At 38.7% G+C, this 72,089-nt stretch overlaps 1 protein-coding gene across 1 annotated transcript; it reads right to left on the bottom strand.

Moving 5' to 3' along the window:
- Positions 1–2,780: 2,780 nt before the first annotated feature.
- Positions 2,781–38,324, bottom strand: grin3a (glutamate receptor, ionotropic, N-methyl-D-aspartate 3A). The gene is made up of 9 exons (XM_052117304.1): positions 37,617–38,324; positions 25,410–26,011; positions 17,967–19,017; positions 17,723–17,868; positions 14,156–14,271; positions 13,894–14,045; positions 5,633–5,797; positions 5,396–5,466; positions 2,781–3,117 (listed from the first exon to the last, which is right to left on the bottom strand). The coding sequence occupies exons 1-9, from the start codon at positions 38,322–38,324 to the stop codon at positions 2,781–2,783; spliced, it is 3,348 nt and encodes a 1,115-aa protein (XP_051973264.1).
- Between the last annotated feature and the right edge of the window lie 33,765 nt (positions 38,325–72,089).

The following is a 72,089-nucleotide window of genomic DNA, read 5'->3' on the forward strand; positions in this document are numbered from 1 at the left end:
AAAGACCTCTAATTTTTACTCTTCTACTTGCTCTCCATTTTCTGAGCTGCTCACTAGAGAACATGAGTATGATCATTGTACCACGGTGTGGGGCATTTCCCTTTAATTAAAAGGGGGTGACATTATCAAGAGTGCTAGAGAAGACTGTATCTACATTTTCTGTGACTACATCAAGTTCTTCTAAATGTTTTGCTTTACTGAGTATTTGAGACAAATCTGGAAGATTATTTGTGAAGATATCTTTAGTGGTAGAAAGAATAGTTCTACCCGATCAATAACGCAGCATAGATTGAGTGTCCTTTGCTAAGCATACAAGATGAGGTAATGATCTGAGATGTCATCGCACTGCAGCAGAATTGCAATTATATCAACATCAAGTCCATATGACAGAATTAAACCTAGCATATGATTATGGCAATGAGTTGATCTTTTCACATTTTGTCTGACCCCAACAGAGTTGAGAATATAGATAAATGCTCATCTTAATGTATAATTTTCTTTCTCTATGTGAATGACCAATGATAAAGCTCTATCCACAGTAACTACTAGATCTGACAGAAAATCAACAAATTCTCTAAGCTAATCTGAATATGGGCCTGGTGGTCTATATACTGTAACAAGAACAAAAGACAACAGATGTTTTTTTATATCATATTTCATCATATAATTTATATAGTGCTGTTATTTGATTAAAATGTTTAATTTCGATGAATCACATTATTTTTCATAATTAATCATGATTAACTCAAAGTTGACCTTTTTCAAATTCAGCTGTTAATCTTCTATATTTTCTGTCAAATTGCATATACTTCCTTCTTAGAAAAGAAAACAATATGTAACAATAATGTTTTATTAGCATTTTCCAAACAAAACATTCCACAGTATAAAGATAGAAATGCACCAAAAAGCACAAATTCAAGTTACATTTAATGTTTCCCAGAGTCTAAGTGGGAGGTTAACTAATTGAAACATCTAGTCCCTGTAGTTTGCCTTTTCATTCTAATGGGCATTAAATCTCCTAAACCCTCATCCTCCACAATATTTTAGTCACTATCCACTTTGCTACAGCAATCGTGAAGCCACTTTTACATGATTTGCTGCTTTAAATTCCAAATGAAAAGGGCTTGCACAGAATATCTTGTTTCATTCAGAGAATTATCTGAAACGTGACACAGGGTCACTGATGCTAAATTTCAGTGGGTTGTGTAAATGTGGCTTATCACAAGTCCCATTTGGGTTTATTTTGTACCAAATATTATGGTTAAAAGGCCCTTTCTCCATGACTTGATCATTGACACGTGAATCGCTGTTGTGTGTATGTCACAGTGCAAAGGTTCTGCCCTATTCCAACCAGTCTTCAAAACTCACACGGAGTGGCTTATGTCAGAATCGAATAAGATAATTGGTAAATGTGTTAACTGTGATTAAGAAAAATTAACACATTAAACATTTTAATGAATTCCTTAGGTCCAGTCCCGATGCTCGTGTGCCCATTGTAGGTGCTTCTGATGGTGGGCAGGGGTCATCATGGGCACACTGTTGTTCTCAGCCCCATACATATCAGGGTCGTTGCACTGTGTGTTGTGACACATTCCTCCCCTAACCATCATTACAATTTTCTGTGACTTGTGATACAGTAGACTTTCTGTCGTTTTGGACCAGACATTATAGCCTTTGTTGCCCTCACATCGATGAGCCTTGGGTGCCCAACACCCTGTTGCCGGTTTGTGGTTTCTCCCTCCTCAGAAAATTGTCGGCAGGTACTCACCGCTGCTGAATGGGAGCACCCCACAAGCCTTGCCATTTCAGAGATGCTCTGACCCAGTTGTCTAGCCATAAAAATGTGGCCCTTGTCAAAGTCCCTCGGGTCTTTACTCCTGCCCATTTCTCCTCCATTCAACATGTTGACTACGAGAACTGATTGTTCACTTACCATCTTACCAGACCTTGAAGATATATATATATATATATATATATATATATATATATATATATATATATATATATATATATAGTGTAATCTTTATACTATTATGATGTCTTCGCTGGTTGCATGCATTTTCACTAAATAATTTGTTAATTGAACAGTTAAGCAATACAAATCGTTAAGTGGAGTCAACGCTCTTAAGATTCCCATCCCTGAGTATCTGATCATCTTGTCAAGATTATTGTAATTAATTTAAATTAATTAAAAAAGATTTGAAAGTCTGAAATGTATCTCACACACATTTATCTCAAAGTATTTTTAATTGTTAGAAACAAAATGCTTTCAAGGTTAACAGCATGTTTTGAAGGTGAAGACTGTCCCGTTACAACCCAAGAGATGAAAGTCTGCCTTTCTTCTTAAAAAAAAAAAAAAATCTCAGCTCTGTGTATCAATATGCAGGAGACGCTATCATACAGCACACTTTGACACCTTAAATAAATTTCACTTTGACAAATGTATCTTCTTAAATGATCTTCCCTTGAGGCATTTACACACTGTCTTTCACATCACCCCATAAAAACAGGGTATACACAGAATTAAACGTCTGGGAATACAGAAATATACACCGCTTACTTCCAACTCATGACTTAGTTTCATTTCCTCCTCTGTACTTTTTCAAATTTAGTTCGATGAGGAATCAAATAAAAGTAAATCAAAGTAAAAAAGGACTTCAAAAATGTGCAGAGACAGTCTTGTTCCCTTAGGAACAGCAATTGAAATAATCAACCCTTAGGTCCAAGTCTTTAAAACTGCAACCCAGAAAACACCAGCTATAGAAAGATTTTTCAAAACTCTAGGGCTCAGTCGGAGTCTTTGTCTTCTGATACTGCTCCAGCTCTTTTTTTTTCTTCATGGCGAGCTGTAGTTGTTTTTTGATGAGCTGGATCTGTGTTTCCAGGTCTGTCAGTTCCTGTACTATTGGGTTCTGCGCCAGACCCAGCAGATCTGTTCTCCCATTGGACGTGGTCTGTAGAGGGAGCATTCTCTTCTCCTGTAGGGGCAAGAGCTCCTTGCACTGTGAACATTCTAGGTCATTCTGTTGCCCCTCCTGATTGGACATTTTCCTTTGATTACAATTGGACATTCCCAAAGAGTTCCATGGTGTTTGTTGATTGTTTCCAACATTACAGCTTAATTGGGGCAAGGAAGACAAGACAATTTTTCGTTTGTAAATACTAATATTCCAAAGTATGCCACCTAAATGTATGATTGCTAATTATCTATCAAAATTGGTATTATGTAGTAATATACAGTATAGTACAGGTTTATGCTATGGAAAACCCAACTTAGAAAAACCAAACAGTTTAATAAAGACTATCCCAAGCACATCTTGTCACATCTAATTATCTAGTACACATGCAATAGCTGTTTGGCTGATTAGTGGGTCGTCCTTGAAAACAGTGCAGTTTGTGTCAGAAAATTTTAAGAAAAAGTATACAATTAGTATTATTATTATTTATTTTTCATTTGAAAATGTTATTAGTAACACTTACAATAAGGTTCTTTTTGTTAACATTAATGAATGCATTAGTGTCATGAACTAAACCTTAAAAAGGGATTTTTACAGTATGTATTTATCTTTGGTAATGTTAATTTGTTGAAATACTATTGTTCATTGTTAGTTCATACTAGTTCATAATGCTTTAACTAAACAAACACAATTTTTTATGTAAAAAAAATGTATTAGTATATGTTGAAATTAACATTAACCAATAATATTAAATGCTGCAAGATGATTGTTCATTGTTAGTTCATTTGAACTACTGTGTTAACTAATGTTAACAAATACAACCTTATTGTAAATTGTTACCAGATTACTACTAAAATTACAGGTTTACCAATTACTGATACTTGTTGGGGGTGAAACACTCACCACCAATCTTAAATACTATGTTATAGCCATTCAAAATACCAATAGTTATTTAGTTTTAATTACCATGAGTCAAACCCTAAAGAGCTACATGGATTTAACCTCGCCATAGTTAGTTTGGAATTTATATATTTTTATTGTGGATATACACTCACTGACCACTTTATTAGCAACACCTGTACACCTCCATATTCATGTGATTATCTAATCAGCCAATCGTGTGGCAGCAGTGCAATGCAAAAATCAAGCAGATACAGGTCAGGAGTTAATGTTCATATCAACCATCAAAATTAGGAAAAAATGTGATCTCAGTGATTTCGACCGTGGCATGATTTTTGGTGCCAGATGGGCTAGTTTGAGTATTTCTGTAACTGCTGATCTCCTGGGATTTTCATGCACAACATTCTCTAGCGTTTATTCAAACTGATGCCAAAAACCGAAAACATCCAGGGAGCGGTTGTTATACTGACATAAATGCCTTGTTGATGAGAGAGGTCAACGGAGAATGGCTAGATTGATTCGAGCTGACAGAAAGTCTACGGTAACTCAGACTCTGTACAATTGTACACGTCGACCCTTGAGGTGAATGGGCTACAACAGCAGAAGACCATGTCAATATCCACTTCTGTCAGCCTTGGGCCTTGGGCATACCATCTGTGTACCTTAGCAGAAATTGAAATTCATCAGACCAGGCTATGATTTTCCACTCTTTAGTTGTCCAGTTTTGGTGAGACTGTACCCACAGCATCCTCAGTTTTCTGTTCTTGGCTGACAGAAGTGGAACCCGACATGGTCTTCAGCTGTTGTAGCCCATTCACCTCAAGGTTCGACATGTTGTGAATTCTAACTTCTCACTACAATTGTACAAAGTGGTTATCTGGGTTACCATAGCCTTTCTGTCAACTCGAACCAGTCTGGCCATTCTCTGTTGATCTCTCTCATCAACAAGTCATTTCTGTCCGCAGAATAGAGACTGTTGTGTGTGAAAATCACGGGAGATCAGCAGTTACAGAAATATTCAAACCAGTGCATCTGGCACCAACAATCTTGCCATGGTCAAAACTACTGAAATCATATTTTTTGCCTATTCTGATGGTTGATGTGAACATTAACTGCAGCTCCTGACCCATATCTGCCTGATTTTATCATTGCACTGCTGCCATATGATTGGCTGATGAGATATTCGTATGAATAAGTAGATGTTCAGGAGTACCTAATAAAGTGGTCGGTGAGTTTAGAACTCAGTACCTTCTGGTAGAATTACTCAGATTCAGTGTGCCTAGTAATAAACCACACATTATGATTGCAAAACAAAATTTCTATGTAAAAACATATTTTTTCCCAACCCGATGTTTTGTGCACAAGGGGAAAATGCCACAGCATAATGGGGTCGGATTAAACAAAACATTATTTGAATCAAACAATGGGTCTAATTTCAGTAGTTAACTATATAAGTATTAAGTATTAACTCAAATTACATTTTCCTTAGAATGACCCTACTTTGTTTATTTAATTCAATGCTTGTGAGAGCAGTTTACCTTTTCTCTGGCTTTGCGACCGTCTGTAATTTGTCTTCTTTGAATCTCGGGTTAAGCGCTCGATGTAATCTCTGACAGAACAGATTAAATTAAGTGTTATTACAGAAAATTTGGATTAAGAAGTACAAAGCAAATAATTAGCTAAAAGTTCCCCTACTAATACAATACGTGACCTAGATGAAATATGATTGTTTAATAAAATCAGCACACTACACACAACACTACAAATCTACTCACTTGACTAGTGTGAAGCCAGTACGTATGCTGTGAAGAGTTCTGCATCCTGGGTATCACCCAGCGATGGAGGATGTGTTCACCTAGAGTAGTGAGTAGAGACAGGGCAACTCCAATGCATAGCATGACAAATAATCCTGAGAAGTGCTTTATCCCCATCTGTAGAGTCTGGAATAAACAACACAATGTTGAGGTTATAAAAGATGCAAGAAGACAGCACACCAAAACGAGTTTTGAGGCTTTTAGTCCATATCTGTTTAACTTCTATATGTCATCTAAATGCTCATTCTGAAATGAAAACTATATACCCCCTTCGACCCTAGTTGGCACTATAATAAGCATTAAGCACATTACTAATGTCTTTGCAACAGCATGTTTAAGAATTTTGGTCTAGAAAGATTTGTAATTTGTAAAATCATTTAAAAGATATAGAGAATGGCTCTGTCTGACGCTATGCGCAACGACTGTGTGCTACGTGCAACTAATGTGCGCTATGCCAATTTTCGTGAGACCTCTAATCTAAGCCCAATTTTCGTGCCAACGCATTGCGCAATTGGGTGGGAGTGCTTACACTGTCTGTGGGTGTATGCACGCAAACTTTGGGTGTACTGTGATTAATGAAATGGTGCAAAGCACAATTTGTTATTTTCCTTAGAAAAAGGTAATTGCGCTAAAACGTCTGAGAACCACATCTATACTCAGCCCAAAGTCTAAAGTCAGTTCCTGCATTTGGGGATTCCACCAGCATATGATATCAAAGAGCTATTGATCACTTTTAATACTAGCGATGATTTGTCACGGAGAGACCGATAGAGAACACATACAACCCATACATTGTGGTCCGGAGCAGCGTGGCCCACAATACGGTCATAGAGCAGAGCAGGGAAACACAACTGTCCTTGGTAGTACTGTATTTTACATCTAAACATCATAGCACTGGAATATGAATTTGGTAGTGTAAAGGGCTATATGCAATTCATTAGAAGAATACATACAGTATATGGACCATATGTATTCTTCTAATGAATTGCATATAGCCCTTTACACTACCAAATTCATATGAATAGGCTGTCTTCATTTAGGTTGAAGTTGCTTGACAGGCAATGGAATATATATGCAGACGGTGCAATTTATGGAAGGATATAACATACTAAATTAAATATATACATATATTATGAAATAATTAAATACATCAGAAATGTTGCCATTAATATAAATAATGTGAAATATAGGCATAAATAAATAAATAAGGGAAGAAATATATCTATTTATTTCAGGGTGTAAAATGAAAAAAAATAATGATGTGAAACATGACATGAAATATGCCCTAAAATAAATTTTATTGCCCTAAATATTATGGGCAACGTTAAATAAAATAAATGTCAAAAAATTTTGAAATACATCATGAAAAGTTGCTATCAATAATTAAAAGTATCATGAAGAGTGAGAAATAAATATGGTGTAATATGGTTTGTACTTTTACTTATTTTTGTCAAATGACAAGCGACAGGAAATATGCTTTTAAATGAAAAAGGACATGTGAATTACTCCTTGAAATGAAATCAGACACGAAATACGGCATGAAATAGGCCTTCCACTTATCAAAGTTGCGAGAGTTTTATTGGCTGAATGGTTCTCAAAGACCCACCTCCTGCAATTGTAGTCGAGAATAACTGAAAGCTACTTAGGATAACTGCCAAAAGAAGAAGGAGTCTGTGGGAAAGATACGAGGGAGATACTTGGTCCTCTTGAATCAATTGTCGATGCCTCCTGTAGTAAGACTATGGCTGCTCCGCTGGACGAACCGGAAATTAAAATTTTGCATGAATTAACAAACAAAATGCTTACTACTGCAGAGGAAATGGAAGCGTCTGTCGATTTAACAAACTTCGGAGAACGAGTTTAAGAGATCTGGGAAGATATATCAATCAGAAATAGCAACTTCTATTTTGATCAAGTGATTTTTGAAAACCTCGAAGAGATTCTACAACGAAGTTTGAGTTGTTCCTGTGGCAAAGTGACTCGGCCTGGCCGACCATAATATGAAATCCAGATCGAGTCAATTGAACACTATCTTTTATGTGGGTGTATTTCATATCTTATTTCATTTTAAGGCATATTTCAAATGCCCTCATTTATTTAAAGGCCTTCATTTTATATTAGTAAATAAATAAAAAATGTTCATGCCCTATTTATTTATTTGAACTCACTACTCATGACACTTCTAATTATTGATTGCAAAATTTCATGATATATTTAATTACAGTATTTCTTGGCATACTTATTTTATTTAACATTACCCAATATTTAATTTCAGGGCATATTTCACGTCTATTTTATTCAGCCTGATCTCGGAAAGAGTAGACCGACCGACTTTGTTTTACATCAAAATCGGTATACGTTGATCGAAATTTCAAAACACTGCCTGCCCCCAGTGGCCAAAGCGGTAAATGTTATAGGTCATATGGGCACGTGTAAGCTCCATTTATTTTCAGGAGAGGTTGCCAAAAGCTAGTAGCTAAGCAAGTTGTTTTCAGCTTTACAGGAATTAATTCAATGAATTAAAAAGCATATATTTATAGATTCTATCCCCAAACCCAAAACTTACCTTAACCATTAGTGGAGTAAAAATGTAATGTTGGAGGGAGAAGTGAAACCCCTGAATCATGCTCGTCATTGATTATTCAGTCGTGGTTGCTGTCTGGCTTTGAACCCTAATCTCCCATGCAGCTGATGCATCGTGCTGCCTATTGCGCCAGGTGGAAATGTAAACACATTGAAACCACTGCAAACATGTTTGATAAGTATGCTGCATGTCAGCGCATCGGCACACAGTTGCCAATCCTTGGGTACCGAAACTATCGGAAACATCATGCTGACTTCACCTGTGATCATATTGATGTTATTTCAAGGCATAATTTATGTCATATTACATATAAAAAAAATTAAACATTTTACACCCATAAATAAATAGATACATTTCATCCCTTGTTTATTAATTTATTTATGCCCATATTTCACAGTATTTAAATGTATTGATTGCAACATTTTCTGATGTATTTCTCATGATATATTTTTTTAATTTAATTTGGTCTGTTATATCCTTTTTTATATCCTGCATTTACCTCAGGACCTAATAATTAAAGGAATGTTTTGGTTCAATACAAGTTGAACTCAATCGAAAGCATTCGTGACATAATATTGATTGCCACAAAAATGTGTTTAGACTTGTTCCTCTTTCTCTTTAAAAAAGCAAAAAACAATGTTCCAGTGAGGCAGTTTCAATGGAAGTGAATGGGGGACAATTTATTAACGTTAAAATACTCTCTTTTTTCAAGACATAAAGGTGTAAACATGATTTTAGTGTGATGAAATCACTTATCTATCTTTTTTGTGTAAAGTTATAGCCAATTTTAAAACTTTGTTACCAAGGCGATGTAATGTCATCAGACCCTAAAACAACTGTAAAAATGACCATTTAAACAAATTTACAGCTCAAATAATACACAAGTTTTAACAAAAGAATTAAAGCAAGTGCTTTTATAAAATTATAAGCTTCACAAGTTTAAACCCTCCAAAAATTTGCCCCATTCACTTTAATTTGCCCCATTCACATCCTGTTATGTATACCCTGTCTTGTTCCACTGTTGCCCTTTTGTTTACCATTTTTGTCACTTTTGTACTCCTTAGTTTTCACTTTTGTCCCTTTTGTAGCTCCACAGTCTTGTTTTCCCTCGTGTTCACTGTTCATTGTTTTCACCTGCCCTTGTTAATTTGCCTTTGGTTTCTGTTAATCTCCTTGTTATCTTGTTTGAGTGCTGTTTGTTCATTGGCCCCTTTGTCCCACATTTATGTATTTAAACCCTGTCTGTTTGTTCAGTCTCTGTCAGTCATTGTTTGTTAATGGAGGTATGTTGTTAGCCTGGTATGTGTTCCCTGCCTGAGTTCTCTGTTTGTGTTTAGTTTTCAGTTTTATGTTTTATTTCCCCATTGAGGGTTGTTCCTTTGTGTTTACTTGTTTGTTTATTTAATAAATTCTTAACTGCATTTGGATCCGCATCTCCTCGTCTGCCTCTCTGCTCAAGCGTTACAGAACGACTGACCCAACAATGGATCCAGCGGTTCTCCGGGCAAGCTGCCGCCTCCTGGACCTGAAGCAAGGAAGCCGCCCGGTGGAGGATCACATTAGGGACTTCCTGTACCTGGTGGGTGCCACCGACTTTCCTGACTCCTCCCTGGTGGTGTTTTTCCAGGCTAGCCTGACCGGTTCGCTCCAAGAGCGGTTGCCCACGACGACGCGTGGCTGGACGCTCGGCGAGTTCATGGAGGAGACACTTCTGGTATGCGGCTCGCTGCTTAATGTGGGTGTGGTTGAGGATCCTGCCTCTACTCCCACGGCGGTGACCCTCCAGTTGTCCTTGGCTCGTCCTCTTCCACCTGCCCCACCGGTCAGCGAGCTCGCCCCCATGCCTGTCGTCGTCCATGAGCCAGCACGGTCAACTTCGTCTGCCCAGAGGAGGAAAAGAAGACTGGTTTCTGCCTCCCGGCCCACGCCTGCCCCGGTCTGCGAGCCAGAGCCTACGCCTGCCCCAGTCTGCGAGCCAGAGCCTACGCCTGTCACCGTGAGCGAGCAAGTAGCCTCGACCGTCCCTGAGCCAGTGCCAGTAGCCTGCGAGTACCAGAGCTCCAGACGCCTCCAGTCACCGAGCTGTCCAGAGCTCAAGTACCAGCTTTCCAGAGCTCGCCTCGAGCCAGTGCCAGTAGCCTTCCAGAGCTCCGCCTCGAGCTTTCCAGAGCTCCGCCTTCCGAGTTACCTGAGCTTTCCAGAGCTCTGCCTTCCGAGCCTTCCAGGGCTCCGCCCCTCAAGCCTCTCGAGCCTTCCAGGGCTCCGCCCCTCAAGCCTCTCGAACCTGCCAGGGCTCCACCTCCCAGGCTTCTTGAGCCACGCCAGGGCTCCACCTCCCAGGCCTCTTGAGCCACCCAGGGCTCTGCCTCGAGCCTCCAGGCTCGCCCTCAAGCCTCTCGAGCCTTCCAGGGCTCCGCCCCCCGAGCCTCCTACGGCTCTGTTCCCAGAGACCTAGAGCCTTCTAGGGCTCTGCCTCTGAAACCTCCTATGGCACCACCCCCTTCGGCCCCGCCTCCAGAAACTTCCAGGTCTCCGCCTCTTCAGCCTCTTTCGGCGCCACCTTCCTCGGCCCCGCCTCCTGGGCCTCCTGAGCCAACCCCGGCTGCGCATTCCTCAGCCCCGTCTTCTAGCTCTTCCAGGGCTCCGCCTCCAGAAGCTCCCGAGCCTCCTTCAGCTCCAGCCTCCCAGCTCAGCCTCCTACGGCTCTTCCTCGAGCCTCCCATGGCTCTGCCTCCCGAGCCTCCTACGGCTCCACCTCCAGAGCCTCCTACGGCTCCACCTCCAGAGCCTCCAGAGCCTCCTGAGCCTCCCACGGCTCTGCCTCCTGAGCCTCCCACGGCTCTGCCTCCTGAGCCTCCCACGGCTCTGCCTCCTGAGCCTCCCACGGCTCTGCCTCCTGAGCCTCCCACGGCTCTGCCTCCTGAGCCTCCCACGGCTCTGCCTCCCATGGCTCTGCCTCCCGAGCCTCCTACGGCTCCGCCCTCAGAGCCTCCCGAGCCTCCTACGGCTCCGCCTCCAGAACCTCCCACGGCTCTGCCTCCTGAGCCTTCTACGGCTCTGCCTCCCGGGCCTCCTACGGCTCTGCCTCTCGAGCCACCCGAGCCTTCTACGGCTCTGCCTCCCGAGCCTCCCACGGCTCTGCCTCCTGAGCCTTCTACGGCTCTGCCTCCCGAGCCTCCTATGGCTCTGCCTCTCGAGCCACCCGAGCCTCCTATGGCTCCGCCCTCAGAGCCTCCCGAGCCTCCTACGGCTCCGCCTCCCGAGCCTCCTACGGCTCCGCCTCCAGAAACCCCAGAACCTTCCAGGTCTCCGCTCCTAAAGCCTCCTACGGCGCCGCCTACCTCGGATCCGCCTCCTGAGCCTCCCTCAGCTCCGCCTTCTGAGCCTTCTAAGCCATCACCTCCCTCAGCTTCGCCTCCCTCGCCTCCGCCTCAGAGGTCCTCCTTGGCTCCGCCGGCCTCCCCAGTGGCCACTCCTCCTCCCAGGCCCCCTGAACCGGCCCTTGCCCCACGGCCATCTCCTAGGCCACCAAAACCGGCCTCTGTCCTGTGGCCCCCTCCCAGGTCCCCTGAACCGGCCCTTGGCCCACGGCCCCCTCCCAGGCCCCCTGAACCGGCCCTTGCCTTATGGCCAGCCCCCGGGCCATCTAAACCTGTCCCTGCCCGGTCAATACCACCCCGGCCTCCTAAACCTGTCCCTTTGTGCCCCCGTGGACTGCCTAATTGCCCCTTGTGCCCCCATGGACTGTCTCATTTCCCCTCGTGGCCCCCTTGGACTTCCTGCTTGCCCTTTGTGCCCCCTTGGACTTCCTGCCTGCCCTCTGTGCCCCTTGGACTGCCTCCTAGTTCTTGTGCCCCCCCTGGTCTGTCTGTCTGCCCCCGGTGCCATCATTTTGTTCTCTGTGGGTTTTCTGTCTTTTGTCTTGGGTTTTTAGGATCATCTGGAAGCCGATCCTTTGAGGGGGGGCTCTGTTATGTATACCCTGTCTTGTTCCACTGTTGCCCTTTTGTTTACCATTTTTGTCACTTTTGTACTCCTTAGTTTTCACTTTTGTCCCTTTTGTAGCTCCAGTCTTGTTTTCCCTCGTGTTCACTGTTCATTGTTTTCACCTGCCCTTGTTAATTTGCCTTTGGTTTCTGTTAATCTCCTTGTTATCTTGTTTGAGTCCTGTTTGTTCATTGGCCCCTTTGTCCCACATTTATGTATTTAAACCCTGTCTGTTTGTTCAGTCTCTGTCAGTCGTTGTTTGTTAATGGAGGTATGTTGTTAGCCTGGTATGTGTTCCCTGCCTGAGTTCTCTGTTTGTGTTCATCGTGTTTAGTTTTCAGTTTTATGTTTTATTTCCCCATTGAGGGTTGTTCCTTTGTGTTTACTTGTTTATTTAATAAATTCTTAACTGCATTTGGATCCGCATCTCCTCGTCTGCCTCTCTGCTCAAGCGTTACACATCCATTGTAATGACCTCACTGTAATCTCGATTTTTGCATTTTTGTTTTTTAAGAAAAGTAGGGATGAGTCTAAAGTAATTTTTGTGGTAATCATCATTATGCCACAAATGCTGCCGATAACTTGTACTGAAATCAGAACATTTAAATTGCACTTGACACAGTCCATTAGCACTTTGCGTACACAATTTCGCCAACCCACTTGTGGCTAGACTTAGCACATGCTTTTATGAAAAAGTCCAAACTTCATGGCCATGCCCACTGAATTTGCATGTATTGCAATGTGCTACGCTAAAGACGTAGTGCTCTAAAAATAGGGTTCTTAGTAATGCAATTACCCCTGAGAGATCTATTATCTATTCTTTTAAATTTGGCAATTTTGGTCATTTTCTTCACTTTTCAAAACTGCTTGGACCTCGGTAATTGATGCTTGTGGCTATATTTACATTTTATTTAATAGAGAAATGTGTGTACTTTTTCTATTGATCATGGCAACAGCGATTCATCAAATGAAGATCTAATGATGGAGAAGAGCATTAAAACCAGGAATATATCCAGACATGTCATGCATTCAAATGCACTTTCAGCATTTTAAAGAGCTGATTCAGATGCCTGGACTCCAGTTTTGGAGCGATGCTGTACATTTCCTGTAAATGATGCCAGTGTTGTAGTCTGCTGCATCTTCCTCAACCTAGCACTCAGAACCAACCCGCATGATGGGGATTTGCTTTGTGCAAATAATGTTCAGCTCAAATGTTTTGGCCTTATTTGCATATTTACCTGATTAGCAAAATTCCTTCAGTGAATTGGGTGCTAAAAAATTGCAGACAGTGTAAGAAAATAAACAATATGCTATCAGCGGGTGCAGTTCATTCTTAGTTAATTCCACCCACAGTCTTTCTCTCCCTATAAATTTGGTGACATCTACATTTTTGTGCAATAAAATGCCCTCTAGAATAAGAATGTCCTTCCACCTAATTTCACCTGCGTCTGACTAGCAATAGCATACTTGAATCATGGTTTTGCTGAGCTGTAACATATGTACTAAAGTATATTGGCTATTGCCAACTGCCTGTTTTAACAGGAAATATGTGAACGTAGGACAGAAATGGCTTTTGTCAAACCATGCCATGGGGTCTTTAACAGCTTTACTGAGCAAACATATACAATTTTCATTTTATATCATGGCTTACCTCAGTGACAGCAAAGCTTCTTTTACCACAGGGAACCACCTTGTACCACTTATCATGTAGCATGTCCATAAATCCATCAGATTTGTACTGACTGACCAACTCAGAGATATTTGAAGTCAGACGAGAATTTTGTTTGAGCCCAATTCCATAGCCTGTGGACAGAAGGGAAAGTTATTAATAGAGTATATACATAGTAGTACATTCAATCTACAACACAAGAAAACAAATACAATAAGTGGGTAAGAAGCACACATGTACTTGCCTTCAATTGCAAAAGGCTTCCCTACTGTCAGCATCTTGCAGTCTGCATCAATAGACACTTCATAGTCTAAGAGAGCTTTGTCCATTATAAAAGCATCAAGCTTTTGTGGATCATCCCTGAAATAGCATGAGGCACTTTGCTATTATATGATGAGACACATATTTGCTGCATTCAGAACATCTTTCAGTGGAGATGCATTATCATGCAGTCACAATATGACTTTTTGACATAAATATCTCTGAATCAGTTGAAATGCTTCAATGCCTCCAAGTCCTCAAAATACACTTGTCTGTAAAGATTTGTACAACCAAATATGTTTGAATCTCATAAAAACTGTCAACAAATGTCCAGGTCATATTTCACACCAAGATCAAAAGATTAAAAGTAAATTAAATACCATTAAAAAAATATATATTTTCAAAATACTGTAAAGTAAAATGTTTTTACTGTTAAGTGAAACATTGTCAATCATTACTGCAATGCAAAACAAAAATACTCATAACTGTAATGTGAAAATATGTCACTCATTACTACAAACACAATCTGTTTTAACTAATAACAAACAAATTATTGTATTGTTCTTGTACATAATGAATAGCTCATTCAAACATTCACAGTGTAGGTTGAAAATTGTATGTGAACCCCTAAGCTAATGAGGTCAACGAAAGCTAATTAGATTCAAGAGTTGGCAAACCTGGCATCTTAATTAATGATTTGAGGTTGGAGGTAGGTTGGAGGTGTGGGTTAGAGCTACTTTGAATTATAAAAACACTCAAAAATTTGGAGTTTGCTATTTACAATGCCTTGCAAAAAAAGAGTTCTCAGAAGATCTATGATCAAGAATTGATGATTTGCATAAAGCTAGCAAAGGGTTACAAAGTTATCTGAAGAGCTTAGATATTAATTTGTCCACAGTTAGACAAATTGTCTATAAATGGAGATGATTTGATACTGTGGCTACTCTCCCTAGAAGTGGCCATCCAGCCAAGATCAATCAAAAGGCACACATAAAAAAGAACCCTCGAGTGACAGCTAAAGACTTGAAGGAATCATTTGAACTGGTTAACGTCTCTGTTCATGTGTCTACTATACATAATGCATTGGTGAATGGTGTCTACGGCAGGACACCATGAAGGAAGCGCAGGACACCATGAAGGAAGCCACTGCTTTCCAACAAAAATATTGCTGCGTAGCTGAAGTTTGCCAGAATGACGACCTTGACACTCCACAACACTACTAGGAAAATGTTTTGAGGACTGATTAATCTAAGGTTTACTTGTTTGGGAATGTAAAAAGGGCAAAATATACCAACAAGAAAACATCATCCCAACGACACAGTACAGTGGAGGGAGCATCATGATTTGGGGCTGCTTTGCTTCATTAGGGCCTGGATCGCTTGCTGTCATCGAGGGAAAATGAATTCCCAAGAATATCAATACATCCAACAGGATAATGTCAGGGTGGCTGTGCACCAGCTGAATCTCAGTAGACGTTCGGTGATGCAGCAGGATAATGACCATAAACATATAAGTAAATCCACTATAGAATGGCTTCAAAAGAAGAAAAGACACCTTTTGGAATGGCCCAGTCAGAGCCCAGACCTTAACCCAATAGATATGCTGTGGAATGACCTCGAGAGTGCGTTATCCGCAGCTACCGGAAACGTTTGGTTGAGGTTATTGCTGCAAAAGGATCAGCGACCAGTTATTAAATCCAAGGGTTCACTTACTTTTTCCACAGCACTGCAAATGTTTTATTTTTTCAATAAAGACATGAAATAGTTTAATTGTTTGTGTGTTAGCAAACTCACATTGTGTTTGCCTATACTTGTCTTTGATGAGATGAGATCACATTTTATAACCAATTAATGAAGAAAACCAGCTAATTCCAAAGGGTTCAAATACTGTGTATTGCCATGTATGTCAGTTTCATTTATGTAATGCAAGAAAATGTCATTCTCCTTACTGTAATAATAAGAAATGCCAGACTCAATACTGTAATTTGAAAAAAAAAATCCTTTCTCATTACTGTAATTTTAAAAATGGCAGTCTCATTACTGTAATGCCAAATATATATTTAGTATATAGAGTATATTTAGTGATGCTCTGAACAATCGGCCACCGATCTGTATCTGTCGACATTCACTGTAATGAGATGACAGTAATGAGAATGAGATTTAATTAGGGTAAAGTAATTAGGGGGAAGATGTGCTCAATAGCTATGAAAATAATGTCACAATGCAACAAATCTTAATGGTTCTAATCATTATGTAAATATGTAATTTCTTATATTCTTCTTTTAATTTTGAAATGAAATATGACCTGGACATTTCTTCTTACCCAAAGATCACATATACTAGTTGCAGTCTTATCCTTGTATATCCTGTACAATTCAAGAAGTGAGTTATCTTGCAAAAACACGTGCCAGATTGATTTGAGAGGAGAAACCTGACCGACCTTCATAGGAAAATATTGCAAATTTCATCAACCTCTACTGAAATCTATTTATTCTGCCCTGCTTCAAGGAATTATACACACTGGTGATATTTTGGAGTGGTCTGATTTAAGGACTACATCAAATCATGTCCTGGAGGTTGTGAAAACTCAAAAGGAGAGTTTCAGGCTTGTCATACAGGATGTGGAAAGAAAATCAATTCTAAATGTACTTGTGTTTGGCTTGACACACACTCAAGAGATTTTGTCTGGAAACTCTTGGCATTTATCGTTTCTTGAGACATTCTTATTATGAAGTAAATTTTCATGCTCCCATCAAATGTGCCTTAATATAGGATAAAGCTTAAATATTTTTGGGATATTTTTGCCGTGGTGCAATGCACTAACTTCAAATGAAAAACTGTACATTTGTTAAGAAATATTCTATGTGTTTCTTTCTTTTTTCCCGATTATCTGACAATTTTTGGAGGGAAAACATTAGTACAAAGATTTGTAAGTATTCACATTGGAAATTATGAATTGTGTGATGTCTTGAGGTGTTAGTTGGTTTGATACACTGAAACATTCCATCCTGTTTGATAAAATTATAAAGGTCGACCAATATTTCGGTTTTACCAAATAATCTAAAGTTGCTTTTTGGAACGTTTATCGGCAAAAATCAAATCTGATATTGGCAAGTCGTTTTTTTGTCCCAATTTGCAATTTGTTCCAGTAAGGTTATAAATATTTGAGCTCCAAAGAGGTTTTGTTATTATGTAGATGCAAGTTAATTATAATTTCATGTTAATGAAAATGTCTGTTTTATATATATCGGTGATGTTCTGCTATTGATGAATGATGACTTTTAAGTAAGATAATCATTTTGAAAAGATGGTAAGAAAAACCATGACAATTAATTTCAGTACCCTCATGTAAGCTAATTCTCAATCCCTCACAGAGCAATGCTAACTACCAGCCAAATAATAGTCAAACAATTTTATACATTCCTCTTGTACAGTGAAACCACGTGATTTTGTATGATATGGTAGAAAGGCAAGAATTTGAAGGACAAGGCAGAGGGCATTAGTGCTGCTTCTATGATCAATGCCACTTTGCAATAACAATTATGACTTACTTAAGGTGATCTATACCATCAGGGGTTGTAGGGACATTATATCGTCTCATGTATTCATGCATCTCAGGAAAGCTTTTTTTCACATAATCCTCGGCACTGCTCTCCCGGACAGTCCCAAAGCGGAAACCTTGTGATGGATGGTGGAGCTTGAAGAGCAAGAGAACCATTATCATCAACCAGGAAGTACATTTTCAACCTCTAACTAGTCACAAATTACACCTGCCTGTCATTTTAAAGCTCTTACCTTGGGATCATGAATACCTGAGAGTTGCTCATAGGTTTTTTCACCAACCATTACAGCAGCGAGATTAGCCGTGTATGTCGACAAGCAGAACAAGCAGAATATAGCCCAGAGGTTCATGAGGAATCTGCCAGTCCAACACTTTGGTGGCTTAATAGCTGCAGTCCGACCAAACAAGATTGCATAGCAAACGTTTAGCGCTGAGGAGAAAGAGAAGACTCGTTCTCTATTCCTTCCCCTTGGGGTCATCCCAAAAGGGCTTTTCCACTCATACAGGGTTAGAAACACGGCTGTGACATGTAAAGACACAAATATTCCCAGCCACATACTCCAGTGTAGGGGCCACATGAAGGCACCGATAGGTGCGGCTGTATCTCTAGTCCTGACCAAGATTCCAAGACTTGTTGAAAAGAAGGGGCTGGTGAAGTCGATGACCTGACTGCGTGCTGAGTTGATGCTGAAGGAAGTGACTGCGAGGTGAGCTGCTCCGCTCATTAGATCCCCAACAAGGCCTGTCCAGCGGCCATTCTTATAAGCACCATATTTTCCATCACCCACAATGTAGAGGTCAAAATGAAACCCCATGTCCTCTGCTAGCTTCTCTAGAAGATCAATGCAATAACCATAACAGCATTTTTTAAACTCCATGGGCACTGTTTCATTGGCGCCATGCAGACCCTGAAAAAGACTTACCAACAAGGCTGTATCATTTGTTAGGGGGTCAAGGCACAACTGGCCAGCCGGGCACAAACCGTCCTCATCGACATCTCGAGTGAAAACAAATGGGTGTTCAACCAGGGTGACAACACGTAAGTGTAGACGTGAGGAATGCCGCCAGTCCGCCCCTGGCTGAGACTGTCTCTTATTCGGCCATACGCCATAATCCATGACCATTTTCGCTTGCTTCCAGCTGCCAAGACGCGTCCACATGGGTTTTCCTATTGGGTCATGCTGTAGATTCCATATGAAGTGATGGCTTTCAGAGATAATAGTAGATTCCTCTTGAATATTGATGTAGCCGCTGAGGCCATCAAATGATGTGTTGGCCATAAATCTGAAAATCAACAGACAAAAGATTTTAATGAGATCATCTATTATCCATAATTATGACATTTTGAAAACAACACAATCAAAATTGACCCTATTTACTTGCTTGAGAAGCTACAATTTAAATAGCTTCCACAACATTGATTACTTTGCACTGAATATTTGTCTCACATGTATATGTGTCACATCACACATGTTAAATGTGTTGTAAAAACCTTGTCATTTTGTCTTTAAAAATTTTTAATTTACAACGATAAACCATTGCCTGATGGGCCAGCTGTACTGCTTAGCTACTGTAGAAAACTACAAAATATGGGGGATATTATTACCCAGCTTTGAACTTTTTTTTTTCGCTTATAAGTTTTTTTTTTTTTTTTGTGAAAGTGCAGTGTTGAAGGTAACCCTGTTAAATCAATAATGATAGGAGTGCTGAGCATGTGAAATGTAAGCCCTGCAGCGGTTCAGTTTGTGAGTTCCTGACAGTATATTGTTGGAGAAAATGCTCTTGATATGCTGTTTCCCTGAACACATATGCCACCAGGCTAGTGTCATAGTGTCTTACTGCTTTTCATAGTGGTGATTGCAGTTCTTTTTCTACTCAACATTTTTCTCCAATGGCTCTTTCCCTTTTTTTTCACAATATTGTTTATAAAGAGCTCTTTTCTGCATTAATCTTCACCAGGGGTACTCACACTTCTATGGCATGAGATCAACTCTTTCATAATGCTATTATAGTATGACTTAAATATGTGATTTAAAGCAATTTAAATATTCATTGTTAGCAGTGTTGTAATTACATGAAAACTTCAGTAGCCGTACCAAAACTGTTGAATTTATGACAAACCTCGATCCCCAAACAAATACTAACTAATTTGTTAATTAGGTAAACATTGTTTCAAGTTCTTAAATAATTATAAATAAGAACAAAGAAACTAATTAAGAAAACAGTGCTCTAACCGCAGTATCAGAAATAAAAACTAGGCCTAATGAAATGTAACTTAAAACCAGAGGAGGGTAGAGTAGCCAAAAACTGTACTCAAGTAAAAGTACAATTACTTTAAATAGTCCCAAAGGGGGCCTGGTATGCCAGTGGGCAATCCTCTGTTTGGAGACAGTCAGGAAGGCCGTTTTCAAGGAGAGCACTTTAAGCTCAGCTGACTCTAAGGGCTCGAAAGGGCCTCTCTGTAGGCCTAGCAGGACCACAGTGAGGTCCCATGAGGGAAAGAGGTGCGGCCTTGGAGTATTCAACCTCCTGGCGTCTCTAAGGGACCTGATGATCAGGTCGTGCTTCCCCAAAAACCTACTGTCCTTTACATTGTGGTGTGCCGCTATAGTGGCTACATACAAACTCCAAGGTGGAGGGGGACAGCCGGCTCTCCAACCTCTCCTGTAGGAAGCAAAGCACCAAACCGCCTACAGAACTCTGTGGGTCTTCGCCTCAGGAAGAACACCAATTCACAAATAGGCGCCACTTCAAGATGTACAGTCGCCTGGTAGAAGGGGCCCTGGCCTGAGTGATATTGTCTACCACCATGGGTGGTAGATCACTCAGATCTTCTGCATCCCGTCCAAGGGCCAGACGTTGGAGGTTCCAGAGGTCTGGTTGTGGGTGCCAGAGCGTGCCTCATCCCTGAGAAAGTAGGTCCTTCCTCAGGGGAATTTGCCAGGGTGGGGCTGTCACGAGGAGAGAGAGTTCCGAGAACCAAGTCTGGGTGGGCCAGTAGGGTGCTACCAACAAGAACTGTTCCTCATCCTCCCTGATCTTGCACAATGTGTGTGCAAGTAGGCTCACTGGGGGAAACGCACACTTGCGCAGACCCCAGGGCCAGCTGTGTGCCAGTGCGTCTGTGCTGAGCGGGGCCTCGGACAGGGAATACCACAGTGGGCAGTGGGAGGAATCCCGGGAGGCAAACAGGTCTACCTGTGCCTCGCTGAATCAACTCCAAATCAGCCGGACCACCTGGGGGTGGAGCCTCCACTATCTGAGCGACAGTGCATCCGCTGTGCGATTGAGTTCACCAGGGATATGAGTAGCCCCGGGAGCCCAGCAGAGTTACTCCCATTGAAGTCACCAAATCACCCCCAGTGCTAACCATCGTGGTCTTGTGCCCGCGGGCAGAAGAACTGATACAGGGAGCGGCTGGATTGGATTTCCCTCTGGGTAAGGAAAGCCACGATCCCAACGTGGTCATGGTAATGTTCTCGTAGTGCAGACATGAACCATCCATGCGCACCTCAGCGTTTCTGGAGCCCAGACACAAAAGGCAGCGATCGTGACTGTTAGAAACTATCCATCAGTACCCACTCTTTTAGGGAATATACTCTTATTTACAGAGAAATACTGTATTCTCTTTTAGCACTCAACACACGCTGCCGAAGCACCCAGGGTAGTTTTCCGCACTACTGTGATGCGCCGTGCTTATAGCAGCCGCAGAGCAGCTCTTTGCTTTCTCTTGCAGAGGTGAATGGATTGGCAGTGGAATGCATCAAAAACCTCTCGGCTCCAAAGAAAAAATCTGAATGAGTGGTTGCACACCTGCTCCTTTAATACCCGTATGTCTGGGGGAGTGGCATGCAAATTTGACTCGCCAATTTTCATTGGCTTTTTCTTAAAACATCTTGGGGCTCCCAAGAGTGACCCATAGTGTCACTACATAGACACAATGCTGAGTGAGTGACAGATGGGGAACAGAAAATGATTAGGCTGCTTTGTTTACCTTTTAAAAATTAGTTAGTATAAGCCACACATAAAACCTCAAAATTAACCATAGATATTATTATATGGTTACTATTACAAAAACCAAGTTTCCAAAAACAGTACAGATAACCACGGTTAATTGTATCAAATCCTTGGTTACAAGAAAAAGAAAAAGAAACACATGGTGACTACAGTCGTAGTTACTACAGTCATGGTTAATATGATATTACTAAAGTAAATCCATGGTAAGTTTTCAGAATTGTATAATTTATTAACAAGGATTAAAGATCATTATCAATGTTTTAACAACTTTAAATAAATAACGAATATAAACAAACCTGTAAAAATGGTCACACAAGCCCATAAAAATAAATGTCACGTTTAGGTTTGTCATTACATAGTGTGAATAACTCCAGATGCTATTTTTCTTTCATTACCTCAGGAAAGCACTGAAGGGTGAGTGCTGTCTGACTGCTAGTGTATTTTAGCATTTCTGGCACGTCAAGATGAGTAGAAGAATAAATAGTTCTGATATCATGCAACTTTATTCACTCATATAATTCTTTTTTCCACTTTGAAGCTTATGAGATGCATTAATATTTATGTATTCCAAATAATACGGTCCCTTGTTAAAACAAACTTCTATATTTTTATGTGAGGATCAATATTCTTGATACCACATCAGTATTGGAAGTATCAATACTTTAGTATCGATCCGCCCATCCCTAATCCACAAGATATTGATTTAACCACTGGAATTTTATGGATTATGCTGACCAATGTGATTTATTTTTCTTTAGCTTTAAAATGTTGGCACCCATTCACTTGCATTTTATGGACCAAAAGAGCTGAGAAATTCTTCTAAAAATCTTCATTTGAGTTCAGCTGATGAAAGAAAGTCATACACATCTGGAATTAGGGTAAGCAAATGATGAGGGAATTTTCATATTTGGGCAAACTATCCCTTTAAGGGTTTTTGTCAGATCTGGATATTTGTTAATAAGAAGAGAGGGTTTGAAAACTTTCTAGTAATTATTATGGTGAAAACGTGAACAATGTCCCACAGGGACATTATATATAATGCTGAAATTTAAACCAAAGCAATATAATTGTTTATTAATGCCCACTTTCGCTATTAAATAGTTTTTAGTTGTTAGTTCAGTATAGTTATAGTTTTTAGTGTCTAAATACTTAATAATAATTTATATAATTAGTTCTGTACACAGTACCGCCACTCCCTAAACTCAGGGAAGCAGCCTACATAGGGCACCATGCGCAGAAATTATTGGACAGTTCGTTAATATTCATCAGGAAAGCAATACCTGATTGGTCAGAGAAACTATAACCCAAGCCTAACCCTACCCCTAAATCTAACTTCAACCAATCAATCAGATAGAGCTACCTTCATGAATGTATATGAGTATTCCTTTGCCATCCTACATTTTGGAAATCCGTAAGATTTTCATTATCTCTGTAGTTTCTCTACTACCTTTCACTTTTGAGCAGTTAATGAGATTGATTAGTGGTTGTCATGCGAGTGAACAGCAGTGCAACGTGACACAAACAAATATATTGTTTAATGTACAGTTATGAGGAGCAGGACTTTGGACCAATGAGACTTCACAGTTAGTGGCACTATCCGGTGCAATGCACCAGGAATAGAAACCAAGCAATCAACAAATGTTGTTTGAATTGCAATACAGTGCATTTGTCACATTGTAGTGTGAGCGCAGCAATGGATTTATTTACAGTTGAGCCATCTTTATTTTTATGGGAATGACAACAAGGCTGTTAGGAATAGACATTCAGTGTCTTCAATGGGTTGTACTGTTGTTTAAATGTTTGGATTGTTATGCTGAGGAACCAATGAAAGTCCAGAAAAGCATGAGTTGTTTGAAATTAGATGTGATCTAGGAGCTTTATACTTTATATAGTGAATGCCATTTAAGAGACTGTCAGTCTATCCCTCAACCTCGTTTTCATTCTCGTTAGAAATCTACTATTGTGCTTCTGTTAACAAGGTCTATGGATCCGAGGGAGTAATCAAACACGTACATTTAAACTGTCCTCTCTCTCTCATGTGGCTGTAGACAAATCTAATCTTGTACTGTAAGTGAATCGGTTCTTTCGCACAGTTCATTTAAATTAGCCAGTTAAAATAAAGAGTCCTTTTTATTTAGCATTGGGTACATTTAGTTTTTTAGTAATTTGAGTGAGTATTTTGGACAGTGAATGTAAATTAACTAGTTCCAATAAATTATTGACTGATTCACTTGAGCCCCACACAGCCTAAAAGGGACTTTTCCTTGTTTTTTTAATCACACTAACACCCTAATTTTCCCCTTCAAATAGCTCAATTGTTTTATATAGTGTTTACCGTTAGCATGTTGCTAAACTTATACTATGATACACTAATTATAATTATAAAAATACATAGCGCACACACAACGTGGGTAAAATAGCCTATTTGAATGATATTTAAAAAAACATTTTTAATACTTTACAGTAGCCTACTAAATTAAATAGATGATTGAGGTTAAGGCAGTAAACTCAAGCTGATAGGTTCTGTGGTACAAGCTGATAGGTTCCTTGAACTTGTTATCTGTTTGCAAATCATCTCGATTACATGTGATATGTTAAGTCAATTTTCTTGCATGGTGCAAGCTGATTGGCCGTTTGACAAGTAACTGAGTAGCCAATCAACTTGTGTCTCTCTTTTTGAGAGCCCACAGACTTTAGTTGAAGGAAGGACCTAAATTATGGCTGTGTCCGAAAGCAAAGGTAGCTATCTCGCTGCCACAATGCCCTATCAGATGCCTCATCAAACAGCATTTGCGTACAAAGGTACCTCCAGAAAGTGGTTTTGGACAGGCTACAGAGGCAGCATAACATCACATCATTGAAAGTATACCAGCAACTGATTATCGCAATACTAATTAACAATATTACTTTCTTGCTGGAAATGCCTCTTCGGCCCCTTTTTTTTTCTTCAGCTCAACTGCTGTGGATCTGCATGCACAGGATTGTGGGATTTCATAGGCATTGAAGGATACATCTACGCTGCCTTCAAAAATTCGTTCAGATGAAGTTATCTCAGTAGACAGGATGTGACTCAAACATTGGATTCGGATGTGCCTTGATCTCTTCCTACCTCCATATATAACCTCTGGAGGCAGCATTTTCCTGGTGTCAGACTCAGTGTATATCTATGGATAATAATATCTTCAGTGCAGGCACCCAGAACACCCCACCTACCACCTAGCAACAGGCTAAAAAACACTCAGATCAGCATAGCAATGCCCTGGCAACCTCACCGTGGCAATCAACCACAACACCCCAGCATTGTGGTGATAAATTTACTGTTGTTTTTCAACATGTAACCTTTCTTAAACCTAAATCTGAGATAAAATTATTTTTATTTAAAAGTGATTTATTCATGGGAAAGTAATGTGATTCTAAATTAAACACTGCTTTTACACTACAAAAATAATTTTCTTAATCAGTAAATAAGTTTTTCCAGTAAAACCAAAACTCATTGATGAATAAGAAAACCATTTTGGTTTTTAGAGGATATATCTTGAATTAAGTCTTAATATATTATACAAGTAAATGTATATTGTTTTAAGGTGATTTAGACATTTTAACTGGAAAATAATATAAAAAATATTTTTGCAGCTTGTACCAGATAGTAGCATGTGTACCTGGACAGAAAGGTTCCTGATGTGAGATTTTTAGTCTCAATTGCCAGACAGTTTGTGATGCCAGGAATCAGTGCCAGCTCTGGAGACACAGTGGCAGCTGATCCCACTGCCCGTGCCAAAAGCTCCAATGCATCCTGGACGTATTGATCCAGTGAGGGCTCACCCATACGACCATGTGCAAGAAGACCCATTGGTAGCCCCTCTGTCCGCAATTCTTCCACATTTTGAGAGTCACCTATAATCCAATGATAATCAGGAAGAATCAGACCAAACTTTGCAATAGTGGTAAAGATCCTCCTTATATCCCTGATGTCACATCCAAAGGTCACTATTGTAGATGTTGTGTCCTTGATGGACTCCAGTTGACCTAGCAGAGAAGTTTGAAAGTCGCTTTTGGAGCTGCTATTGGTGGATATCTTGAGAACTGTACCCAGATTAAATTTTGAGTTGTTGTGGAGCAAGAAAACAAAGTCTGAAATGTTCATCTGTTGACACATGACTAGACTGATGTCGTACCAGTTGTTCATTGACAGTAGGGAGAAGATGAGTTCCTCTTGAGGAGTTTGAGGATTTTGCATGGCCATCTGGAAATGGAGGGAGTTCTGTTGGGATGAAATTAAAGAAGAAATCATTACAGAGGGATGAGTGTTTTGCTGTCTGCCAAGTGAGTGAAGGCTTTGGGTTCAAAAGATATCAGAAAGCATGATTTGGCAGGCAACTCCTTCTGTATTTACACACTCAAGATTTCAACTAGATTTCTTCTGGAAACATACATGTTTTTCCACCTGATGTCCAAGTGTGCAGTTTTTGCATTGGAAAACAAGTACTTTAATAAAGCTTACATCTCTGTCCAAACTGTGGATACACTTGACTGAATTTCTGTTTCCTATGATCTTAAAAAAAAATCATTTTTATCTAAAGGCTTATGCTTACATGCTTGAAATGTGTTTTGTAGACAAATATGTGCCTACATATGAATTTCTTTACAAAACTCTCTGTGTCCAAACTTTTGGCAGATAGCTTACATATAAAATATATTTGAAAATTGTCTTCTGAAAATAGTCAAATCATTCCAGACTAACTAACTAAATTCATTTAATTAGTATCTTAATTAGCTTTGATCTCAATTAATTAGCCTGTTTGATGGTATTCATTTCATCCAAAGACAGAAATACAGCAATTATCCATACTTATTTGCTTCTTTTTAAAATGTTTTGCTAACTCAGTTATGTAGAACAGACTGATGTCATTGTTTGCTTTTCTTAGGACTGTGATGATGGGAATTGTCGTGCCAAGTGTTGACATCTTGGGAATTTTCCTGCGATAAAACTTTAAAATCACTTTGTGTGGAACCTCACAAAACATTTCCATGTCAATCCAAGATCAAAAGAAAGTCATTCATTTTTCTTATATTTAAAGGAATAGTTTATCCAAAAATGAAAATTCTCATCATTTACTAACCCTCATGCCATCCCAGATGTATAAGACATTCTGTCTTCTGCTGAACACAAACAAAGATTTTTAGAAGAAAATCTCAGCCCTGTAGGCCCATACAATTTAAGTGAATGGTGATCAGGCCTTTGAAGCTCCAAAAAGGAGATAAAGTCAGCATAAAAGTAATCCATATGACTACAGTGGTTTAATTAATATCTTCTGAAGTGATCCAGTTGTTTTGGGTGAGAACAGATCCAAATATAACTCTTTTTCAATGTACATCTTGCCATTGCAGGCTCCAGGCACAATCGTGATTCCAAGATCCATTACACTTCCTAGTTCTTGAGACATGCTCAGAGTGCTAGATAGGAAGTGTAATTGAGCTTGAAATCATGATCAAGATAATCACAGAATTACATTTTGTTCTCAAAACCAACTGTATCGCTTCAGAAGATATTGATTAAACCACTGAAGTCTTCTGGGTTATGTTTATGTTGTCTTTATCTCCTTTTTGGAGCTTTTGGAGTTTTGGTCACCAGTCACTTGCATTATATGGACCTACAGTGCTTAAATATTCTTCTAAAAATGTTAGTTTGTGTTCTGCATAAGAAAGAAAGTCATACACATCTGGGATGGCATGAGGGTGAGTACACGATGAAATAATTTTTGGGTGAATTAACCCTTTAGTCTCTTTTGTATTGAGACAAGATTTTCATTAAAATTAAGCATCAGGGATAAGAAACCATTCAAGGAATGAAAACAAAATATGAATGAATTTTTTTGCAGAATGTGACTGAAAATGGCAACAAGGTCCCTGTCAAGGTCTGTAGTAGTTTCTCATGCCAATTTTGTGAAAAATCACTCAGCATCTTTGGGGTTTTGATTTCAGAAGAATAGACTTTATTATACAATAAAGCCGAGTTGCCTACGGTGGAACCACAGTACCAACAACAATAACAACAACAACAACAACAACAACAACAACAACTGAACCATCTCTGATTTGGTTTTACTTAAATACACCTCCTCAAACAAGGTGGGGCTTACATGCATTATCTATCATGCTCTTCATTGACTCTGGTCTTACCATATTAAGAAGTAACAGAAAGTCCTTTGGAAGAGATCAATTCTCCCCCCTAAGTAATGCTATTTATGTTTCTGCACACACAGTCAAATTGTCAAACATATGTGAGCACACATTCATCACGTCACAGGCCTTTACATAGAGTAAACTGCATGTTTGCCCCTCAGACATAACTGTGGTATAAATCAATAATGTTTACATTGATTACTCCTGATTACCTTGATAAAAAATATACTACATATTCCCTCCTCTGTGACTTTCTATAGTCACAAATTAACATATTTAAGCATGTACGTGCTCCTGGTTTGGTCTTGTTTTTGGTTGTCACATTTATGTAGAGTGTATCAACAAAATATTCTTCCTAATTTTAAGAGGTCTTGCTTGTAGTGTAGATGTCTTCAACCCAGATGCTTTGCGCATCGTAGAGGATCACCCTTTGGGGAGAGGTTAACCAGCACTTACACCCAGGGTGTATTCATTGAAGGAATCAATTTTCTCCCAAGTTGGTCTTTCTGTCCATTCAGGGTAGTTGCCATTGCCTTGGGCCATTCACATCAATCAAAGTCATCTGCTTTACTGTTGCTTGAATCCAAAATTATTTTACCAATGATCACACACAACAGAATCTTATTCCTTCCACAATGTTATTATCCAGATATTATATTAATTTTAGTTAATTGTGCACCCCATTATTTTGGCAATCAGGCCATGTTAATTTTTAGTCACCACCATATATTCTTTTCCATTCTTCATTATTATTAAAATGTACATGAGTTCAATAAAAGCATAAACAAAAATAATTTTCCAATCGTAATTCTTCATCATGCAAACAGTCCCAGGTTTGCTTAATACTTCTTTAATAATTTAGGCACTTCTTTGTATGTAATGGTTCTCAAAGCTTTACCTCCAAAATCAATCTATAATTGGTCTTCTACACAGGGTGTGATCCCTGATAACACAGTGATAGAATGCTTGTTATTCATCGCTGTGATAAAATATTTTAATAAAGCGGTTATTAAGACACAGTTGGGTTGAGTGGAACTCACAACTTCTGGCAGGTTTCTTCTAGACCTCCCTTTTGATGCTTCTTTCCTAAAAGCATCCATCCACTTCCTTAAACCCAGTTCACCCTTCTTGGGCATGTTTCCAGGGCGGTGGCGCCCTGTCTTAGGCAGCTCTCATTTTGCAAATGGAGAGTCTTTACCCGTCATTGGGTCATCACCTCTTGCCACTGGAGAGTTTTACCCATCATTGGGTCATCATCTCTTGTCTCTGGTCTCGGTACCGCTCAGTCCTATTATGCAATCTTTAATAATCTGGTATCAGCAAACAGCTATTTTCCCTTGCTTCAGGGAGCATCACCTGAGAACCATCACAGCCAATGGAGCCATCTACAACTGCTCAAACATTGAGACAGTCCAAAACATGGTTAAATTCACAAAGCATTATTCAAAGTTCAACAATCTATTGAAATTGTCCAAATGAAAAGTAAAATGCAACAATTGAACTCATCTACAGTTCACTAATTTCTTTTCAAGTTGTTATGTTTTCTCCTTTGGCAAAGGTCACAAAAGACCTTGTCTCTTGGTGAAGACTGACCATCAGAACAAATCAAAATACAGGGTCGCCTCTGTCAAGCTTCTAAGATGCTTAATTTAAATCATCACTTTAATTTAATAATTTCTGGGTAGTTTTAGAACCTACATTTATTCTTCCAGATGTACATTCAACCAAATCTCTTATCGTTAGTATGAACACTTCCCTTCAAATTGCCCTCTGAAAATAACAAATCTTTAATCATGATGAGGAAAGCTGTTTGAACCTTTCCTTCATATTACTGTATCTAACATTATTGTCAAATCACATCATTTTCCATATAAAAGAAAACAAAATCAAAAGAAAATAAAACAATTTAGTGATATGGTTTTAGCCCACTTAAAAACTTAAACTGAGAGCGAGAGGGAAAGAATTTGAGGGAGAGATTGCACTCCTTCACACTGTTGTTACAGTTATTCCCTTTTTTTTTTCTTAGAAAATCACAATAACACCTTTATGTAATTCTACACCAGTGAGAATAGTGATAAATGTAATATTCAAATGAAATAATATTCAAATATATTTCATTATATTATCTGCTTTCAACCTTTCCATTTTAAACCATCTTCAAGAAAACTTCTAGAATTTCTACTTCTCTTATCCCTTCCTTCCTCGCGCAATAAAAATAATGCGCATTTGTATTCAGACCATTGAGAAATTTAAGTTTTCATTTTAAATCAATAAACTCTCTTATGATTACTTTCTCCCTTTTTTTACTCTTTCTCAGGAGAAGGAATTTTCATTATGTCAAATAAACCAACATAAATCACCGTTTTAAATTAACAGAAAATAAATTAAAGATTTTAAACAAAATAAAATAGTAAAGTGGCACGATGGAAGGTCAGACAAATATCTTGTGTTTTGCAATAAAGCCGAGTTGCCTACGGTGGAACCACAGTACCAACAACAACAACAACAACAACAACAACAACAACAACAACTGAACCATCTCTGATTTGGTTTTACTTAAATACACCTCCTCAAACAAGGTGGGGCTTACATGCATTATCTATCATGCTCTTCATTGACTCTGGTCTTACCATATTAAGAAGTAACAGAAAGTCCTTTGGAAGAGATCAGTTCTCCCCCCTAAGTAATGCTATTTATGTTTCTGCACACACAGTCAAATTGTCAAACATATGTGAGCACACATTCATCACGTCACAGGCCTTTACATAGAGTAAACTGCATGTTTGCCCCTCAGACATAACTGTGGTATAAATCAATAATGTTTTCATTGATTACTCCTGATTAACTTGATAAAAAATATACTACAGGTCCCGTTCTGGAGTGAAAATGTTATTTTTAAATGCTGGCAAGCAGTTAATAATATTATTATTTTATTTGGATCATTATTTTATCCAGTTAATAACATTAATATTTTGTTTGGATAATTATTTCATGAAACCTAAGACCAAAGTCTGTATCACTGTAAGTTTTCAGAATTACACCACTTCCCGTTGCCTGAAAAAATTAGGTCATTCTCATTGTAGTTGAACATGATAAGCACGTGCTTTGATTATAAAGAAAAACGCCGTATCACACAGTTCTTTGCCTAATTGCATGTTGTGGATGTAGCCTTCTCTGACATGCTGAAGACCTTTTTAGCAACTACTATACATACTGTATAATTACTAAATATACATGCATTGTTTTTTTGTTTTTTATCCCCCTTTCTCCCCAATTTAGAATGCCCAATTCCCACTACTTAGTAGGTCCTCGTGGTGGCGCGGTTACTCACCTCAATCTGGGTGGTGGAGGACAAGTCTCAGTTGCCTCCGCTTCTGAGACAGTGAATCTGCGTATCTTATCATGTGGCGTTGGCACCACAGAGACTCACAGCATGTGGAGACTCATGCTACTCTCCGCGATCCACTCACAATTTACCACACGTCCCATTGAGAGCGAGAACCACTTATCCGACCACGAGGAGGTTACCCCATGTGACTCTACCCTCCCTAGCAACTAGGCCAATTTGGTTGCTAAGGAGACCTGGCTGGAGTCACTCAGCACACCCTGTATTCGAACTTGCGACTTCAGGGGTGATAGTCAGCATCAGTACTCGCTGAGCAACCCTTGTGCCCTCATGAAAGACGGTAAGTACACAGCCTTGTACCTTTGTCTTTATGTCTGATTTTCAAATACTTTTTGCCTCAAAACAAAGCTTGTGATTATATGATTCACCTCTGAGCTGGTTGTTTTGGTTCTTGGCTAACAACTCTTTTATGAAGGATTTTGTTAAAAGTCTTTGGAAGAAATTAATGTTGAAAATACTTCCAGAACCCAGACTGCTGAAAACGTGGACGGGCAATGTTCCCAGGGATTAAAATCAACAATACCCATGGATTCTAATGTTAAGTTACATAAATTGGCTTTCTCAAATGTTGTATATTACATACAAAAAGACTGGTTTTATATTTATTACATGAAGTCTGGCAATCCGATTAATAATATAATAACAAAAAATAAATAAATGCAATATAACCAATAATAACCTCACTTTGCCTTGCTAGAAAAACAAGCCTTTTATTTAACAGAAACTGTCGGATGAAATTCTTAACTGAGCTGTTTAATTTCCCCCGGGTCTGATTTTAAGTGATGGCAGAAAACAGGCTAATCATAACTGATTAAGGAAAAGCTCTCCAGGGATTTACTTCAAGATGTCTAAACAAAGACTTATTTTCAGAAAGAGTTGTCATGAAATCTAATTGACCTAACCAGCAGGAGACCAATAAGCATCACTAACGGGTTAAGAAGAGAAGAGAGTTTTTGAGTGGCTACATCATCCAAATATGTTATTTCCTTTGGAAGTCCCTGTTATGAAATGATTTGTAAACTGGCTTAGAGCCACTGAGTACTGCTGTGTCGTATAAAAGCACTGGAGGGTGATACAATTATTGTGCATTTGCAGCAGCTATGAAGATGAATGGTCAAAGATTGATGATTTGATACGCCCCAGTTCTCACAGCCCTGTGAAGAGTAGATTGATGGACTTCCCGTTTGTCTCTTTTACATCACAACCTTGTATCCTTAAAAATATTCACTTAGTACATATTCTGAATGATAAATAATGAACCATTAAGGTTGAAGGTTATAAAATAATATCGCTCTTAGGTGTCATTTGAAAAGTTTTTAATTTGTATTTTTTTATATAGGATATAAATTGTCATTTAGTATTTTTTTTAAAGTATCTATATTTTAGTTGAAATTATTTCTATTTACGTTCTTCATAGATAGTTGGTAATTGGGTGGTAATCTCAAGAAACCTGTTAAGAACGTGCTGACAAAAAAGACTATTGCTCTTAATTTTTATTTAGCAAATCTTAACGGTAAAGCAAAATCTACTTACTAGAGTGAGTGAGAAAACTTTACTTAAACATTTAAGTAAATTCAGCTACTTTTACTTTACAAAAATGATATACATGGTTCTTAAACTTAAATGTTCCTTAAAAAACTGTTACTACATTCGGAAGCCTCACGCAGAGAAACGTAATGCATGCTATGTAGTCTCTGAGTCAACATCACCCTGCATTACTGGCGACAGGATCGAGATCCAGCACTCAGATCTCAACACTTGCACAAAACACGATGATGGTGACAATCAACAGATAATTTTGTTTGATCATGAATGGAACATTTTGAGTAGAAAACTTAAGACTGCACAAAATAAGACATTATCAAACGTAACAACAAAATTAACAATAAAATGGAATGAAGGATCTTGCAAACAGTGAAACCATGCAATCTCATTAATTATTCATTATGTATCCAGTGCATGCTGGGAAGACCATCTTCGAAAAAGTTAAGTTAAATTTGCTTATTTTATTTATCAGTTTCTACTATTCTACTTTAGGATTATTAAATGATGACATGGTAAAAATAACAATCAATCATAAATCATATTTACTTAATAGCTAGATCATTAGATTTGACATGTTTGAATGTAGATCTTACCTAACATTTTCAAGTTAACATTTAAACTAACTTATTCAATGTAGAAAGTACTTTTTCTGCTATATTTACATCACAACAAAATAATTTTTCAGTATTCCCAGGTCCATTTCAACCCAATCAAAAGACAATACATTTTTTATTTTTGCAACACAATAAAGAATATTTAGAGACATTAAGATGTTTTTTTTGTGTGACATTATTGATGAATATTAAACACAAAATATACCCAAAATTATCATTACTGCAATGTGTCCAGATATTGTTTTAGTTTTGTTTGTAAATCCCATCATTCTTAATGGTGATTCTCATAAGATTCTCAATAATATCATTGTATGTATTACATTAACAAATACTGTAAATCAGCATAAATTAAAGGCAGTTTGACAAATACTACCTTTATATATATATATACACGCTGTATATATACCAATGAGCCAAAACATTATGATCACTCACAGGTGAAGCGAATAACATTGATTATCTCCTAACAAGGCCACATTTCAAGGTCTGGGTAGATTAGATGGTAAGCGAACAATCAGTTCTCATAGTCAACATGTTGAATGCAGGAGAAATGGGCAGGAGTAAGGACCTGAGCGACTTTGACAAGGGCCAAATTGTAATGACCAGATGACTGGGTCAGAATATCTCTGAAACGGCAAGGCTTGTGGGGTGCTCCCAGTCAGCAGTGTTGAGCATCTACTGACAGTGGTCCGAGGAGGGACGAACCACAAACCGGCGACAGGGTGTTGGGCGGCCAAGGCTCATAGATGCACGAGGGCAATAACGGCTATCCCGTCTGGTCCGAACTGACAGAAGGTCTACTGTGGCACAAGTCACAGAAAATGTTAATGATGTAACGGGAAAAATGTGTCACAATACACAGAGGATTGCACCCTGCTGCGTATGGGGCTGCGTAGTAGCAGACCAATTAGAGTGCCCATAATGTCACCTGTCACCGTTTAAAGCACCTACAATTGGCACGTGAGCATGGAAACTGGAACTTGGAGCAGTGGAAGAAAGTCAACTTGTCCAATAAGTCCTTTTACATCACATGGATGGCTATGTATGTGTGCACTGTTTATCTGGGGAAGTGATGGCACCAGGATGTCCTCTGGAAAGACATCAAGTCGGTGGAGGGAGTGTGATGCTCTGGGCAATGTTCTGCTGAGAAACCCTTGGTCCGGCCATTCATGTGGACTTCAATTTGACACGTGCCACCTACCTAAACATTGTTGCAGACCAGGTACACCCTTTAATGGCAATGGTATTCCCAGATGGCAGTGGCCTCTTTCAGAAGGATAATGCACCCATACTGCACACATTGTTCTGGAATGTTTTGAGGTACATGATGAAGATTTCAAGGTGTTTGGCCACCGAATTCTGCAGATCTCAATCTGATTGAGCATCTGTGGGATGTGCTGTACCAAGAAGTCCGATCCAAAAGGCTCCACCTTGCAACTTGCAGGACTTGAAGGATCTGCTGCTAATGTCTTGGTACCAAATACCACAGGACACCTTCAGGGGTCTTGTAGAGTCATGCCTCGGTGGGTCGACACTGTTCTGGTGGCACATGGAGGACCAACAGCATATTAGGCAGGTGGTCATAATGTTTTGGCTTATCACTGTAGATTTATATAGATATCTTAATGGTCTGAAAAATAGGATATATTTTTTTATGTTATTTTTAGCACAGTATAATGTATTATTTGCTTCACATTTGGGGGGAAATATGACCTTGACATATTCTTTTTTTTTTAACTTTGAGATTCACCCTTTTAGTGAAAATGTCTACTGATTCTTCATGGAATGTAATTATATTATTGCAACAACAGTATATAAATTTGACCAAATGAATGTGCTGTTTTGTGACAGCTTAAGGGAACATTTGGTTTAGCTGTCTAATGAGTACACTCATTTAAATACATATTATCTTAAATCTCAAGAGCCCTTTTAATGTTGAACCTCATGTATTTTGTAATAACTTGACAATCGTTTTCCCTTTGGGCACTTTATCTGCTGATGTTTTTGCAAACAGCCAATTACTTGATCATTAAGAATGCTCAATGAATTAAGTGTTAACAACACTTAATTCATTTTTCATGTTTGAAATTCACATTCAAATATTCATGATGATTTTTGTTTACTCATTTAGCAAATGCTTTCTGATGGTTCATAATGTTACTTTGTTGAATTCCTCCTCTCTTTAATATATCTTGCAACAAAATCTAAACTCTTGAGGGCTTTTTGATTTGTCATCTTGCACCCCAAAGCTCTGTTTATGTGATGTTCGGCTTTTAATGTTTGACGCTGTGAGAGTGAAGATCCAGGCAAATAAAGACCACTTCTAGATATATAAGTGTATGGTGGTGGTGTAGTGGGCTAAAGCACATAACTGTATATCAGAAGGTTGCTGGTTCAATCCCCACAGCCACCACCATTGTGTCCTTGAGCAAGGCACTTAACTCCAGGTTGCTCTGGAGGGATTGTCCCTGTAATATGTGCTCTGTAAGTCGCTTTCAATAAAAGTGTCTGCCAAATGCATGAATGTAAATGTAAACATAAATGGAACTTTAAAGGAATACTTCCCCCAAAAATAAATAAAAATCTGTAATTATTTCCTCACTCTCATGTAGGTCAAACCCCATATGATGTTTTTTCTTTTTTTCTCTTTCCTCATATGGGTTTAAGATGACATGTGAAGAAATTTTGGGGTGAAATATTCCTTTACAAAGGGAATAGACCCAAAAACGTTTGGGTTATTTGACAGGCTTTGTATTTACCTACACTCTTTGAACAGCAGTCAGTGTTGAGCAGAACTGTGAACAGGGACTATTTCTAGTTCTAAGAGAAATCAGCAAGGTTACAACCACACTGACATATGAATTGCTTCTTGGGTAGACAATAGTGCCCAACTTTGTGCTGACAGTGAAATATGATGGGATAATGCTTATGTGATATGTAAACAAAGACCAAACCAGAAGATGGTGCTAACTTCTTAAGATCAAGCAGCAGATGACTCGACTCTCAGAGTGGTTATTAAAATGTCTTTAAAACAGTGTTTTAGGCTGATGTGAAACTCCATATGACATAAAACATGCTCTATGTTTTGCATTTTCATTACTTTAATGACAGCACTCCAACTCAGACGGTCATCACAAAACCTTAAGTGTTCTTCAAGCAATTATTCAAACACCACACAGAAAAGGGTTTCAAAATATACCTGTACCAGATATTTATGTACTGCTTCTTTAGATATGAGACAAAACATCTTCCACATCTTATTTAACAGAGACGATCAATAATAACAAATGGTATTTCCACTCTTACTCAATATTCCATGTTGAAATATTTATTAAACATAATAATTATGTATATCTTTAAAATAAATATTACTAACGTGTCTGGACAGCAGGAAGATGTTAACATAATATATCTCTAAATACAGGCCTACATCTTTTATAAGGTTTCACAGCTTTGTGGTTTACTGTGTTATATGGTTATTTTGTCAACACCGTCAGATTCAAGAGCTGACAGTTCATTTGAAACCATACTGTATTCTTAATTCATTCTTCATTGAAGTTGAATACTAGATTTATCCATAGATATAATAAATATTTGACATGATAGTACATTATTTTTCTATCTGAATGAATTGACAGATTTTGATTGAAACGCAAGAAAACAAAACACACATTTTGTGACCAAATCAAGCTGTTGCACCAAAACATACTGTAGGTGAATACCTTTGTCTGACGAATCAGTGAATGACATCATTCATATCAATTGTGTGTGTTTTTATTTATTCTTTTCACTGTTAAAATAACTAATTGACCATTAATTTCTTCCAATGCATTTAAATGTTTCAACATGTGTTAACTAATGTATAATTACACTGTATTAATTGCAGTCCACAAATGTTGCTGTATTTATTCACATCTCTATCCAGTTTTACAGTAACATACTGCAGATGCCTTACACACATTGGGTTGATTGCATGCGTCCCATTCTCAAGCACATCGCGAAATAATGAGAGTGGCGCTGTCCGTGGTGCTGAAGATAAAACATGCGGTATATCTCCAGAACAACGCATGCTATAACGAATAAATAAAGAAAGAATACATTTAATAAAATATACACACCTGACTCTGGCGTTTGAATTCATTCTGGACGACGCTTATAACTGGAATATGAAGCATTGACGAGATAAATTCCAACTTTAACAAATCGTCCTTGTTTTGTGGGAAGGCAATGATTGCTGAAACTCCTTGGACAATTACAGTGTGGCAAACACTTTGCAGAAACGAAACAGGATCCGCCATGGCAGGTGTAGATGATGAGGAAAATGAGAAAGCAGGTAATTCTCCAAGTCCTGCTTCCACAGCCATGACTATCTCAAGGGTCAGGTTATACGGTAAAAGCCCCACCACTCGATTGAGAGTCTCCGTAGCGAGAATAACGGAGTCTCTAGGTAGAAACACAGTCTCCACATCCACTTGTTTGAGTATCGTTTTTCTTTTGGATGCCCTATGAGAGTTACTCGCTGAGCTTTTAGTCCTAATACCCATCCAGTCATGTTCAGGTCCACTTTGTATAGTCATATCCCACTCTTCATCTCTGCCTGCATCCCAGTCCAGGTCTCTACCCCTGAAGGAACTCTGCTTAAAAACTCGCGGTTGAAGGTGCAGAGCCCCTACTCGCACCGTATGTCCGATCCTTTTCAGAATCTGACATGGTTGTGGATGCGCCAGAGATGCTGGAGCAAGAGGGATAATCATCAAAACGCTTGGCGCTAGTAAAGCGAGCCACACCAACCTGCCTAGTGCACCCCACATCGAAGAGCCCGTCATAACTCCAAAAAACCTTCTGATGAGCTCTGAAAACGACGGGATCCGTGTCCACCTGCGCGCCTGGTGGTCCCTAGCCAGCGCTGAATAGATGATGGATCACCGGGAAATCTCCTAGACGCAGCAAAGTTGCGCTCCTCTCCAACAGGCTTCTGGGGGATCGCCAGCAGTGCACATGCCCAACGCGAGTCAATACACTCGGTGTTCATCTCAAAAGCTTTTATGGATACAATATTCCCCGTATGGAATAATTAAGGTTTAAACCAAACGTGTTTTTTTACGCAAAAAGCGCTTCTATTCTTCAGATTAATGTAAGAGAACTCTAAGCATCTTGAAAATAATAGTTCGATTTTCCATTTTTCTTAATTTTCGGATGTGAATCTGATTTCCATCCTGTATTTCATCACAACAAAAATCACGATTGAGTAGAAATGCAGATCATTTACGAGCAAATTGTATCAAAAAATAAATGAGCGGTTAAGTGCTTTTCAAACATTCTAGGTTAAACATGTTGCGCAGATAAATTGTTGCGCTAAACTCCAAGACCGTCGCTGGAATAGTGCAGATAATTGCACCGGCTGTGCTTCATGCATTAAACCCCTTGCACTGCCGCACTGACACTTCTGCATCGAAAGACATCAGCCATGGATTCTGTATATGCAAAATTGATGGATTTGGAAAGGGAATTTTGACCAAATTAATAATCATATCCATATATACTGTACATTATGTTCAAATAAAATATTATATAAAAAATGTAATTGACTAACAGCACTAATATATATTAGTAACCTAGAATATATATATATATATATATATATGATATATTATATATATGATATATATATCATGACTATCATACTATATAATATAGTATATATAGTAATCTAGGTCAATGATCGAACATTCTTAAAGGAATTCTTTAATTCATATTATTTCTCTTATAATTGAATATATATTTATATATATGCTGTCAGTCAATTATTTTTTTTTAATCGTGATTAATAGCATATTTTTTGTAGTTAATTTCAGATTTTGAAAGTGCTGAAACTTGACACTATATATTTATTTCCATCTTAGATAAGAAAAGAAAACAATATGTACCAATGTAATGCTTTATTAACATTTTCCAAAAAAAGCCTCCCACAATTTCTTCAGAATTGGGCGAGGAAAACATTGTTTTTGCTTTTAAACTCTGCCCCCATAAATAAAATTATCTCAACTCAAATAGAACATAGAAATGCACTAAAATATCACCAATTGAAGTAGCATTAAACATTCTAAGTGGATGTTTGAATAACTGAAAGAACTAGTCACCACATAGGCTTCATTTTCATTGTAATGTACATTTAAATCTCATAAACTCTCTACCTCCAAATTATTAATCTACTGAAAGACTGTGACTATCCGCTTTCCTACAGCAGTCATGAAGCTGCATTCATGATAAAGTTGATAATCTTCTAACAAGTGTGAACGTCTGGGTAATTTAGATGGTAAGCGAACAATCAGTTCTATCGGGAAGACACGCAGGCTTGAGTGAGGTTTAAGATGCCATTTATTTGATGAATGTAAACAGCAAAGTAATGTCTCTCTTTGGCGTAGTCTGGCGGTCTGAGGGAGTTGTACTCAGAACCATCATATCCTGCCAGATATAGGAGGCAGGGGTGAGGATCCTACCCCCGTGCAGGATGGGACTCAACTGGGGGTGATGGGGTGGTGGAGGTTGCCGGTTATTACACTGAAACAGCAATATGATAGATTGTGAGCAGACTTATAAAGCAATGGCTTACATGCGATTGGCTAGGAGTTACCCAGCTAATGATGTGATGATGTACAGCTGCTAGTCTTCCCGCTAGAACTGCGCTGCGCTTCCATTTCGTAGTCAACATGTTGAATGCAGGAGAAGTGGGCAGGAGTAAAGACCTGAGCGACTTTGACAAGGGTCAAATTATTATGACCAGACAACTGGGTCAGAGCATCTCTGAAATGGCAAGGCTTGTGGGGTGCTCCCGGTCAGCAGTGGTGAGTGCATTCTGATAGTGGTCCGAGGAGGGAAAAACCACAAACCAATGACAGGGTGTTGGGCACCCAAGGCACATCGATACCCAAGGGCAACGGAGGCTATCCTGTCTGGTCCAAACCGACAGAAGGTCTACTGTGGCTCAAGTCACAGAAAAGTTTTATGATGGTTACGGGAGGAATGTGTGACAACACACAGTGCATCGCACCCTGCTGCATATGGGACTTTGTAGCTGCAGACCGGTCAGAGTGGCCATGATGACCCATGTCAAAAGTGCCTACAACGGGCATGTGAGCATTGGAAATGGACTTAGAAGGAGTGGAAGAAGGTCGCAAGATCTAATGAGTCCCGTTTTCTTTAGCATCAAGTGGAAGGTCGTGTACGTGTGCGCTGTTCACCGTTCATGTGTACATCACTTTGACACGTGCCACCTACCTAAATATCATTGCAGACCAGGTACACCCCTTCATGGCAATGGTATTCTCTGATGGCAGTGGCCTCTTTCAAAAGGATAATGCACCCTGCCACACTGCACACATTGTTTGGGAATGGTTTGAGGAACAAGATGAAGAGTTCAAGGTGTTGCCCTGGCTTCCAAATTCCCCAGATCTCAATCCGATGGAGCATCTGTGGGATGTGCTAGACCAACAAGTTCGATCCACGGCGACTCCACCAACTTATAGGACTTAAAGGATCTGTCTTGTGCCAGATACCACAGGACACCTTCAGGGATTTTGTAGAGTCCATGCTTCGGTGGTTTGGTGCTGTTTTGGTGACATGCAGAGGACAAAAAGCATATTAGGCAGGTGGTCATAATGTTTTGGCTCACCAGTGTACACTTACCTAAAGGATTATTAGGAACACCATACTAATACTGTGTATGACCCCCTTTCGCCTTCAGAACTGCCTTAATTCTACGTGGCATTGATTCAACAAGGTGCTGAAAGCATTCTTTAGAAATGTTGGCCCATATTGATAGGATAGCATCTTGCAGTTGATGGAGATTTGTGGGATGCACATCCAGGGCACGAAGCTCCCGTTCCACCACATCCCAAAGATGCTCTATTGGGTTGAGATCTGGTGACTGTGGGGGCCATTTTAGTACAGTGAACTCATTGTCATGTTCAAGAAACCAATTTGAAATGATTCGAGCTTTGTGACATGGTGCATTATCCTGCTGGAAGTAGCCATCAGAGGATGGGTACATGGTGGCCATAAAGGGATGGACATGGTCAGAAACAATGCTCAGGTAGGCCGTGGCCTAATTGGCACTACGGGGCCTAAAGTGTGCCAAGAAAACATCCCCCACACCATTACACCACCACCACCAGTCTGCACAGTGGTAACAAGGCATGATGGATCCATGTTCTCATTCTGTTTACGCCAAATTCTGACTCTACCATCTGAATGTCTCAACAGAAATCGAGACTCATCAGACCAGGCAACATTTTTCCAGTCTTCAGCTGTCCAATTTTGGTGAGCTCTTGCAAATTGTAGCCTCTTTTTCCTATTTGTAGTGGAGATGAGTGGTACCCGGTGGGGTCTTCTGCTGTTGTAGCCCATCCGCCTCAAGGTTGTGCGTGTTGTGGCTTCACAAATGCTTTGCTGCATACCTCGGTTGTAACGAGTGGTTATTTCAGGCAAAGTTGCTCTTCTATCAGCTTGAAACTGCCGCATACTGGATGTTTTTCCCTTTTCACACCATTCTTTGTAAACCCTAGAAATGGTTGTGCATGAAAATCCCAGTAACTGAGCAGATTGTGAAATACTCAGACCGGCCCGTCTGGCACCAACAACCATGCCACACTCAAAATTGCTTAAATCACCTTTCTTTCCCATTCTGACATTCAGTTTGGAGTTCAGGAGATTGTCTTGACCAGGACCACACCCCTAAATGCATTGAAGCAACTGCCATGTGATTGGTTGATTAGATAATTGCATTAATGAGAAATTGAACAGGTGTTCCTAATAATCCTTTAGGTGAGTGTATATACAGTGTATATATACAGTATAGTTATACAGTATAGTTGACTCTTGCATCCCATATATATATGGGATGCAAGAGTCAACTATATAATGAAGGTGGATTTTATGCAAAAGGGCATTTGTCATACATATCCTGTCAGGACACATTTTTTCAAAGCATATTTATTGTGGCAGGCTATCACATGTTTTTAATTATACTTGAATTAATTATGCTTGCTATATTTGTTGGCCAACATTCAAACATTGTTATTGTTGTATATTGCCTATGATATATGATCAACTATCTGTTATCATGCTGGGTCCAAATTGCATCTGCATTCAATTCAATTCTAATCTAATTCCTTTGTATGCCGATTTTCACAGTACAAATCATTCCATAGAATAGTTCTTTACAATCCCTAGCGAAAGTAGAGAGAGAGAGAGGAAGAGAGAGAGGAAAAAAAAAAGATGTTTAGGTAAGATGATGAAGAACCCTTGGGAGGAACCAAGACTTAGCTGGGGGAGCCCATTTCCTCAGACTGGGACATTTAGATGAATGGCAGATATGTGGTATGTTAACTTTGTTGTTGACAGCTCCACAAAAACTTATAATTTGCAAAAGCCAGTTATGTACCTGTTTTGATGAATATTTTTTATTGGTTATTGCATTCGCTAGAATCATCACAATCGCCACCCTCCTATCATTGACCAAATCCTGACTTACGACAAGAGTGGTTGGATGATAGGAGGGGCGTGACAGCAGGACACTGCACACTGCTGAGTGATGAACAAGAGAACATCTGATGCCTGTTGTGCCTCGTCACTACGACCATAAATCTGTTGCATCTCTCCTTTACTGAGACTGGTCTGCCTGTGCACCGGTTGTCCCCTGAGGTCCAGGTATGTCACAGCTTAGACAGGAAACAACAGATGATCTGATGGTCTGGCCTCCAACATGATCTCATTAGTAGGCTACTCACACCTATGTTTAGTTCGCCAGTTAATGGAGAGGAAACTAAAACGTAAAACCTTTTCTCTAGGTTTCAATTATAAATTAATTTCCTGTTATAAAGGCCTGTCTCATACAAAGTTTCTCCTTCATTTACTGATAAATGAGAGATTGAAGTCTGTTACCTGCGGTGGAATGTTCACAAAAGATTCCGGAAATTCCATTTCTGTCCAGTCGATGGAGGATTTGTAATGATTTGTTTGTCTGACTCTAAAGCACTACATGAATAGTCAAGTTATTTTATTTGACTAGCACGTTTCACAATAAACATAGTTTCAATGCAGCTTTACAGAAAATGATGCTGTAATGTTTCAAAGTCCTTGTTGAGCAGTTTCATTCAAGAAAGTCATTGAAATTCATGCCTTAAATAATAGGCATACATACAGTTCAGAAGCTCTATATACAAAAATGTATGCTGCCAATTCATTTACGTATGTATGTTTCAGTGTCAATTTAAATGTACAAATACCTAGGAATATGAATGCAACTGCCATGTACAGTGGCAAGAAAAAGTATATGAAACAATTGGAATTCCCTGCATTTATGTATACATTTGTCTCTTAATCTGATTTGATCTTCATCTAAGTTACAATAACGAACACAATCAGTTTTAACTAATAACTATATATTAACTAATAATTGTTTTTGTACATATTGAATACATCATTCAAACATTCACAGTGTAGGTTGGAAAGAGTATGTAAACCCCTAGGCTACAGATGTCAACAAAAGCAATTAGAGTCAGGAGTTGGAAAACCTGGCATCCAATTAATAAAATGAGGTGTAAGTTAGAGCTACTTTGACTTTTGCTTTCTACAAGAAGTATCTGCTGACGTGAACAATGCTTCACAAAAAATCTCAGAAGACCTATGATCAAGAATTGTTGCTTTGCATAAAGCTGGAAAGGGTTACAAAGATATCTTGAAGAGTTTAGATATTAATCTGTCCACAGTTAGACAAATTTTCTATAAATGGAGACGATTTAGTACTGTGGCTACTCTCCCTAGAAGTGGCCGTTCAGCCAAGATGACTCAAAGGACACATGGCAGAATGCTCAATGAGGAAAAAAAAAAAGAACCCTCGAGTGACTGCTAAAGATTTGAAGGAATCATTGGAACTGGTTAACATCTCTGTTCATAAGTCTACTATATGGAAAACATTAATCAGCCATGGTTTCCATAGCAGGGCACCACGAAGTAAGCTGCTAATTTCCAACAAAAACATTTCTGCTTGCCTGAAGTTTGCCAAAGACAACCTTGACACTCCACAATGCTAATGGGAAAATGTTTTGTGTGGACTGATGAAACTAAGGTAGAATTGCTTGGGAAGAACACACAACAATACGTATGGCGTGAAAAGGGCACCGCATACCAGCATTAAAACATTATCACAACAGTGAAGTACGGTGGAGGGAGCATCATGATTTGGGGCTGCTTTGCTGCTTCAGGGACTGGACCACTTGCCATCATCAAGGGAAAAATTAATTCTCAAGTTTATCAAGATATCCTACACCATAATGTCAGGGTGGCTGTGCACCAGCTCAGTAAATTGGGTGATGCAGCAGGACAACGACCCTAAACATCAAAGTAAATCCACTGAATGGCTTAAAAAAAAAGAAATTCCACCTTTTGGAGTGGACCAGTATGAGCCTAGACCTTAACCTTGTAGATGTGCTGTGGAATGACCTCAAGAGTGCCGTTCATACCAGACATCCTAAGAATATGGCTGAGCTGAAGCAGTTCTGTAAAGAAGAATAGTTAAACATTCCTTCTGAACGTTAGGGGAAACGATAGGTTGAGGTTATTGCTGCCAAAGGAGGATCGACTAGTTGTTAAATCCAAGGGTTCCACATCAATGTGATAGTTTAATGGGATGTGTTCAATAAAGGTATTAAAGATTATAATTGTTTGTGTTGTTAGATTAAGCACATTGTGTTTGTCTATACTTGTGACTTTAATGAAGACAAGATCACATTTTATGACCAATTAATGCAGAAAACCAGCTAATTCCAAAGTGTTCACATACTTTTTCTTGCCACTGTATTTGTAGGAAGTATGTACAGTAAAGTGTGGTTCTAGCACATGTACATTGTTTTACATTTGGATACACACTTAGACGTACAATATCAATATCTCAACTCACAAATCCCATCCGGACCTTTTCCATACCTTTTATCACATTTCTTTTTTGGAGATACGCCCCAACCAATTTTGATATTCCTCAACCTTATGAATATTGTGACAATACAAAAAAAAAAAAAATTTTTTTTTAAAACATTTTATATAAACAAAATGTAATTGCTTAATTACAGAAAGTGTATAAGGTCCATAATGATGGCTCAATATGTGTTTGACAGGCAGTTACATCTCATAAAATGTTAGCGTGGAAGTAATGAATCCTGTTCTGCCATGTTTTGCATAATCTCTTTAAAATATGAAAAATAAAACATCAAAATGTAACAGAATATATTATTTTCTAATAGTCTAGAAAATGCTTTGGCAATTTTACTCTATATGAGCATTTTGAAGATCCATTTGTCATGCTATATGTGCCAGAGCATGTTAGTTTCCTAATAATGCTTGGTTTCTCCATCATGGGCTGATAAATTAAATATTGTGTTTTTTTGTTGTCTGTTTAAACTTAGAAAAATGTATGCATCAATGTATTGAAAATACCCACTAAAACTAATAAGATCACCCCATATTTTTGATGTCTGGATATATTGTGTTTCGTGCATAACCTGACCTACATTTAGCCTGCATGACAAGGACACCATACTCATTTGATTAATTTCAAAGACAGGGTCGGTTCTTTTTCCCAGGAGGCCCTCTTTATTTTCCCTGTCTGTCTAAAATAAAATTATAGTATTTACAAATATACAACAGTTAGTTCCGGTTCTCGAATCTGATTGGACGAGAGATGTTCCATGAGCACTGATGGTCTCACACCATCAGCACTCAGATGCTTCACTGTGTGTATACCTCTACTTGTGTTCATGCCGTTCTAAACTAAAGTGTAAGAGCAGTGCAGATGTATAGCTACTGTATGGGTCTCTTTTATTCCGTTTTTTATTTTTGACATTACATATTTTAGCCAGCAGGTGGTAGCAAAAGATCATTTTTGTGTGTAATATGAGCCAGTTAGGTGATGTGAAGTGAATCCGCATCAGCCAGTGTTTACATACAACAGCTCTACATGATCGCTTGTTTTACTACTACACTACTAAAGCAAGGAAATAGCTTTAAATGGCTTTAAACGAACAACTTCTGCATTACGGCTCATCGCAGCTGAGAGACACAAAAGACTGAGTAATTACACAAACTCAAGGTGCTTACCTCTTACCGGACTTTCCACATTGGAGAGGACGTGCTGTTTAAAATGGTGGAGAAGATTGCGGTTTCTATTGTGAAAGAGTTTTGTGCACCGGCTACCATGAAATAGGGAGAAATATCCCTGCTGGGATGGTTATTTTTCCACTGAGAAAGCTGATCTTCAGAAAGCTGACGGCATCTCTGCTTGGGAGTGGCAACAGGTGATCGCACATGCTCTCTCTCTCTCTCTCTCTCTCTCTCTCTCACACACACACACCCTCACACACACATACATACATCCTTGTTTATCCAATAACTTGTTAGAAACAGCACAAGCCGTGATACTATTTCTGAAGTGACATTTTTGAATTACTAATGGCAGCTTGGACGCATCATTTGGTTTGAACCAGCAACCAGAAAGTAGTTCCATGCAAACGTGCATTTTTATGACCATTATTCTTTTCAATTTACTTGTTCATTGAACTGTGGTAAATAAGCAATATCACACTCGCAATCGTGCTATATGGCCCTACAACAGCACTGCTGATGAATCAGTGCTGATGTAGGGCCATATCGCATTCTTGCTCGTGTGATATTGCTTAAAAATCATACATGAACTGATTGCTCTGAATATCATTCATTATATACTTTAATAACTGTTAGGCATAAAGACTCTGGCATAGATAATGTGTTTGTAAAACTTGTAATACTCATAAAACAAAGACGACAATGTAATATGTTTGCTTGTGGGCTAGGTTATGAAACAACGTAATCAGTTATGTCTTTATTCAGTTCTCATGTAATTTTTGTTAATGAAAATCCAAATTTCCAGTGTAAAATTTTCATTCAGACTCATGGTAATTAAAATAAAACTAAAGACAGGGTGATTTCTTGACAAACTCTTATCAATCCAAAAACAAGTTTGGAATGAGTGAACAAATTCTCTGTAATTACCCTAGAATGAAATCTGCCACACAGAGCGCCTTGAACTCAATGTAGACCTTCATCATAAAAGATGTGGGCTTTCAACGGTGACCCATTTATACTCCATTGACAAGTCCCTGCAATAAATCTCATGTTCTCATTCCCCACCTATCAGACCTAATTATAAGAGCTGACCCAAGCACCAGGCATGACTGGTAGCATCATCAACTTATAATGCTATGGTGATACTTTATATGGGATATGTCAAAATACCATTATGACCTGTCTATGCACACTAACACTTGTTCTCCAGTGGTGGATCACAGGTCTGTTTTGATTCTGTTTTGAAAAACAATGTGAAATGCATATAATAAAACTGAGTATATATTTATTGTTTGAACAAGTCTGGCCATTCTCTGTTGACCTCTCTCATCAACAAGGCATTTCCATCTGCACAACTGCCACTCACTGGATTTGCAAACAATCATCCATGCAATTATCTAATCAACCAATTATGTGGCAGCAGTGCAGTGCATAAAATCCTGCAGATATTCAGTCAGGAGATTCAGTTAATGTTCACATCAACCATCAGAATGGGGAAATTATCTCTGTTATTTGGACCGTGGCATGCTTGTTGGCCAGACAGGCTGGTTTGAGTATTTCTGTGACTGCTGATCTCCTGGTATTTTTTTGGTATTATCACGCACAACAGTCTTTAGAATGTACTCCGAATGGTGCCAAAAACAAAAAACATCCAGTGAGCGGCAGTTCTGTGGACAGAAACACATTGTTGATGAGATAGATCAACAGAGAATGGCCAGACTGGTTAGAATTGACAAAGTCTACAGTAACTCAGATAATCACTCTGTACAATTGAGTTGAGTTGGTGCTGTTTTGGCGGCATGAGGAGGACCTGCATAACATTAGGCAGTTGGTTTTAATGTTGTGGCTGGTAGGTGTATATATAATGATTTAAGCATGCACACATTATCAACAGCATCATTTTTGCATATGCCATTTGATGCCTTAGGTAAAGATAATATTATTTTTTAAATGTCAGTTCAACAGGGTATTAAGAAAGCTATGATTTGAAAGAAATACAATTATTTGATGTCTTTTGCCAGACCAGCACAGGTGCTACACATGGCACTCTGAGTATACTGATCTACTGTTTGTCATTTTGTAGTGTATCAAAAGCATAATGTTTTTTATATAGAGGTTGTTTGATTCCCCGTGCCGTCAAAACATATTTTATCCCCGCTGTGTCCTTTCAGTTTTTCCAAGGTCTTTTCTTTAACCGTTTACCATGCTTTTTTCGACATATTTCATTAAAGGGAAGTGAAAGAATGACTGATCAGTTGGCACTTTTGATGAGATTTTTAGAAATGCACACCAAATATGTTGATAGACACGGTGGATTGAGTGAAATCCTTTTCAGAGTGGTCCAGAAGTTAATTGATTGGAAGCAGATTAGTATACATTCAATTGATTTCATGCCACTTGGTTTGTATTCCTTTAATACATTTATAAAGATTCATTTATCTTTCAAGGTTTTTTCTTTTGGAATGTGTATTATTTATTTATCATACCTTTCACAGGCAATAACATCTGATTTTTGACAGGCAAAGGTTTGTCTCCTCCTTTGTTCTGCTCATATTTTGAACTGGACATTGATGGTTTAATGTGAATTCTCAATGAGTTCAAACACAAACATGATCTTCTCTCTTGCAGACAGATCTCCTCTTTTCCCTTCAGTAAAGTCAAATGCAATGATAGAAAACATGTTGTGGATGGTTTGATCACATGATAATTGCTAAGCAACAATGATATTCTCATCTCTGTGGGCCTCAAATTAAACTATTTGCTGAAACTAAATTATCAAACTGAATTTAATATTTTATTCACAGTTGTAAGTGGTTTATCTTAATTTAAAGAACTGATGTAACCTGACTTCCCTGATAATAACAGCAATAATAATACATGTTACAAGATGTGAATAACAGAACAGGCCAAAAACTAATGTCAAATTAGAAGGATGAACCACATACAATAATTACAAACACCAAATAATATTTAGTTTTTTAATTTCAATATACAAATATTAAAGTTTAGTTCACCAAAAATGAAATATTCAGTAATTTTTTACTCACCCTCATGTTGTTCTAGATTCTAGATATATTTTTTGGTAAACAAAGGGAGACATTTTGAAAAAATATTCTGCTCACTGATGTCATACACTGGCTTCAAAAGGATACAAAATTAAAATTCAGATGTCTAAAAATGTATTCCATCTAATGCCTTGTTCTGAAGGCATATAAAAAGGTTTTGTGAGAAACAAATCAAAATCTTACTATTTAGTGAACATTTTCATGGAACAGTGCTCTCCTGTGCACATTCATAAAAGTGTACGAGTGCAGCAGTTCCCACAGCTATTGCATGCAAGATGAGGTGTTCAAGAAAGAACATGCTTTGTTTTTGCCACAATCGGACCACCACAGAGAGAATTACAACATAACACAAGCTGCACACAAACCAGAGAAACGAGATTAAAAACCATCTCTGAAGACTTAGAAGTCGAAGAGGAGATTTTCAGCCTGGTCTCATAAAAATTATGTGACCGTGGTGAAATTTATGCAAAATAAAATCATGTTTGGCTGCAGTTTCCCAGTAAATTGTCCAGTGGGGCACACCAAAAGCAAGTGAAATGGGAACGTAATCAAACAAGGGTTTTAATGTGAAAATTAGATGGATGTTTTAATTAGTAAAATGTACCTGCCTAACCTAAAACTTTAGCCTATACCTAACCAGTAGTGATCTAAAATGAAATGAGAGGTAGACCCTTTACCAACGCCTAAACCTGATAGTGTCTAAAAACTAAATGGGGAATCAAAAGCACATTTTCTAAAAGCTATCACATCATGTAGTGTAGAACTTCTATGACACTCTTGTTTGTTCCGCCCCTGTGTTGATCCTGGATGCGGTCGATTTCTCTCCAAGACCGACGGCCACAGATGCTGCCTCATGTGCCTGGACAGTGATCACAACGAGGCGGCATTCGTGGATGGCTCATGTACTCATTGTGAGAACATGACGATGGCAGCGTTGCAGTTGTGGCTCTCCTTCCTCAAGGTGAATATATTAAATATATGGGCTTCTTCCCACGGGATTGAGGATGACCCAGCTGGTGATGAAGGCGATATGGGGATAACAACAGGCTCGGTTTAGCTGGATAAATCCCCATGAACCACCCGCCCCCTTACGCGCTCGCTCGCTTCCGTCCGAGCTCGGGATGAGTGTGGCTTACCTCACAGCCAGCCGGCATTTTCCCTTGAGCCCTTGGACTTGGATGATGACATCCCCGCTGCATCGGAGAGCGTCCAGGCATCTGACGCTGAAGACTCAACTGGGCTGCCAACCTTCGGGCCAGCCTGCCCTGTCTGAGGCGGACGCGCTCCCCACAGCTTTCGCAGCTTGATGACTGGTACCTCGGCTCCGGGCGCCGCTCACAGCCATGCTCCCCCCGGTACCATTCTTCCCGGAAGTGATGCCCGGTACTCCCCTCCAGAGCCTGTAGGATGATGTCATCATTGACCTCCAAAGCCTACAGTGCCACCGGACAGGCCGCCTCCGCCCTGCATGCCATGTCTCTCCTGCAGGTCCATCAAGCCAAGGCACTTAAAGATCTGCACCTGGGTAGTCCCGAACCCGATGTGCTGCAGGAACTGCGCTCTGCCACCAACCTCGCTTTCAGAGCCACGAAGGTCACAGCGCAGGCACTCGGGCGGGCGATGGCCACCCTCGTGGTCCAGGAGCGCCACCTTTGTCTTTATATGGTCGAGATGCGCGACGTTGACAAGTCACAATTTCTCACCGCCCCCGTCTCCCAGCTCTGCCTCTTCGGTGACACCGTCGATGACTTCGCCCAGCAGATCTCGGCGTGATGAAGCAGATGGAGGCGATTTCTCACATCATGCCGCGGCGCCGCCCAACCAGCGCGCCCCGCCTGCTCGCCGAGGGCGCCCCCTGCGACCAAACAACGGGCAGCTCTGCCTCAAACTGGGCCCAGCTCTCAGCCCCAGCGTCGAGCACCTCGCAGGCGGCATACGCACCCCGTCACCAGAACCCCTTCCAGGGCAAGGAAAGCTCAGAAACGCTCCTGAGACGGGCGACCCAGGCAATCATATGTTCGAATGTTCAAAATGCTCACGCAGAAACAGATCCTTACCTGCGTTCGACAGCAAGATTGGATCGCGGCGGTAGACACGAAGGATGCGTACTTCCACATCTTAATTTTGCCTTGACACCGACCATTACGGTTCACATTGACGGCCACGCGAATCAGTACAAGGTCCTCCTTTTCGGCCTGTCCTTGTCCCCTCATGTCTTCACGAAGATCGCAGAGGCAGCTCTTGCCCCGCTAATTGAAGTGGCCATCCACATACTCAACTACCTCGACGACTGGCTCATCCTGGCTCACTCTGAAGAGTTACTGAGCGCTCACAGGGACCAGGTGCTCAGGCACATCAGCCGTCTAGGGTTTCAGGTAAACTGGGAAAAGAGCAAGCTCATCCTGGTTCAGAGCATCTCTTTTCTAGGCATGGAGTTAGACTCAGTCTCAATGACAACACATCTCACCAACGAGCACGCTCAGTCAGTGCTCAGGTGCATCGCTCTCTTCGAGCCCGGCACAGTGATTCCTCTAAAACAATTCCAGAGGCTCCTGGGGCATATCAACATCCTCAGCCACGGCCTCGCCGCTTGGGTTGATGCATATGAGACCGCTTCAGCACTGGCTCGAGTCCCGAGATGGGCATGGTGCCTCGGCACATACCGTGTGACAATCACCCCTTCTTGCCATCAGACTTTCAACCCTTGGACAGACCTCTGCTTTCTGCGGACCAGAGTCCCCTTGCAGCAGGTGTCCAGATATGTCGTAGTGACCACAGACACCTCTCGACAGGGTTGGGGCGCCGTGTACAATGGGCATGCTGCCGCTGGCCCATGGACAGGACCCCTGCAGCGTTGGCACATCAACTGCCTAGAGTTGTTGGCTGTATCTCTTTCCCTATGGAGGTTTTTCCCACTAATATGCGGTAAGCACGTCTTTATCCGTTCAAACAGCAACGCGACGGTAGCGAACATAAATCGCCATGGCGGTGTGTGCTATTGTCATATGTCACAACTTACCCACCATCTCCTCCTTTGGAGTCAGCCGTGACTCAGGTCGCTGCACGCCACTCCCATCCCAGCGGAGAGTGGAGGCTCCACCCCCAGGTGGTCAAGCTGATATAGGACCAATTCGGCAAGGCACAGATAGATCTCTTTGCCTCCCAAGACAACTTCTCAGGTTCAGAGGTACGTTTGGCATCCCAGGAAGACCCCTTGTGTCACTTCATTCGACACAACGTCTCGTTCCTTCCCTCGGGGAACGGAGGTTACAACAGTAACCATGACGATATGTGCTTATAAATTCATAATCCGCTGTTGTAGTCATGGTTTGTGTGGAAGTGACAAAAAAAACGCACATTTGCTGTAGTGCCTCTTGTGTTAATTTCACCAGAAAACTGGTAAAACAGTAAACTAGAATTCTGCATATAAAAGAGTTCATTCTATGAGACTAGGTTGAGATATTTATGCCCAGCCTTATTTATTTAAACTGGATTACTCAGAAATCGAGCAGAAAGATGGAAGAGGCTGAGGGAGGCACAGTCACACTGTGTCCTAACCAGACGTGACATGGCACACAATTAAAGGTATCTTTTCCATGTTAATCAGAGTTTTTGTCCTATCCAGCTGCGATGAGCAACAGTACATTCTGTCAATTACATGGTTATTTCTACAGCATCACTGCAGCCACGTCCGCTGTGAACTGTCACTGGTCAAAAATCTTTGTCATAACAGTATACTGAAGCCAATATCTCACTAGTCGGTTCGAAACAACTTGATTTTGAGCAAGGGTTTTACACCTACTGACTTTTCTAGTCTTGCCCTCTTTAGTTGGAAGCCTGTTACAAACAGGCAAGGCTCATCTATATGGGCAGGTAGGGCAGAGTAAAATATTAATCCACTTAAAAACATAGATTCATACTATAAGCTGTTAATAATGTCATTTGTTTTCCTGCAAATGTGTTCAAAATGCTGACATATGTATTTCAAAGCAGGCCTAGTATAAGTTTTGATCCTATCTCTAAGTCGTAAAGTAACTGAAAGCTCCGTTACACAGTGTTTGGCATAGTTATTCAATGTGGGAAAGAGCATCTGCTGCCTCAGTTTTTACAATGGAAAACTCTGGTCAAAAATGGTACTGCAACAAGCCCTCATTGAGACACACTGGGGCAGAAATTAATCTGCTCATACATAGTGCCAAACCAAAGGGAACTTTAGTATTAGTGCACACCAGCAGTGTGACAGACTGCGTACATGGTGAGCACTATAGATGAACGTGTGTGTAACAGTGTGTCCTTTCTATTTCAAATTCAAGACAAATTTACTTAACAAGCAAGACATAAAAATGGTTTGTCAATCAGAAGATAAGGGTAGGTGACAAGACGTTGTATGTTTTGTATGATGACAAATTGTATGTCCTAACGCCTTGGATATTGAAACTTTCTCTTTTAAATGTACTGTGATTTAATACATTATTATCATTATAAAGCATATAGTTTTGTTTTGTAGGCTACTGTGTAAATGTTATGTAGATAGTTCTGTTTCTCTCCATCTCCTCCCTGGGGTTCTTCAACAACAATTAACATTACAAAATAATATTTGATTAGATTATGATCTACAAGTCAAAATGTTAAGATTAGTATCGACATTATGTTCTGAGGGTGCTGTCATTTGGTGGAATAATGGAAGGACACCACATATTGTGTCAGCGTGTTTGTGTTTGAATAATGAGTAGAAGAATGTAAAAAATAAAAAAAAGCAAGATCTGCCACTACTGTTCACAAACACATGGTTTAGAATAGAAAAAAGGTGACGGACATACTGGCTCTATCTGACTTCCATCTCTCCCAGTTTGATTTCCGAGTACTCTGGTTCAAATAAATAAGGCTGGGCTTAGAAATGCATTCCCTCATCAAATTCAAACTCTTCATGCAGATTTTGAAAGTTCAGTTCTCTGGTTTTTGCGCTGCTTTGTTGTGTTCTATGTTGTGAATATCTCTGTGTTGGTCCAGTTATAGCAAAAACAAAGCTTTCTCGCTTGAAAGCCCCATCTCAGGAGAGGGGGTTGCATGATTTCCTGCTCTCGCTCACTGTCATGAATGTGCACAGGAAAGCAATGGTCGGTACAGACTTTAACTACATAATAAATTAGATGCTGATATTTTTCTCACCTAACCTTTTGAAGCTTGAAGAGGTGGTTATCCTAATTTACCACCAAGCTGTGCCTCATTCCACCCCCAAGTTACCTATGATGTGAATCAATATATTGAGAACACAATTTTGGGCACTAGCAAGGTTTTTGATCCACTAAACTTTGGGACACTGATGGCTCAATTTCTTGGGAAATGTTTACGGTGCTGCACATTTAAACACCTATTATTTATCAACAACAACACTGTATGACACATCATTTGTTTATTGCTTGTCCCATTATGGCTACACACACACTGCCAAATGTTAGGAGTAACAGTTACATTTCAATGCAGGAGTACAACATGAAGTCCCTTAGCTTAACATACACTTTTATCTTGAATGTAATTATACTGTAGATAACTTATCATTTATTTTACTTTTTGTCATTGGACACATTTAACACAACACTATGCACTCACTTGTCAAAATAGTAAGAGTTAGCTGTTGGATTAAACCACTCATTGCATTGATTTGTGGAAGCAATGGTCTGAAGCCATTAAAATCAAAAGCAACAATCTATGATAATTGTAGCCTGCACTATAATGTTCAAATAGACTGCTGGTTGATGTTGCCCCATATCACCTCAAAATTCAATATTAAGCTAAGCTCTAAGCTCTCCTGATTTCCATTGTTTATACCTCACCATGTTGTGCACCAAGCAAGGACATTCTAGCTTCTGTTAGGTAGTCCTCCCAGATGTTTCAATTTGAAAGGTGGCTCATCTCGGGAAACACTTGGATTTCATCAGACAAGCCTGACAGCCTTATCTACTGCTTGGTCAGCCTAAGAATGGAGGTCAGCCTAAGAATGGAGGTCAGATTTTCAGGACAGCCCACCTACTGTACATTGCAGATCAACAAATCATTCAAGCCAGTTTTGTGAACTGGTTCAGTAGATTCATGGAATCAAGGATCAGACTCAAATTAATGCTTCATTTATTAATTGGACATTGTAACATCTCTCATAAACGCTCATGAATATACCAAGGAAAATTTGGGTGCAACAATGACTTAAATTCTGGTCTGTTTCTCACACAAAGCTATGGTATGGCTTCAGAAGACTTGTAATACAACCAACAAGTTATACAGACCAATTTTGTGATATACAGCTCTGGAAAAAATTAAGAGGCCAATGCAAAATTATTGGTTTCTCTGGATTTACTAATTATAGGTATGTGTTTGAGTAAAATTTACATTTTTGTTTTATTCTATAAAGTACTGACAGAATTTCTCCCAAATTCAAAATAAAATTATTGTCATTTAGAGCATTTATTTGGAGAAAATGACAGCTGGTTAAAATAACAAAAAAGATGCAGTGTTAGACCTCAAATAATGCAAAGAAAACAAGCTCATAATCATTTTTAAACAACACAATACTAATGTTTTAACTGTGGAAGAGTTCAGAAACTTTGGTGAAAAGAGAGAAGAAAAAGAAGATTTGTTTGATGGCTTGTGGGATCCATCTTCCTCTTGATCACATTCCAGAGGTTTTCAATGGGGTTCAGGTCTGGAGATTGGGCTGGCTATGACAGGGTCTTGATCAGCACACCCAGATCATCACTGATCCGCCACCTGGTCGTCTAATGGTTAGAAGGAGACCTGGAGAGACCTACAAGCCACAGTGTCTTGATCTGGGGGTGTTTCATTCATCTTTATCAAGGACACACAAATCAAGCCAAGTACAAGGTTATCCTGGAAGAAAACTTGCTTCCTTCTGATTTGGCAATCTTCACTTTTACTCTATCACTTACATTACATAGAAAAGATTTGCCAGGATATTAACATTATGTGTTCCATGAAAGACAGAATGTCATACAGGTTTGGCATAACATGAGGGTGAATAATAAGAGAGAATATTCATTTATGGGTGAACTATTACTTTATAGTTGTTGCAGTATGTGTGTCTTCAAAATAAAATCACATTTTATGTATTTGGCTACAGAGTTTTGCAAAAGAAATGCATTGACAGGTCATGTGAACATTTAATTATTGGCACAAAAATCGTCGGAGTGTATCAAATTAGCTCCCTCTTTTCTCTCGACTTGACAATGTCTTCCCACTCAGAAGTGACTCCCAAAAGGCAGACTACAAGGCTCTGTTGTCTTTTGACAATGTTTCTGTCATTTTAGACAGGGTAACAAGAACCGGAGGTCTTTTGGGAACAAGTGAGTTCTTTGCATAACAACAACTGCATGAAGTCAAAGAGGCATATCTGCAAAACAATACACAAATGTCAACCACACATCACGCTAAACTCTCACACTCAATACAACAAACACATTATAACTGTCTTCTGTTCATTTGTCCATGTTAATTTCTCTATGTAATTACCACCAATATGCTTATTATTTGCTATCTGATATGTGAAGAATATAGATAAAGTATTTGAGGCTCTATTTTAGTGATGATATGAGCAAAGACCGTGCGCAACGTCTTATCCAATTATCATGAGAGCACTAATTCTAAGTGCAATTTTCGAACCAGCTCAAAGTGTAAGTGGGCATGGGTGGGAATGTTTGCACTATCTGTGGGCGTAAGCATAAAAACTGTGGGTGATTTGTATTTAAGTGGGGAGAGTAAGTCAGGCCGGTTGGTACTCCGGCCTGAATAGGGTGTTGGGGGTTTGTGACGAGGAGGAGGGCGGGGATGGGCCATTACAATGGACGCCTGGTGCTGAGTTACCACAATCAGCCGGGATAGGGATAAAGAATAGCTGGAGACGGCAGTTAGAGAGAGAGGTGCACACAGCCGCATAAACGTGTGTATTCCACGTTTGGACTGAAAAGTCAACTAAATGTTAGAACACACGGATCTGTGTGTTTTGGTAATGCTGAAAGGCAGATTTTGTTGAGACTTTATGGTTTTTAACCCGATTCCTGCTTCCTTCTTCACAACGAGCAAGAGACCTAAATAAATTCAAATAAATAAAACAAATTATAAAATGACATATTATAAAACTAAAAAAAAAAGACATATTTGAAAACATTTAATTACTTCCATAAGTACAGAAACTTTCGCTGGGAGGCAAAAGACTCCCATTGCATACAACAGGGTTTCAGCAAAAAATATTTATTGTGTTGATGATGTTGAGTTTTTAGAAAATTCTTTATGAATTATGATATGCACAGCCTTATAGGGTTAATATTTGCAGATATTATACACATTCCTGCACATATTGCCAAAACACACACACACACACACTTAGTTATATATAGTTGTTCAACTGAACAATGTTGATTTGACAACTCTAACAATGTATTTGCTGTACAATAATAAATGTTCTTTTTTTGCAATGTTCCTATAGTTGTAATGTTGCAGAATATAAACCATGATGTTTTTCTTTCCTTACAGTGAAGCTCAAGATTTACTGTACATCTATTGTACATATGTAGTACCACAACTCACAAATAGGTGGTGCACTTTACAGTTACAATGCTACTATAGATGACTTTATTCAGTGTGAAAAATGTAGGTAAGCCTATGCCAATTTTCAAGTTCATAATTTATGGATAAGGGTGCTCTAAATGTTCTGAAAATCTATTGAACTCAATACAGGTAATTATTGACCCGAACGTTACAGGTGTCATTATTTTTAAACATAACAGAAGTGTAAAAAGTAACAAAAATTACCAAGTCAATATCATGTTTATTGGAAATGTTCCTTGGATCATATAAATACCAAATGTTATGGATCATATAAATACCATGATGTATTATTAAAATACTGCCACAGCAGTCTTTTGAAAAAGGTAACCTTGATAAACATCATATTGTGCTGTGCAATGTGAAAAGGTGTCAATATGTTTTTAGTCCATAGTTTCAATAATGGCTTTTTTTAATAATTAATAATTTTTTTTTCTTGAACATCTTCGTCCACTTGGTTTGGGTTACGTGCACTTTACCTCAAGTGTATTTCTATATATTGTGATACCCCTATTGTGATGCTGTGGTGGTGGGGGGTGTGGTCGAGCGTTAGTGTGTGGAGAGCGAGATCGGGAGATGAGAACGGTAAGGATTGTCACCTGTTTATGATGATTCTAACACCTGTTTCTTGGTCTTGTGAGGGTGCATGAGAGTTTAAAAGGACGCCAGATGCCCAGAGAATAGTGAGAGAGACTGACACACCTGTCCTTTGTGTGTGTGTGGTGGGGGGGCATCTGAGTGTTTTGCTGAAGTCGTGTTAGAGTGTGTGTGGCGGGAACGCCTGATTTAATTTAGGCTGTTTTTGTTTGAGAGTGTAAATAAACAATACGTGGACTGATCACCCGGCTCCCGCTTTCTCCTTATATGAACATTGTTATAGATGCCCACTTAACATGCACTTGCATTTTTCTTCCCAACATTGTTATTATTAATAATTAGCTAGTTTGAGTTTATACCTATTGGTGGTGTATTTAATTGTTAATTTGTACTTTTTTAGTCTAAAAAGTATAACTGTCTAATCATTTTTATCAGGCAGGGGGTGGAAGGTCTCGTCTTGGGTGCCAAATGAGGTAGGACAGGCACTGAACAGTATTTCAAAATGTTTGGTGCCACATTTTTGGCAATAGAGTTGCAAACATTGAAAAGAGAATTTAAATTGGAAAATTAACAGAGAATAAACAACTTAATGTAGTAGTTGACCTCCATTTACTTATTTCCTTGCTTTTTAGATGTAACTTCCAGGTAGTTTAAAATTGTGTTTTGGAAAACTCTAATTCTAAATCAATTTTTGTACCTCACAATACACAGAGTACAGAGTGACCTGGAATGGAATTGCTAATCAACAATGATCTTACCTCAGGAACATCTGTCCAGAGCGTTTTAGCATTCCACACCAGAGCCGATGACTGAAGACAGGCAGAGACATGGAAGAGATTATACAAACATTTAATAGGAAAAACAAATCTGTGGTCTGCAGGTGTCACAAGCTGACATACACTCTACAGCATGCATGCACGCACACACGCACACACACACACACACACACGCACACAGACGCTAACATCAAACAAGAGTTAGATTGTATTTCTGAACAAGCTAAATACACTCCCACAGATTTATTTCTGCCATAAACACAGATAAGAATTAATAAGCTTCAAGAAGAGATAATAAGATTTTGTTCTCTGTGTTATTTACTGTAAGAAGTTCTGGCCTATCGACAGCATTTTTGGCATAGTGTTGATTACCAAAAAAATTATATTTTGTCTCTCCTTTTCTTTAAAAAAAGAAAAAAAATTTGAGGTTACAGTGAGGCACTTACAATGGAAGTGAATGGGGCCAATTTTTGGAGGGTTTAAAGGCAGAAGTGTGAAGCTTATCATTTTATAGAAGCTCTTGTATTAATACATCTGTTAAAACTTGTTTTATTTCAGCTGTAAAGTTGTTTAAATTGTAATTTTTACATTCATTTTAGGGTTTCATGGTTTGTTGGCATTCCATTGTCAAAGCAACCACGTTTTAATATTGGCTATAGCTTTACACAGAAAAGGTTAGCAAGCCATATTATCACACTAAAAACAAGGTGAAACACATATTGTTTACATTTTGTGACCAGTTTTGAAATTGTATTTTAACGTTCACTGATTGACCCCCATTCACTGCATTGTAAGTGCTTTTTTGCTATTTAAGAAAAAAGAAGGCAAGTCAAAATTACTTTTGCTCTTTATTTCCATCCTGTTATTTTTTGCCATTGTGTTAATACTCAAGTTATAATTAATAAAGTGGAAGGGCCTGAGCCTGGTTAATCCTTTTGCATAAATACTTCCTTAAATTGCAATACAAGCAAAACCATTTTGTAGACTCACAAAGTTCAAAAGATACAGTAAAACAAGAATGAACTCACTATACAACTCCAAACAGTTTTCATTTGAGCACTAGACTGTGTAAATAAGTTATCTATCAATTAAATGTATAATTGGTCTATGGAAACATTTAAATCCTACATTACAGATTTTGAGCTGATAAATGGATAATTTCTGCAGAAAATGCCCATGTGCATGTTACCCAACATCCGCTAAAAGAAAAAAAAAGTGTGTTATACAATAAACAACAGTGGATAGTAATGAACATTCGTTTCAAATTATGCATAACATTAAACCGCTGCCATTTGCCCATGGGCACAAAACATATTCAATATGACTTAAGGGGTACAAGGAGAAATCTTTTGTCATTCTCATTTGTCTCTTGTGGTATTGCAAGAATATGCTCCTGAGGAAGTGAATACAGATGTAGCTTATACTCCAGGGTTAAAGACAACAAATCCCCCTGGAGCTTGTTGGAACAAAAAAATATAGTTATCGTTTACATGTCATTTCAGCAGTTCAAGTGCATTTACACTGTAAATCCTACACACTTGACGTATTTGTGTGATTTATTTGATGGCCTGGTCCATTTTGTCTTATTTCACACTAAATGTGAAGAGATTTTTTTCATGGCACCAAAGTAGAACTTTGTCCTACCCACAACCTTGTCAAGTGCATTTTTATGATGAAAGAATTGAAAGTCATTTTCCTTCAGTAACATGAGATATTTCTGAATGAAACAGAATATTCATTTACATTTATGCATTTGGCAGACGCTTTTATCCAAAGCGACTTACAGTGCACTTATTACAGGGACAGTCCACCCAGTGCAACCTGGAGTTTAGTGCCTTGCTCAAGGACACAATGGTGGTGGCGATACAAATGTAGGGGTCGAACCAGCGACCTTCTGATTAACAGTTATGTGCTTTAGCCCACTACACCACCACCACTCTATTCAAGAAAAACATGTAAAATGAGATATGGAATTGACTGGATTGGAGTCAGATTGGTATATGAGTTTGCAGTGGATTGTGGATGTCTACTCTCCTCCTGAAGCACTGGTGACAACCAATTTTGAGGAGGACCTTTGTCTGGTACATGAAGGGTGAAGGTAAAGTTCACCCTATAGAACATCAAAAATCTGAATGGTAGTTTTCCTTAAATCTGTCTTTGCTTGCTGTTTTGCAGTAATACTGAATACTGAACTATTGGCAAGATCACCTACAACAGAAGCTTAAAAAAATGCATAAATAGCTATTCGGCTGTTGGTTACATAATTATAAATTTTTTTTTTTAATAAAGTATACGGATGAATCATACACAATGAAACCAGAAAGTTCTATTAACAAAGTAAATTATGTCATTTTTGTATCTAATTTTACATAGTGTGGTCCACATGCTAAAGTAGATAGTCCCAACATTCTTTTTAAGTGTAATAGAAACTCTTGCAATGGCATGGATGTAAAAGAATAAGGATTTTTAAGGTCCAATATTTGTTCAGATATGCACGTTGTGGATTCAGTCTTCCACACACAAGGAAGTCCTAGCAACAGCACAGTTTGCATTTAACCTTTTAAGCTGAAGCTTAAGTGCACTGGCAACCACAGTGTAGGGAGCAAAAAAAGTAACACTTCACATTAATGTTGCCTTTGTTAAGGGTTTATGAAAGGGTTCATTAATGACTAATATGTATTTTACATATTATAAACATTTATAACAACATACATAAAAAAGAGTGGATTTCATACAATACCTGCCAAATCTTTAAATTTTGAACCTCACATTTTTTAAATGCTTATTAACACTTATTAAACATGAATAACCTATGAAAATGTACCTGTACACATGAAGGAGTTACCAACATTATAAAACTGTAAAATAAAGTTAAATATGGCTTAACGGTCATCAGGCTTTATTGCTAAAATATTCACAATTTGGCAAGTATTGCGTGAAAGTTGTAATTGTTATTCATGTTGTTATAACTACACATCAATAAATTATAATGCATTTAAATGACTTAATTTAATTTCAACTTAAAATAATTATATTTTCATTAGTCCCACCTGGATGTCATTTCTATATAAATATGCCATTAAATAGGTCTTTCTTTGGAAAGGCTTTTTATAATTCAATGAAACACAAAAGTCCCACTATGGGACTGTGTTTGAGTGGTAAAGTGGTATCCTCGTAAAAGTTCTGTTAATTTCTGTTCCAACTAGTGATTGTAAACTGTATGTAAACTGACGTAAAAACACTTAATTTTAAGATGATGTGAATATGTTGCAATTGTGTTTCAGTGTCTATGCAAATGTAACAAAGCATACACATTAACATCACATACAAATATCTATGAATACTATTTCAACCTGTTATTGTAGAGACAGCATACAGGTTCGTAAACGACCTAAGAGCGAGTAAATAATGACAATAATCATTTTTGGGTGAACTATTCCTTTAATATGAACTGCTGCAATGATATAATGTACATGCATCAGGATATTTAAGGTTCAATATATATTTCAGTAACCCATATTGTGAATTCAATCTGGCAATTTGCAACTGCCAGTAAGACTCACATAATATGGCTTTTCTACTGGTAATGCCGAAGTATAAATAGTTTAGCCATGGTTTACTCACCCACCTGGAGAAGCTTTGCTAAAACATCCAGCTCATTTTCTGGTAATGCTGAGATTTTTATGTAAAATCCCATGGATGAAGCCAGTGTCAAAGTCAAAGTATGCTTTGCATACTTCATTAGTGTTGCTGGGGGTCCTTGGATGAGGTTTTTGAAATCTAGAAGATGGGGCAGTGGAAAATCAGTCTATGAAACATCTATGATGTTTTTCTAACATCTTACATTCAATGTTGATATACAGGTCTTAATCATGATTTTTTTTTGAATCTTCAACATTCTTCTAATCACAAGGCTGTAATTAAAATGCATACAGAACTTAATGGAATGTTTATATAAATTCTTAAAGGAATGTTCATCATGACTCATCACTCACTTTGTAAAAACAAGAAATATAGACTACTAATCTAAATATTGGGCATGTTTTAAGTCCCTGACATTATTTCTCTTATAATGGAAGTCTATTAAGCAAGAGTACTGGAGGGTTTAAAAGCAGACAGTTAAGCTTGTATTTTTGTGAAAGAAATAATAAGTTGGGCTATTTTTCAGGAAAGAAAATATTTATTGTTATATGTGTATTTCTTTCTTTTATCTAATTATTATTTGTTCTATAAAGTTGTGTATATCGCCAGTTTGAGGAGGAACTACTTTTCTAAGTGGATAAACGTATAGTTTTACTTTACATTACTGACTCAATCCTTGGGGTTGTTTTGCACCATTAAAAGGGACTTAAAAGTGCTTAATAGACCTCCACATAAACTTGCATTGTAATAGCATTACATACATGCATGTTTCCTTTGTTTTTACAAACCAAAAGATGAGTCAAACTGTAAGAGACAGCTTGAGCTTTAGGCCAGAATATTCCTAGAGTGCATAGCTAACTTTCCCTCTTATAATGCATACATCAGTGATGAAATGGGATACAATTAGATGCATATTCTACAGCACTACAGATTTCTCCAGGTGAACTGCCACTGTGAACTGCAAATCATTCTATGATAAAAGCATGATAAAGAAAGATTATTTACTTTCTTATTAAATATAAACATACAGTAAATATGTAATTTAACATTGCCTTTAGGGCTATACAGATAAAAGATTTAAAAAAGAAAGAAAAGAAGAAAAAAATATATAAAGAGAAATACATTTTGACCCATAAGTAAATAAGATTTCTATCAGGAAGACTTGCAGACTTGAGTGAAATTTAAGATGACATTTATTTGATGAATATGAAACTGAAAAGTAATGTCTCTCTTTGGCGTAAGCCCCGTCTGGCGGTCCGAAGAAGTTGTACTTGGAACCATCATATCCTGCCGGAGATAGGAGGCAGGGGCAAGGAGCCTACCCTCGTTCAGGATGGGACTCAACTGATGGTGGTGGAGTGGTGGAGGTTGCCGTGTTAGCACACTGAAACAGCAATGTGATAGATTGTGAGCAGACTTATAAAGCAACAGCTTACATGTGATTGGCAGGGAATTACCCAGCTAATGGTGCGATGATGCAGGGGCAATTCTAGGGTCAGAGCTTTAGGGGTGCTGAGCACCCAATGAGCCCCACTGCCACCACCCACCCTCTTTTCACACAAAAACAAAAAATATGTCTATTGAAAAATTTTATCATTTTAACATTGGTTCAACTAATTCCAAAATCTTCTTTTTTTTTTTTTTAGACCTTTTCAGAGCACCAGCTTAATTGTGAGAGTTCACACAGACAGCCCCCTGTAACAAACACGAAACTGACTGTTAACTCCATGTGCCTCCATTTGTATCAACAGTCATCAGATTGGTTAGATTAGATTCAACTTTATTGTCATTGAACAAAGTAACAGGTACTTGGACAACAAAATGTGAATCATCTTCTGTAAATTATTTACAAAAATGGTTCTTGAAAGGCTCTTTTTTTTGTGTGCCAAACTGAGTATGAGGGTATTGAGACAGCTTTAACTGTTTAGGACCAGTGTCCTTATCCCCTAAGTCTGAACAGCTCTCTTCTGTCTCTGCTGCTTTGGCTTAGTGGTCTCTATGTTGCACTCCCTCTGTCTCTTCATTTCTTTCACTAGTCAGTTCCCTCTCATCCCTTATGGACTCTCCCTGTTGTTTTCCTCCTCCTTTATTATGAACAAATGTGGTGTAAAATAATGTTACAAAAAGTAAATGTAATATAGGCTACGTAATGCCAATAAGTTAGTATAGGAGTATGAGTAGTTACTGTTTTGCTTGCCACTATTCACTATATGTCAATTTATTGTTGTTGTTTCCTCACCTGGTTCTTCCTGCATGCTCTCCCTTTCTCCTTCTCCATCTCCCTCTCTTTCCCTTGGCACTGACAATCATACACAAATATATTGTAGGCAGGAGAGTTGAGGTCAGTTTGTCATGTCACAAAAATGTTATGGAGACCATTTACAGATTCTAAGGATATGATCAAAAGGCACACAGAGGCATGTCATTTTAAATGTCTTTATTGTTATTATTATTATTATTATTGGGCTTAGAAACTTTTTTAAATCACAAATTCCTTTCACAAGAGAAGCTGTATTCTCCATTGTGGGTTTGAAATAAATAAAAAAAATAAAAGCAGGGGACCATTGCCTAGATAAGTAATTTGATACAACAACAGATAGCTGGTTTGCATTATCTGTTACTTTAGCTTAACACTTTTCAGAAGAACAAAAAAACAAAAAAAACAAGACAGAGGTCATTATGGACTGTCCCTAGTCCCTAGTCTCTCACCTGAATCTGTCTTTTTTCTTTTAAAGAACTGTCGTATGTCCATTGCTCACTGGCAGGCCACACACACACACACACGCACGCACGCATGCACACACAGAGAGAGAGAAAGAGAGAGAGAGAGAGAGAGAGAGTAATGCTAGGAGTTCAGGAGTTAAGCCTGGTTCAGGTTAAATCCTCTGTGTGAGGAATGAATAAATACAGCAAAAGAAAAACATTAAACTTTATTTTATTGTCTAGTTTGATAGTCAGCCACAACTGAAAAATAACAGATATAAATCTAGGAATGATTAACAATTCATTTAAAAAGCCACAGTGAGTGTTTTCACACATACTGGTGGTATACAGTGATATGTTTGTTTTACTCTGGTCCAAACGCCAGGGCTTCATGTTTCCATGACGACTGACCAGAAAAGACACACGTGATGTCATGTTTACATGACTCCGATTGTTAAAATGAGTATCAAATGAGCGATAAACTTTAACAACAGAGACACACGTCACGCACTACACAGGTGCGCAGTTTATTTGTCGCGCTGCTGTTTTTGTTTCACGCTCTAGCAGTTAATAAACAGAACTGTACGCGTCTTCGCGGAAGAACATTTTAACCGGCGCTACTTCTCTCCGTTTATGACTATGGACGAGTCACCCAGGTCCTGTGCTACTCCACAGCGGCGTGACCAGCTGGACTAAAATAGCCGGAAAATAAACACTTATTATAGGTGTACCATGGTGATTTTCAGGATACTGACTCCAGTACTCACCGATATGGTTTCGAATCGGAAAAACTCTAGGTAAAAGGAAAGAAGTGTGAGACACAGCTTCGGAGCAACTTAGTTGATTCACAACGCTACATAACGGGTTCTCCGCTGGCGTGTGTTTTGCGCTGGATGACGGTCGTGCTGAGCGGTGCAGGTACAGAGGAGAAGTAGAAGAAGAGAAGAGGATGACACCATTTGCTAAGTGGGGATGTTTTCATTTTCATCCTTAACACATACATTTTAAACCTCAAACTACGGAGTATGTTTTGGACATTATTTAACCTTGTCAATACGAACAAACATTTTAGAATAACAACATTTCTTACTCCAAGTTTTAGGGGTGAAAAGGGGCTAGACTCGCCCTTGTGATGATGTACAGCTGCTAGTCTTCCTGCTGGAACTACGCTGCGCTTACATTTATTAAAACAATAACTTCCTTTCATTTAAAAAATAGCCAAATAACTGTGAAAACACCTATAGTATATAGCAAAGAGAAAGATAACTCAAAACGTTAAAATTGAAAAAATTCAACATTGATTTTTAATTTAGGAACTTGCAAAGAGAAATACAACTAATAAGAGTATTTCCGTCCTTTTCAAATTGGTTGGAATAAAACTGGATTTTGAACACAACAATATTGAAACAGATATTTAAATTCCCTTTTGTTTATTACATTTTCTATATGTCGACAGAGCTTGGCTGTATCAGAAAAAAATGCTTCCTTATAATCTCAGTCCAAAACCTTTCATGAATAATTCCTTCCCCCTTATATTATCTGTAAACACGTTTTATGACATTCTGAGTGAGAGAGAGGAGATTTAAAATGACATGGACATTTATCAGAGCACTACACAACACTGTTGACCCCTTTTAACTTTTATTATATCATGATCCCTCTTCAAATGCTGTCAGGCAGTGGTTCCATATGGTCTCTGTGTTTGAAGTACACTCACTCAGGAAAATATATTAATTATAAAGAAAGTGAAAGCCGTTAAGTGAGCCTTTTTTCAAAAATGCCATTTTTATTAAACATATAAATGTACAGCACATGCAAAAGAGAATCACGTCTATTTCTGCTTTTGACAGGGATGCATAAAGGTCTGGAGTCAAATAGAATAGTGTCTTTTGATCGATTTGCAATAATATTATTTCACAATTACAATTTTAATTATGGGAAGACCAAGGCTGGTTGTCACAGCAATCATGCATTTTTTGATCACCTAACCCCACCTCTATCTCTAAACTTAACCACTTCTCAACAATATAAAACATGTAACAGGCAAACAAAAGTGCAATGACAATATTTTTTCCACAAAAGAACAAAAAGCATATTAACGGGGGCCTGTGTAGCTCAGCGGGAAAATATGCTGACTTCCATCTATTATCACTTCCAGTTGCGAGTTTGAATCTAGGGCGTGCTGAGTGACTCCAGCCAGGTCTCCAGCATGATAACCAACAAGTAAAACAGAGTTGAGGCCACCTTAGACAAAATACCCCAGTCTCAATCTTACAATAACCTTAGACAACATGAAGTCCAAACATGAAGAACAAACCCAAAGGGCATGAAAACACCTAACTCACTTAAAAGACGATAAGGCCAAACATAGAGCTGTCTTAATACTTTGCCGTTCTTCAGTAGAAACTATGCCAAAAGATGACATCTTATCCAAGGGCGGCACCAGATATTCCACCGGCAGCCCTTTGCACGTTATATGTAATTCATGGATCACCTCGCAGCATGTCAGATTATCACCTGACACAAATTAAAAAATACTTTTAATATGGAATTCCTGTCGTAAAACGAAACTTGCACCTGCATCAGCAGTTCACGTAACACGGTTCAGTATTGTGCCGTTTTTAGATATGGACCCCTAGTGTCAATACATTGACAAAACGTTGAGTGAGTGACAGAAGGGGAACGTCTCAGTTACTGTCGTAACCTCCGTTCCCTGATGGAGGGAATGAGACGTTGTGTCCCTCTTGCCACAACACTGTACTAAGACGCTGAAATTGCCAGGACCATACTCTCGGCTCCTCAGCTCAAAACCTGACTGAACAGATGGACGCTTCCCTCCTTTTATACCCGTATGTCCAGGGGAGGGGCATGCAAATTCTTTTCGCCAATTCTCATTGGCCTTTTCTCAAAGATAAGAGGTAACCGAGGCTCTCAAGAGAGACCCCAAGTGTTACTACATCGACACAACGTCTCGTTCCCTTCATCAGCGAACGGAGGTTACAACAATAACCAAGATGTTTTCTATAGCTGTGGTTGTGCATACTGGATTCAAACTAGTTCAAAACCCTCTAAAAGCACATAAAACACAACATGAGCTGAAGACTAGCAATGCTGCTCTTTTCATCAGGGATGTGGCTGTACACATTTATGATTTAAAAAAGAAACCTACCTCCTATACTGAGAAATATTTACTAGAGAAACTTTTTTGATCAAGCTATGGAACATTTAGAATCTGTCGATGTGTTTAATAGACAATATATTGGTGCTCTGGAGATTAATAATTTATTGCGATACATTTTTTTTTTAAGTTAATTGTGATTAATCACAGATTTTGTAAGTGTTGGAATTTGACACTATATACTTCTTTTCCTGTCAAAATGCATTTATTTTCATCTTAGAAAAGAAAACAATATGTAGCAATATGATGTTGGAAAGCTCTCAAGGAATATAATACAACCAATCTATTTGTTTTAATCACAGACCATAAAAATACAGCGAGTAATAGCGTTTCATGTGAGCAGGTGTTGCTTATATGCCACATTATCACTTATAACTTCAAGAAAAATAAACAGAAAATAAATGATCAATTACCATTACTTAGAGGAGGCAATTATCTTTTAATTGAGCTGTAGGATTACATATAAGGATATCACGTGTAACAGAATGTCATGCCAGCATTATCACACCAAATATGTAGGGTTATTACATATATAATTTAGAGATAGGTGTAGACGGGGACATTTACTGTCCGCATTCTCACCTTAATATGTAAGGGAATTTGGGGTCTTGAAATAGGTGAGCTATGAACTAAATAAAACTGTCCTTATTGTACATTATTATATAATGAAATATATAATGGAATTAGTCACGTTCGACAACTATTATAAATTATATAAATGACAAATAACTAGATTATTTGTCTGAATAAGATTCTCCACCATTGAAACCATAATATAACGATTTCAAATAATAAGTCTAGTTTTATCCGCTCACACTTTCTATTGTAAGGAATTAACTTTAATAAGGGAATTATGATTAATTATCTTATTGGAGTAATATTATTCTCATGGCTTAATGAGAATAATATCACATGTATTCAGGTACAGCGTTGAAGTGAAATCTTTTAGAAACAGTAACGATTATTTTATCATAAAATACCACAGTCAAAGCATCCTTGAACACAGACAAACTTTATTACTATTCTAAATATAAATCTAATCTAACACATATATTTACATTTATGCATTTGGCAGACACTTTTATCCAAAGCAACTTACAGTGCACTTATTACAGGGACAATCCCCCTGGAGCAACCTGGAGTTAAGTGCCTTGCTCAAGAACACAATGGTGGGGCTTGAACCAGTGTCCTTCTGATTATCAGATTACCAGTTATGTGATTAGACCACTACACCACCACTCCGTATATACATGAGACAGGTTGGAGTCTATCGACAATGCTTTAAGAACCATTTCATCCTTCTTTGAGTCTACATCGATTTGCTATCGGATAACCCAAATCATTTGATTAATACACCAGCACTTCGAGGACAATATTGGAGATGTACTTGCTTGTCTTTGTGGTGTTTCCTTGCATTCGTGGAAAGGTTCTTGGCGCTTGGACGAAAGTTCCGTCGATGTTTTGATCTCTTTGTGATCTAATTTATTGTCTGTATGAATGATGTTAGCTGTGAAGCAGAATCCGGAGGATCCACGACTCCGTTGGGTTTTTGAGCCATAGAGAGTGGTACAAGATACATGATATTCGTTTTCACCAGATTTTTCTTCATACACAACCAAATGTTTACATATAAAACATGACAAGTTTTTATGGATGTTATACATGTAGATAATAAAACATGAAAATCTCTGGTTACAAAATCATATTGGTTAGTTCCTTGGTCATTCAACATGGATACACATTACACATATTATAAAGAGGTACTACAAGAGTTATAAAAAGGGCTATAATCCTTCATTTGTCAGGTATGCAATTTAACAGTTCAAAGCAATTGTCAGAATTACCTAGCAAGTGTAGGTATTGTTTAAATCATGGATTTAAATGCATTCTGTACATTTTATAAGGTTAAATCAGTAAAGTACTATGATTTTGTGTAAAATATTCCTGGATTAAGCTGAAATGTCTTAGTATTCGAGTCGTACAAATCTGATGGACTTTTGGAAGCCTTACAAAGGAAAGTCTGCTTTAACCTCTGTGTGGAAGTTCAGAAGGTCACGCTGAGGGGCTTTCAGACCAAGCTCGATGCTTGAGTCACTTAATTTATGACGGTGAAGAATTTCAGGATTGCAAAAGTTGGGTTTTCTTAGATTCAAATCATGTTACTGCAATATATAATCCAACAGAGCCCACACACAAGGTAATCGATGCATAGATTATTAGATAATCCTCACGGAGCACAATGTGCACACAACATCTGGCTATCTGGCATCTTGCAATCTGGCTGAAAACATGTTAGCTTTCCTGGATCTGATGATTTGATCCGATTAATCACCAGTATTTGCCTTAGATATATCTTATGTATAATGTATGTTTTATATAACCTGTAATTACTTTATAACTGACAAATCGATGATTACCATTTTTAATCTTGTATTATTCATCTCATTCTACTAAGAATGGTAACTATTCAAGGCTTAACCTGATAATATACCCTGACAATCAGGATTATCATAACGTGTAATGCTTTATCCATGTTGTAAAACCAATGAATTAACCAGGATGATTTGTAATCAGGGATTTTTATGTTTTGTTACTTACACATATAATATTCATGAAAGAATGTCATATTTAGTTTGTTAATACTTGCTTGTTTACTTGGAGAATGTTGATGACAACGAATGTCATGTCTCTAGATATACTGGTTCATGATTAAACATGCACTATTTTGAGCGGGATTTGAAAAATCCTCCACACTTGTAAATCAACTTTGAAAAGGACAGACCAGTCGACCGTGTGACTCTGAAAAGCCACTTCAGATTGGCTCAGGACACCTTTGTGGTGCGTCCAATCTCAGTTCAAATA

Source organism: Xyrauchen texanus, chromosome 44, assembly GCF_025860055.1.
Source record: "Xyrauchen texanus isolate HMW12.3.18 chromosome 44, RBS_HiC_50CHRs, whole genome shotgun sequence".
NCBI lineage: Eukaryota > Metazoa > Chordata > Actinopteri > Cypriniformes > Catostomidae > Xyrauchen > Xyrauchen texanus.

Bases quoted from the DNA above. Each gene is read 5' to 3' on its own strand.
- grin3a (XM_052117304.1), bottom strand. From the start codon at position 38,324: ATGACGGGCTCTTCGATGTGGGGTGCACTAGGCAGGTTGGTGTGGCTC. The intron at 26,012-37,616 runs GTGTGTATATTT...TCATCCCAACAG, and splicing joins AATTCAAACGCCAGAGTCAG to AACTCCCTCCATTTCCAGAT. The intron at 5,798-13,893 runs GTAAGCCATGAT...TGTTTATTCCAG, and splicing joins GAAGCTTTGCTGTCACTGAG to ACTCTACAGATGGGGATAAA.